Source organism: Melanaphis sacchari, unplaced genomic scaffold (genome assembly GCF_002803265.2).
Source record: "Melanaphis sacchari strain LSU unplaced genomic scaffold, SCAv2.0 Contig1_pilon_pilon, whole genome shotgun sequence".
Classification (NCBI taxonomy): domain Eukaryota; kingdom Metazoa; phylum Arthropoda; class Insecta; order Hemiptera; family Aphididae; genus Melanaphis; species Melanaphis sacchari.
The window spans coordinates 1006872-1072782 of record NW_020270976.1 but is presented as its reverse complement, the minus strand read 5'-3'; the positions used below and the strand labels follow the sequence as shown (position 1 = coordinate 1072782).

Genomic DNA, 65911 nt, shown 5'->3' with positions numbered 1-65911 from the left:
TAAAAATATAAATTATTACGTCTTATACTTTTTCAGTTTAGCATTTGTATATAAACAGTATATTTCGATTATTTACGCTAAAAAACAATCCGCCATAAAAGAACTATTTTTATACCCATTCGAAAAATAAAAAAGATCCATAATATAGTAAATCGATATTGTAACGTGCGTGTACCTAACGCTTAATTTCGATTTTAATGTAAGTAATTTGAAATTTATATCCTTGATATATTTTATTTACAGCTTATACTATTAGAAACTAGAGTATAAGATAGGTATCGAGTTTTTTATTATGATAAAAAATGCCTTTTATACAAAAAATGAAAAAAGACATAATATTTTTAAATTATGGCTTACTGAATTTTCATGCATGGAAAATGTTTAAAATATTTTTATCGATGTTAACAGTTGTGACGAACCTACCTGTGTTACATAAAATAATTTGAAATAGTACAAAATAATTAGAGGCTTCTAGACATTTTTCCTTCTTTGGTTTCAGAGTTCAGATACTATAGATTGTTTTGTACTCGTTTTTCTAAATGAAAAGAAAATTATTTTTAGTTGGCGTCAATACGAATTCATATACAACACGGTTGCGTTTTTAATCACACTACACCCACCTTGAGTATACACGCACGCCAATGACATTTCTCTTCCATTTTTCATCCACTTTTGTCTGCTCGATGTATTAAGGGCTTCAATTATTGTTTCATTTAGTTGACACTTAGTTTCGTGTTTACATGCCAAAAATAATTTATTCAGTTCGGTCACACGTAGGTGCAGGTAAGTATTCAGTTAATTTGTATAATAATAATAATATAATGTATACTGTACCTATATGTAACTAAAGATATGAGTATAATGTATATTATAGGTAGGTACGTACTTATAATGGCACGCTCGTGACATTATCTATTATTTTAGGTAAAACGTAAACGCATAATATACAGTATTATTATATATATGCATAAAATGTAAGTAAATTATGAATATTAAACAGAACCATTGTATAATGCACACAATATTAAACGAGTATTATTGTATTAATTGTAATAATTATAGTAACATAATTTTAATATATACCAAAATAAATTTATTCATTTGAATTTATTCTGTTGGTTTTACGTCGCTGTATAATTAAAAAAAAAAAAAAAAAAAATGGTGTTTAATGATTTTTTGTGGTTCGAGAATTTTTGTAGTGAGGTCAGTTAACCTTGATTCATATTTTTATGTCACATTGAAATGACAACTGCATATTTTTTAACAGGAAGAAATTAGAATTGAAAAATACTGCAACGAGCCTAAATATTTTATTTATTTCTGAAGTAATAAAATAAATCAATTATCACAAAATGATAGATGGATAAGGTAGGTATGTGTTGTGCATATAGAAAATTTCAAAATTACTTTAAATCGAATAAAAACTATAATCATGTTATAATTGGGCGGAGAATGAATACTGACATGAAAAACGAGTTTTATTTATTAACGTAAGAAAAGAAATACGATACGGTGAAAACTCGAAGGAAAGTTGAATTACGAGCCAGGAATAATAATACCAAAAAAAAAAAACTACTAGTCTTACAGAAATGTCTATTACAATAAAAACAGCGATATTTTGAAAGTTTACTAGATAATCGTATAGCACGACGCTTATCCTGGGGATAATATTATCTCATCGAGAGCACGATCGCGATTTCTCGTCATTTATACTGTATTAATTATTGTAAATTATAATATTATGGACATCGCGGCAATACATGTTGCACAATTTGCGCGATTTTTATTACTGTACAAGCAAAGCCGCGTTTAATGGGGGGCAAGGGGGGCAATTGCCCCAGGGCGGCAAATTTTATGATGTTTGACGGAGCGGCAAATTTTGGAGGATCAACATAAAATAAAAAATGTATAATTATCATTTTTTTTGTGTGACTGTATAACTATAATAAGTACATTGTACTGTTAGATTTGCAAACATATTTTCAATTTGACGATTTTTTTTTTGACAGTTAAAATATTATTTTGACAATAAATAGTGTAATAAGAATTATTTGAAAAATTAAATAGGTAACAATATTTTTATATTAATAATGTCAGACAAACGAATTAAATTAAGCAGCGCAGCATACAAAAAGGCGACAAAAGAAAAACTAGAAAAAACCGATAATTTGCTCAGAAAAATTCCAAAACTTCATTCATATTGTACGCTACTGACTGTAATTAATAGTGTGTTGAATATAATTTTGAATTGTAAGTTTTGTAAGGGCGGCATATTTTAATTTGCCCCGGGGCGGCAACATAGCTTAACGCGGCACTGTAGTACAAGTAAATAATATAGACATACGGGTGGATGAAATTTCGGGGAGAGGCAACAACAGGATGTCGGGCTGTGGGTGCGCTGTTGAATTACTACAGTATACTCTTCTTGACGGCGAACGAGGAGACAGATGGACAGACATCGGCGGGACCAAGACCCGCGGAGCGTTTCGGAATTCGGGGCCGGAAGAGAGAATTAAAAAAATGTACGGATGCATACAATATCCTCCACGACAAAATAATAATTAATATCAGTTCGACATCATAACCTAACCGATTTAACCGGGCGGTGAATCTGTATGTGACGACAATAAATAATAATATAATATGGTCATCGAGTGTACACCATGTCGGTGTACAGACCTTGTGATGATGACGTGTCTATTATAGCAGACCGGCAGTTGAGTCGGACGTAGGCTGCGTTCACGACTGGCCGCGGTTTCGCGTGGGATGCATTTATAATCAATATAGTTCTGTGATAATAGAATACACTTGACTTGTAGGTAACTCTGTTACCAACATGACGTAACCTACATAGTATACGCATTGTACACGCGGAACACGAAGCTCATGTGCCCCACACAACGAGTTGTGAACGTGTGTATAGCGAAGTTATTTACGTGGAAAAAAAATGTACGGTGCGCGATAAAACGGTTTTAAACAGATCGAGTTACGGAAAATTATCGTTTAATCGCAATCGAGGAATGATATCAATAAGAAAATTCTCTGATTTTATAACGAAAAAAAAAAAAACAAAAAAATATAAATAGGTTTAGACCATTGTCTTAAAAAAAAACAGCCGCACAAGCGTGTTACGCATTACATCATGACTTGTAGGACTGAGTCGTCGATATCGATTGTAATAACAATATAACATAACTATTTGATAAACACTTAAGAATTTTGAATACTATGCATTATTTGGTATACACGCATCTATACGAATTATATAAGAATATGTGATACTAAAACAAGATTTTCAGTACGGGAGTAGATAATTTATTATAAGGATTAAGGTGGTATAGGTTAATGAAATGAAGAGAAGGAAAAAACGTTAAATATTTTTAACAAATAATGTTTATTTGTACACATAAATTAAACAATGTTTAAACACTAAACATTCAAATAATTTTGTAATACAAAAATAAATAAAACAATATTTTATCGTATATTCGTTTCATAAAAAAAGTTTAAGTCTCTAAAAATGTATATTATATTAAACAATAAATATATTATAATAATGAATTAACGCATCTTCGACTATCGTACTTAAGCCACAAAAATGTTTTAGTTTTTCTTTAAAACAAAAATAATATATGTCGAATTAAAAAATAATAATAAAATAAAATCATATTTTGTACACGTTTTGATAAAATACTAAATCATTTCGTAATATATGGAATGTTTTGTTAATTCATTAACTATAGGTTTATAACTGGTAGTAATAATAGTAATAATAATATCTATTGCTTTTATTTTATTTTTTTAATTGACAATATAAATATATATGAACTACATTTTTTTTTTTTTTTTTTTTTAGAGTGATTTGAGCTCAAAACACAATTATAAATCTATATTATATAATTTAAATAAATCTAGAAATAAATAACATGTCATCCAAGAATCTATATATTGTTTTAATAAATAATAATGTCCTAATAACAAAAATTTCATAGTTTAATATATTGGTAACTAAATTTAATACAAAAAAAAAAATAATAATAATAATAATAATAATAAAATCACAAGTTTGCCCGCCTGATTGGAAAAAAACGACACAGATTTTAAAGTCGACTTTAGTCGGTGTTTCTGTTAATAATATATTTAATTGGTAAAAAAACGATTTTTACGCGAGGCTTTTCTATATTAATATTATTATATAACATAATAATATTAAATTACAATTAAAGATTGATTACAAAAAAATCAAAAACAGTCTAGTAATTATAAAAATTGTATGGATAATAAACTTGTAATAACCCAACGAGATATAATATATAGGTAGGTATATCGGTTTTCCGAAAATCGATCGTATTATGTTATACATACTCTGTAGTTTATAGCAAAGGAAGGACTATTATTTTTTTTTGATATTCGTGAAAAAAAAAAAATCGTCTTTTCGTCGCAGTTGTTATATTGTATTTTAAATTTAGCTATCGATGCACAATTTTATAATAATTATTTTATTTCCGGTTTCACGATCCGTTATATTACACGATATGTAAATGGAATCATATGTGGTTTTACCTATAACGGATCGGAAAGACGTAAAAATATAGGTACCAAGTATACTGCAATGTAAAAATCGTTTAAAAAAAAACACTTAAAAACGTCGTTTGTTCACCGATCCATTAAACGGTATACATAGTGTTACAATTACGTATTTTACACCTACATAATAACAATAATAATAATAATATTAAAAACGTTAATCTAAACACACACACACACACACACACACACCTTCACGGACTTGAAGGCCTCCCCCTATATAAAAATGTGGCTTAAGCGTATCGACATATATTATAGATAAATATAGTACTATAGCGTATTAATGAATTAAATTGTAAGTACAATAACGAGTGCCCAACTATAATTATATAATATATATATATATATATATAATATTATATTATATACGTATCGTACTATTAAATTCTTAAGTCAATTAATAAAAAACTTGAAGGGTTTGTGAGGAGGGATTGACTCGATTGTAAAAAATCGGTATTTGATCTATAGATAAATATATTATAAACGTGTATCGTGGTGTAAACATTATTATATAACTGCAAGAGGGAGGGGATGCTCTGTCACTATCACAGCACGAATAATAATTTAATATAAAAAAATTGGAACTTCACCTACTCTCCGGAATGTGGAAACGCAAAAAGACGGTCTTCGTCAATATTATTTTTGTAATCGTATTTTTTGATGTTTATATATGTATATTATATAAATTTAAAAAAAAGTCATTTTTATTTAGTTAATTATTGTCCAAAATATTTTAGCACCATTATATAATAACACTTTAGAACAGTGTAGTCTAACGCGTTTTTAAAATGGTCTATGCATATTTACATATTATAAAGTTAAAAAGTTATAATGATAAAAATGTAATTTTTATTGTAAAATATTAATAAAAGAGGTACGCGTATGAATAATAAGCTTGCGGATTTTATATTTTGTAATTTCCGAGAATGTTCCGAAGAAAAATTGATGTATAATATTATTATTATTATAATATATATATATATATACGCCGATTTTCTTACATAGTTAATACATAATAAAATGTTATAATTTTTCCTGTCGTTTAGATGGCCATCGGAAGTGGTTTTAGATGCGCTATCGAGCTCATCCTTCTCACTTGTCTGACCGGGCCTTTGCCTACTCCGGTCAAGTTGCGTTCGATGTCCTCGAGACTCTTGCCCTGGGTCTCGGGTACGCAAAATATGATGAATACCAGACCCATCAGACATATGCCTCCAAACATCCAAAAGGTGCCGTCTGTGCCGAAGACCCGCAATAAGTCGGAGAACGTCTTGGTGACTACGAATGTGCAAGCCCAGTTGAAAGCCGTTGCCAATGAAGCAGCAGTGCCCCGGATTTTGGCTAAAATTAGAACATGGTTTGATTGGTTAGATCATTATATACACATAAACATTATAATATAATATCGCGTTCATGCTTCATCGAGTTATTATTATTAATTTTTCATATTTACCTGGCAAAATTTCACCCATCATCAGCCATGGAATTGGCCCGAAGCCAATAGCAAACCCGATGATGAAAAATACGAAACTGACCAAAGGCAACCATCCGTACTGAGACACGTCGTAACCACTGTTTTTGTAGTTGAAAAATGTTCCGAGAGTAATGAGCGTGATCGCCATCGTAGCGCTGGACGCGTATAGTAAGATCTTGCGACCGAGCTTGTCGATGAGACCGGTTGCAATGAAAGTAGACATGAAATTGACGATACCCACAATGATGGTGCATAAGTTTTCGTCGATGGTGCTTCCCGCTTCCTAAATAATAACAATAAAAACAATTAGTCAACATTTTTTTGGACGTGATAAATTAAAATCTTTCTTTAATTTTTTTCATAACGAATTAAATGTCAAAATATTTATATAATATTTACCTTAAAAATTTTGACGGTGTAAAAAATGACAGCATTGATTCCGCTAAGCTGTTGGAACAACATGAGTCCCATAGATATAAGCAAGGGTTTCGAGTACATCTTGGAGAATAAACTTAGATATCCGGGCATTTCTTCGTTTTTGCCCATGTGATTAGCTTTTTCGATCTCACTGAATTCTTGTGTTACGTCCGCGTCCTTTCCCCGCAGCCACTGAAGAGCTTTCTTCGCTTTCTTGCTTTTGTCTGTACACACAAATAGAACAAGGTTATTTAAGTATACGATTTTAGTTTAAGAAAAATCACATTTAGAATAACTTACTTCTGCTTATGTACCATTGCGGGGTTTCGGGGATGAGGAACATGCACACCAAAAACGGTATAGGGATACAAGCACCGAGGATAGCAAGCATCTGCCAATTAAGGTATTTGCCAGCAATAAAACACAACAAAATTCCGCTGTTGCCGAGGGTGGTGGGCAAAAGACCCAACGTTCCCCTGACTTGAGGTTGTACTGTTTCTCCTAAGTATACGGGAAGACCTAATGAAGCCACTCCTACACAAAATCCGGCTATAGCCCGACCAGCCATTACCATTTGCACGTTAACAGCCATCGCTATCAGAATAAAGGCTGAAAATAAAAAAAAATTCAATAAACGTTAACATTACTATAAGATGGGAGTATTAAATAAGATATTTGTTTTATATTGTATAATAAAGAGGAAATTGACAAGTACACAGATTAAGATGTGCATTAGTAATATGCACATAAATCAAAAACTAGGTTAATACTGATGAAAAAAAAAAAAAAAAAACACAAGTAGGTACTAGACCTAGACCTAAATACCATATTCATTACGAAATAAATTTTTTCGATTATCGAATTTAAGCAGAGTTTATTACTGTTTAGTGTTTACTTACAAATAATAAAAGGTATCCCGGTAGCAAGTATCGTGGTTTTTCTACCGATGGATTCGATAAGGGGCCCGCCGGCCATGCCACCGATTAGTGCTGCCAGTGGCATAAGACTGCCGATCCATGAACCCTGTAATACAAATTTGAGCAATTAATATATTAGTAACACGCATTTCAGATATCGACGAAAATGGGTACTTACTTCTTCTTCGGATACAGTCAGCGGACTGCCCGGTCTGTTCATAGACGGTAAGGCTGGTGATGTGTAGGCGGACGCGAATCCAACTACCATTGAGCATAATGATACTGTTAACGAAGCAAGGATCTGTATGAACAAACGAGTAATATTTACAAGTTAGACCAAGTCAAAAATATTGAATTTGTTATAAGGCATAAAACTACGTCAAACGAATGACTAAAAATTACTATGCCTACTATAAGCTCTAAAAATCATAAACACATCGTGCAAATATGTTTGTATTTCGTTTTATCAGTTTTCCAAACATTTTGTAATATGCAAATATGTCTAGCCGTTATTTACTATTTAGTCCTTTCTCAAATAAATACGGGCGTCCCCTTCCCACATCCCCAATGACAATATACTTTATCATCGATAAATTATCAATCGTAATGGATTAACTCTGGATATTTTCAATCATATTTTTAAGTAGGTACGTATTATTTTCATTTGCACTAAATCACATAACTATATTATCTCTCGTTGTGAATTCAATGATTATATATTATTATATACCTGTGTATATTTTCAAGTACAAAAACGTTCAAGTATACATAAAAAAAAAAAAAAAAAATAATAAACGTACACAAATAATGTAACGTTTATTTTTACAATACGTGTAGATTACGTATCGTTTTAAATAGTAAAACGTCGATAGACAAGGTTATTGTGTGGTGGATGAAAATATTCGTTGCAAATATAGAGCTCTAGCTGCTGGCTATAGCGATAGCACTGCTTGCAGATTTCGTTATACAAAATACGTTTCGAAGCTTTTTTACTGATGAATTATACACACACACACACACACGCACATACACACACATATATATATTAAAACATAATATAAAATGACAGGTATACGAAAAATATAAAATCTTATTATCAAACGAATGATAATCAAATAATATGATATAATGGTGTATTCTTAGAATGTGTTTTCGATGATAGTCGAATGGGGCGTGCTTATTACAGTCTTTTGTGTAGGCATACATAGAAAATAGAACGGACCAAATCGCGGCGTTTTAATGGCGAATTAGTTGGGTGTTCGTGAACAACGACGGGTCTGACTTAGCTGATATTTCGAGGTCTTGGCCGATGTTCTGGATCTCTCGGACTATTAGGATTCATGTATTATTGTTGTCGCTATGTCTGTAATAATATAACCTCGCGTCTTTCACTAGCCAGCGCAAGACAATCGGACTTTGATTTGAAGAGCGGAAAACACTATATGACATTAAAGTGCTTCGTATATATTCTATAATAATAATGGCCAGACCAATCCGGGTGCCGGAAGCTCAAAACACTATGGAATTTACGATGGACGGCCTTGCAGTTATTAGGTACTGCAATAATCGTAAAAGTGTACGGCTACAGAGCAGGAGTTCCACGCGTGTTAGCCCTCTGAATTCGTGATCATGGCAGATCACCGAATCGAGTGTGCTCGGGAGACTCTCAACAATAGGTGTCAGATAAAACGTATCGTTAGAATAGTATTATTAAAGTCGTATTATACTGGCCTCGGTATTGGCTTCGAGTCAAAACACGAATTGTTCTTTTAGTTTTAGGCGCAAAAAATCTACCGTACACGAGCATATAGAATTATATAGGTATAGCTAGTTGGAAAATATGAATAAAAGGATACTCTTAAAACGTTTTAATTAATTCGTTAAAATAAAATAATACAATGGCAAGTTATTCAAAACGCGTGCGATATGGTTTAATACCATGTTACTTTATACAAGGCGCGTTATACTTATTAAATTCTTTACCGACATAAAAATGTTTATGATCTTCGACCGTCAATAAAGAATTTTACTCATCTCTTGTATAATATTATACCTATACCGTCGAAACGATCGTTTTTATTTTTTTCCGCTATACGAGCTTATAAAGTAATATAATATTATTTTTTATTGTATTCATATATATATAAATATATATACATATAAAGAGAGAGAGAAAGAGAGAGAGATTATCTTTTTCGAATGAGCCGTGGATCAGTTGTTATTTTAAAATTAAAACATAAACATTCGTATACCAAAATATAAGTTCTACGTACGCCTGGATTATATTAAAAGCATATTGATGTTTATTCAAAAATCGAAAAAATCGAAATCGAAGTCTATTTAATGATAAATCAAACTTTGTTGTTGTTCATGTGCATACAGTAAAGATATTCGCCTCTTTACATTTACTCGGCGTGAAACGAACACAGAATGTAGAAGAATAGCCATACGCATATTATAATGATACCTATATCAAATGTTTTACTGAAACACCCATATGGAGATTTTGACATTAAGCCGCCGATTATGTTTGTTTTCGTTGAGTGTTAATGATGGCCAGAAGGATAACTATATGTATACCTGCTCCTAAAATATAATACTATATTGTTTTCGACGAATGAAACCGATACGATAATATTTTCATTAGTCTCACACTTATGCACGCGTGGACCTATACATTAATTAAATTTTCCCTTTCATCAAAGTTTGTTTTTGCATTGTTGACGTCCACTCTAAGTCTATAATACTTACATAACATAATATTATGTCGTACCTGTAGGTGGGTGTATTATTGCGGTTGGCATTCATAACGTATACTCTTTTGGCTAAAGAGTACGTACGATGTACCTACATTTAATTTAAACACATAATATATATTATTCTACATAGGACGTTATTGAAACCAATTGTATTCAACTGTGATTCCTAAACCGCCCTTCGACACGTCTCCTCTGAAGGTCTCGACGATGCCAAAACGACTTTTATTGAAGATAGATCATGACGATATATTCGGTCGTGCGCGTGCATGTAATTGTAATATATATCTCAATCGTTGGGTTATGATGATGAACGCGTTAATTAATTAATAATAATTAACAATTCGATCGATAGCGTATGCACACCGAGAGGATTTATCGACCTCGATGCGTACGATGGCGACTACGAAATAATAAATATAACGAATCGTAAAATAAAAAAAAAAACGTAAAGAAAAATGCTCATTTGGATCTCGAGCCTCTGCGAAATACGGTTCAAATGTATGGAAGCTTCAGGTGTTATAAATAAATATATTACAATTCATAACAGGTACACATATAGTTTTGCTGGCATTGAATTGTTATTGTGATGGTCAGCGGCGGTGATGAAAAGAACCGAATGACGAACTAATACGTCGTTTCGGACTTGGGGGCGTCCATTATTGTAATAATGGATATTGTAGAATTTACGATATAATGAAACGGACGCGCAAAATCCACCGAAGACGTCATACTTGAACATTATAGAACGTATCCACAAAGGTGTAAACACATGAAAATCAAATTCACTCCGTCCACGCTCGGCCGTGTCCGACTATAATAATATTGCGATTGCGATGTGTGACGAGGTATAGCCGAGACTTTAGAGACATTCGTTAGACAATTGTTTATAATATTTTGTTCGTTATAGAAGAGAGTTTTTCGTATGTCATTATTGTTTATATAATAAAAATTGTGGGCGTCGGGAATCCGTTTTTTTTTTGTTTTTACCGGAACAATACTGATTGCGAACGAAACGAATAACGACGGGTGAAAAATAGTATCGCAAACATAACGCGCATATAGTATATAAGACACATATTTTATATTATAAACTCGTACACAGGTAGGTATTAGCTAAAATATAAGTTTGAACTAGTGCGACGCTGTCACAATAGAATAATTAAATCGGTCAAATTTCCGCAACATATAGGTAGGTAGTTGTTGTCTAACGTATAGTGAATATTCATAAAAAAACTGATCGAAAAACAGTGTGGTAGGGTGGAAATTTGAGAGGGATGAAGCGTATTGGAGACGGTTCAATTTTTCGAATGATCGATTTGAATCGTTAAAAAAACAATACTTATTCGAGCGATACGATTATAAATTTTAAATTATTTCCATATTACATTATGAGTGTACACTATAGGTACCTATTTGACATCACGTCGCGTATCTTGGTCCATCAACACTACTTTAACTAGGTACTTGTTATTGAGTCTAGCTCGACGCGGTTATTAAATTTAACTCGGTTAACAATTTTAAAAATAAACAGCACATAACAAAGTAGTTAGATTCGGCTTTGTCTCTGTTTTTCATGCGACACGTCCGACATTTTAAACATACGATACGTGATAAAAAAAATAAAAAAAACTGAATGAATGAATCGTATTATATTATGTAGAGACAGGTAACTAACTTTGGGCAACATTAAATTCAAATACCTATCTATATCTTAATAATCTACACTTTACTTCAGACTTATATTAATCTCTACGGCAAATGATGTATGATTTTGAATTGAAAAAAAAACGGAAAATTTCCTCGGGAATAACTCTTCATCGCCCTGATCGGTACCTATACTGCCGACAGTTCCGTTTTCACGCGACCGCGGGATACGCGTCGCGCACGCTGCAGGGTGTACCGGCATCGACCAAAAAAGGTATGAACTCACCCTCTACCAGCTGAGTAAACCCACCGCCGTTATTCGGTCACACTGCTGCGGGAAAGCGCATTACGAATCGCGTAAATATATTTTACACGATCCCCTGCACAGCGTCGAAAACAACAGTACGAAACCGACGAGGGGGCAGAGATACGAATATAATATATATTTTAGTATAGCACACACGTTGGCTGTATTATACACGCTATTTATATATATACACATATACATATAAGTTGTAAGTATGCGAACTAGTACGGAGAAAATCGTAGTTCGTACATTTATAGGACCCGCGGCGAAGAGCTTTAAAATTTCCGATACATATATCATACACGTTTGTTGTGGTTGCTGTCCTATAGCACTAACTGCGGCCTATCCGAAAATTTAATAAAATTTAAAGTTTACGTTATAAGTATTCCGCCAATACAAAGTATAAATTTTCCTACTCTAAAACAATATATTACGTAGCAAAAATATATTTGTTTTTGTCAATTTATTAACGATAATAATATATATTATAAATTTTATTTTATTGTATAACGACCACGTAGTTAAGATATTTTTGGTCTAATATTTTCCAAATCGCATGAGACATAATTAAGCATAATATCATTAAAAACGTTTACGACTTTGCCTTCTATTTATTTGAAAATGTTTTTGTCTGTAATCATTATTAATATACCTATCAACTATAGTACGTCTATATTACGATGAATTGTGATTTTTTGTATTCGCTTTTTTTCCAAAATTTTTGAAAAAATAATTTTCCATTTTTAAATTCTAAACTAAATTATTAACGACAATACTTTTTTATAATTAAAAATGTTGTTATGATATAAATCGCAGTTATTATAGATAGTCCACACAACACCATTAAGGATAGTAATAATAATTGCAGTTTCAACCTTTCGGCCGGACATAATAATATTGTACTATGTATAATATCGTCTAATAATCCGGAGGCGACGAAATTCGTTCGCATAACCGGAATAAACGCGTTTAATCTGCGAGCTGGCGACCGAGCTCAAATTTCATAGCCGCGCGTACGTTGTTATAATATTATGTTATAAGTTATAATAATGTTGCCTACAGTTAGTCGTCATCACTATCGCACCCATAAAATCGCGAAATATTTTCCGAGACTCGTTTTTCAGTCATGTACCTGCGAATAACGCGTACGATTCATTATTTTAGACATTGCACGCATAGGTTTTAGGTCTAGTTAGCGATTATTATTATATTGTTGTTTGTTATAAAACTGTTATTATTATCTTGTATCATAAAATGCGTACTAACGTATCATACACACCAGACATATTATATTATAGAATATTATACTGAATATAGGTACATTTTTATTATTGTATAGTTGTTTTTACTCGGAGCGGCAGGGATGGGGCCAGTTTTCGACTAAAACACGTTTGGATACCATTGCATAATATTAATATGTATAGGTAGGTTTTGCGTATGGAAACACGTAAAAAACACTCTATTCTCAATAGTTATAAATAATAATAGTAATAGTAATAATAATAATTACTGTTAATAATCACTCTCCAAATCTATACGTATAAGTCGTATAACGTGTTATCCACTAGCTATACGCATACCGATCTATTGTACAGTCTGCTTCGTGTAATGATTATAAACAATAATAATAAAACGACGAACGTAAAATGGTTAAACGAATCGAGTCTCAAAACTTAGAACGGAAACGATAATAAACGCCCTGTATAATATGTTACATATTTTATTGATATTGTCGGCGTACAAACATATTTATATTTTAGTATGATGTACGTATAGGTGTAGACACGAGTTCAACGGAATCGTTCGATTGCACAGAAAAACAACAATATATCGTTACATGGGTGGGTAGACATTAGAAATTAGACATTAATATGTGAGCTATAAGGTCGATAAATTTCGAGTCGATGTAGTGAGTTTCCAGAAAATAAAAACTATACGATTCGGCTACTATAAAACGCAATATTGTAATAAAATCTCATCAAGAGTAGAGGGCTGGACATGCTTACGCGTTTTCTATTTATTTGAGTTCGAAATGCCAGAAAAATACACCTAAATCGATCTAAATAGCAACAAAAAAAACAACGAAACGTTGTTTTTATTTTATATAATACAAACAAAAATTGCGTGCCAACGACGATACCGACATCTGGTGTTTTTAAAAATACCATTTTCTATCTGCTACATTCGACGTCTTTTCAAACCAGAACAAACAGTAATTATTTTTTAATGGTGAAGTGATGTGATTTTTTTTCGGTTTTCGGATTTTTGAATTGTATGGAACCGCAAACGACGAATCTGCAAGGCGAGACACCAACTACCCACATCAATAAAACTTAAGTAACGAAAAATGTGGTAAAACCCGACTGTCTGCGGGTATAACTCTACTTAAAACGATACGGTTTTTTCATTATTCGAAAATTTGAAAGACGTCTACACCTAACGCCTTAATTCGAACAAAACAATTATGATAACTTTAGTTGAAAAAACGTCCGTTATACCTGTAGGAAAATATATCAGTGATGTGTCAAAGGACCTTAACACTTCAAATTTTTGAACTGTACACATATACATAATACCACGAATTTCACAATATATTCCATAGTATATTATTTATTTCATTTATCACAGTAAACCACGTTAGTAAATCTGTTTTCACGTGTACGCGAGGAGTATCTATTTGATTATTTTAAGACAACGAAGTATATCTCGAATACGACCAATAACGTTAAGCCAATCAGCCCCCGTTTTAAAGTTTAGTTATAAGAGTGGCGTGCAAGGGCTCGCGAGTGTTGTTGCTCGCCACCCGCTCCAAACACCCTCCTCCTGATCATTAATGTTTACGATGATTTAAGAACTGTCGCGGACGACAGAACAATGTGCGCGTATACGAGACATCGATATACCGATTAAAGGCACTCGGGATCGGCACAAGACACCGCGGGATATGGGGCGACCGCGTTTAGGACGGGCATGGGCACCTACCATCAAACGCCGCGTTCAACCCTCCCGTGCACCCCGGCCCCGGGGTCAATCGAGACGTTCTAACAACTCTAACACAATCGTAATTATTATCGTTATTGTCACGCTGCCGCGCGGTATACCTGCGAAGCGTTTAATTTCGACTTGGCCTGGTTTTCCTGTCTGACCACCCGTATGTGCCGATGGGTGTCGGTCCTGAGCAAAACCATGGTTTCGGCGCGTCTCGGGGTCGGCGGTGTGCTGGTGCAGACGTCGGGCGCGCGGTACCGGCGGCGGCGGTCGTTGTTGTTGAGCAGCGACGACGAAGACGACGAAGACGGTGCCGGTGAAGCGGTATCGGCGGCGATGTAACAGGTGACGGTCGAGTCGAAGCTGACGACAGCGTGCGAGCGTGTGGTTGTCGTCTTCGCGTTTGGCGCGTGATCAGGTGGCGTGCGTGCGGCGCGCTGCCGTGAGCGTCAATGGTGGGCGCCGCGGTGCCGTCAACGTCCGCCACCCGCCGCCACCGTGAGCAGCGACCGCCGCCGCAGCGGCCGCCTTCGCCGCCGCGGACTCCTCCGCCGCTGTTGCCCTCGACGCCGCGGACTCTTCCGCCGCCGCCTCTGCCGCCTTCACGACGTGACCTCCAGAACGCCGCCACCACCGCGGCCGCGGACCGAGGAGCACCGTCACCATCACCGCCGACACCGCCGCCGTTCGCCCGCCGTAGTGGTGATGCGTCGGATGCGACCTTTCTCCGACATGCGACAATACTGTACGATACGTATCCTCTTCCCGGTGGATACGAAACGAAAACCGCTGCCGGCGCCGCAGCCGCCGCCGACGCCGCCGGAGAGCTAGGCCCGCTTCCGGTATGTTATTCCGGCTATTATGATATTCCCCTATAGAAGCGGCCGAAATCGCCTGTACCTGTTGTTGTTGTCGTCGTCGTTGTTATTATGATTATTATTATTATTATTATTGTTATTAATATTACATGTTCACGCCGACAGTGTGCGACTCGAGGATTCGAGACATTTTACGAGCTCGGGGGGACCAAGGGTGTTCGTGACTTATGTATATGTGCGTATAAAGCACTGTGGTTAAGCACAAAGTTATACTGAACACGACATCAACGACGCCGTATAAAATTTATTTTTAATGGTTTTTTGTGTATAATAAAATAATTAATTACTGCAGCTGCAGCTCCGACTCGGGTTAACACTCAGCGACCGAAAACTAATGCGATAGGACGGGGGAAAAAATCGAATTTCTTAATCACTCATATTATTGACATTCTTGAATAAAATATTATGATAATACGAAATGTAATTCGTGTTAGTCGCGGCATCAAAATAACTAAAATCAAGACTATTTTTTCTTAACTCGGAACGAATTAACTTGGTTAGTCAGAACTAGTTAAAATTTTCATGTCAGACAAAAGGAATATTTCATTTTAAAATATAACTCCCGGAAACATTAACGTCATGAAAAAATTGTAAGGTAAAATTAGTTTTTTTCAATTTGGTGAGTATAGAAAATTACAATAATTGCATCACTATATCTACTGTGTATGATGAAATATATCGAACGATTACCGATTGAAACAATAATTTACTAGTGTATACTTATCCCATTTATTTCAACGCGTTGGTTTTTAAAGTTGTACACACGGGCACTAAATTACAATATTTTTTTAATTAGAAAATTGAGGATATTATTCGAAACATGAGGTGCATTATGTAAAACAGTGTTCAACGACGATATGTAACGACGAATCAGTTTATTTTCCACAAAGTAAAAAGTACGTCTACACGTATATACGCGTAGTTTGGTTTTGAAAAAAAAAAATTAACAAAAATGAACCTATTTACGTTGAACAGTGGTTATAAAGACGGTGTCAATTATATAATAATATATAATATTGAAAAACCGTTTAAAATAAATCGTTAGCGATCGTAAAACGTATTGGAATACGATTTACAATATTATAATTTCGTCTCGGATTTAATTACACATTACTGACGTTGTAAGCCAGCGAGGAACACGAGAAAATCTGAACATAGTATACTGTAAACAGTGTAAACGGTATACAGCCCGAACAATATTTAATTTTTATATTATATTCATGTATATTATATATATAGATACATGAATAAAATAGGTGGATTTTAATACGAGACCGGCAGGTATATTAACTTTATAAACCGTTTTTGCGTCCCGAGGGTGTAACACGCCTTTTGCATACACGACGATTAATTATCGTGTTCATAAAAGTTTTGAGGATTGAGGCTCATATAAGTAATTAAATGGGTGAAATACAAATTCCATTGTTTTACACTTTTAGTGATTATATATGTATATATACAAATTATATAATTATTATATTGTATCAGAGTGCGAAATGTGGAAAACTTTTTATTCCCAATATTTCGTGTACCAAAACTTAGAAAATTCAATGCAATCGATAAACGATAAACGAAATAATAATATCGCGGACTCCGCACGGGCGTATATTTGCAAAACATTTAGTAAAAAAATAGTCCGATTGAGAAGTACGGGGAAGCAATGGTATTTATCAAAATATTTCCTTTCGGTTATTCGCGCCGCGAATTCGTCGGATTTTATTCCACTTTTCTCGCATATTATAATACATAATGCATCCGGTTGAGAATCGTCATCGCCTAAGAGTAACTCCCTAAAAAATACACAGTAAGGACATTAGCGACACTAAATTACTGGCTATTCATAGTGTTAAAATATACCTACTCAAAGAAATTTCAAGGCGACAATACGATACATACGATCCATACAGTTATACAGGTATTCCTTGTGTGTTTATTATTTGTTTGAGAGCCTAGCATAAAATTATTATTCAATATTGTTAACAACTATTAGGTTATTTTTACACATTTATGGTTATTGTTGTTCAGCTGTTGTGATACAGTGTGTCGTTTGTGCCAATTGTTCAGCCCATATACATTATAAATGTGTTTATAATTGTATGATATTAAAAAAATATATATAGACTTTCGGAAGAAAGGTGTAATGATCGAGACTCGGCACCTTTCGTAATATTGACCGGAAAATTTACAAGATAATAAAACGAAAATAAAATATGTGCAAACGGCATACGAAATTATGATCGATATTACTATTGGCAATCCGGATGTTCATTAGTTTTGATACACGCACGTTGTAGTATTAGTACAAGGCGTTACAAGCACGGAGCTTTTGTAATTTAAAATAATAGAAAACGTTTGTTTCGATTTTTTACGGTTTCAAATACTCCGTTTAAACATAACAAGATTCTGGAATCGCGAAAATGAGTTTATCAAAATTTATGTTGCGAAGCTATCTTTGACATTTCAATGACGCTCGGACACAGGTTCCAAAATCAAAGTCACCGCATAAATGTGAATAAACGGCGGCCTCGGTGGTCAGGATTGTCCCAAATGATTCACATTCAGGATGAGTGTGTCCGAAGGTTTATTCGCCGAATTTCCGATATTATAACGAACTATCATTATGCGAGTGCAGACTTCAGTAAGAAGTATACTGTGGGCCAACTAGGAAGCAATAAAAATGTTAATTGTTCCGATCATCTGGACGTGATCAGGGTACGTTGGTGGTCAAGGGAACCCGATTTGTATAATGAAAAAACTTGAGACGCGCTGTAATAGTAAGACAAATTCGAAACGTTGATGAAATTTAAATATCACAATTCGTTAAATAATTCATAGATGTAGTTACAATTGAAAAAATTGCACACCATACAGGCGGGCGGAAATAAAAATTAAGATCTAAAACATTTAGCGTTTCGTAATTAATTTTGTTTTCAATTGTATTTTAAAGATAAAAAATATGTTTTTCCAAATAATCCATAACTAATATATCATATTAATGCATGTCACGTAAAAATCGCGTGTCTAGATTAGAGCGACTTTGCATACTATGTAAGTATTGTAGGTTGAAAAATATAGTATTAAAATTCACGGCCGTTTATGAAATCCAAAGCCTAAATCATTACACTCGAAATCCTCAGATAATATTGTTTAAAAATCGGGTATCGGGTTTTGTAACACTACGTGTAAATCCGTTGTGAAATTATAGGAGAAAAAATAAAAAGTTTTCCTTGTTTTTGGTCAATAAATATATGACTTAGCTGACGACGATTACCGAACGTACCCGAACCAAACTCAGCGAAATAAAATGTCGCCCTTAAAAAGCCTACACAATAGACACATTCGATTTGCACATACCAAATGTATAAAAGCGACTATAACACAATATACGTGTATCATGCGTCTCCGACGCGATCCTTGACCTGATTTAAATACACTTAATTTTTGTCATTTCATTATCACTCTCGATAATAATAAAGCTTGTGGTAATACTGTCGAAAAACTGTACATCGTTACGACTGGAAAACGGCGCCGAGCGCGTAATGCGCAACAAAACGACAGTAAGCCGCACGCACTTGAACGATTGGAATGTTTGCGGTAGATCTAAAACCTTTTCATGAGGATAAGTCTATATCGCCTACGACGATTAGATGTTATTTAACGAATACGCCCTGCAGTGACACATATACATACATGAGGCCGTCGTGGTTGTAGCCGAAACGAATACCCATGGTTGTCCCGAGCTCGAATATAACATTAATTTTATAATATCCACCTAGACATAGACAATGTTTCTTACTTGTTAGAGTTGTAATATTTTATTAACGCCCGTAGAAGCTTTCGCTGTTAGTAGTGACTTTTGTATGCGCAAACAACGCGTCTCACGCCGAATGAAAAATAAAAACGGTTTCTATTTTTCCCGAGCCACCGCCCGTCTAAGCTCGTTCGTATAGCCGACGATTATAATATGACCTGTGCGAACTATTGTAACAATTATTAATATTATAAAACGCGTTGACGGACACGTTGCCGTCACCGAATTTTCAGATCTCTACACGTGCCGCGAAAACGAACCGGAGCAGCGATATCGCGTGCACTCTCCACGCGTCCTGTGAGATGCACTGCGGAGTTGGAGGGTCGTCGGCGCGGTTTGCAGGGCCGATTTCGCGGACGCGTGCGCGGATAACCAAACATCTACCACCTCCCTTAACGGCTACTTCCACCCCAACCGTACCCCTCTATGAAATAACCCCGTCCTCCTCAGTGGAGGTTATTTTACCCTTTCGCCGTCACCGCGAATATTATTTCAACCCCTCCTCCTTCCCCTATTACTTCCATGCCACGCGTTTCGCATTTGTTCGACTTCATAACATCCTCACCCATCGCTCGCGCCAATCTTTACCTACCACCCACCGTCTACTTTTCTGCGTCCATTTTAAAACCGCGCGCGCATCACATCACGGATGACTTGTCTTCATATATACGTGCTTTTGTTGAATCTGCATTACCAAGAGATCGAGCGGGAGACGGGTGTAACTCTCAGCGTTCGATTGAACCTTACGGTGTATATATTAAACGGGTAAAATGTAACACTTGAATCGGGTGTGTTTTATGATCGATTTACGGCGAGGACCCAATCTTGATCGAATGGTTATAATAATGTTTATATATATATATATATATACGGTTCTACGTTGTATGGGCGGGTTTTTCTAGGGTAGGTGTTGTGGCTATTCCTAGTGATTTTTATATGAACGCAGTCGAGCACTCGAAAAGTTGGACAGTATTATAAACGGGGTTCGTTTGATTGATGGGATTTAATTATTTTTTTAAAAAAATACGCCTTGTCAACACCGTTAACAAATATAAAATACACTCACGTAATATCGTATTGCAGGCGTACGTATGGTACATATATGTACGTATTAGTCAGTCGGACGTATACGAAAATCCGATTAGACCCTTAGACAATACACGGTCGTAAATAGGATTTCATAAGTCAGAAAATGGTCTCGCTACATCATAATTGATGAGAAGACGATATTTTTTTATAAAAAATGTCATCGTTAAACTTTAAGAATATCATTGGCGTAGAGCAATTGAATAAAACATTTATCAAACATCCGTAAGGCCGGGTTGGAGACGATAATCCATTAAGGTAGTCTAAAAAAAATATCTCTTGGAATTATAATTTATTTAATTAAACTAGAAACGTAAACGGGCCGAGGCCACTTCCAGTACGTGCGCATAAAAACGCATTCGAGGTTTTTGTGTGACACATGGTTTTAAGCAAATTCCCCGACAGTCATTAATAATATTAATAACATTATCGATTGCGCTACTCAACCGGTTACAGTTAAGTTTCGTTTTACGCCAATATTGTTCGTTTTACACCCTTTGAAGTACACATGCCGGAGCCATATACATGGGGAGTGATGAGAGATTATAACCTAACTTGGAGTGCCAAAATATTTGAATAAAAATCTTATATTATTTTCATTCAGTATAAATTAACATTCTATATAGTTAAAAGTAAAACACAATAAGGATTATTACGCATGATTTAAAAAAAAAAAAAAAAAATCACTTAAAAACTTTACCAAATGATTTTTGTTGCTAATTTTTTTATTTGAATATTTCGAGAAAAAGAAACTTAATTGTTTAACGATTTCAATTTGTTATTGTTGTTGGAATAAAACATAACGAGTTGAAAAATGTGTCTTGGTAATTTCAAATATTCCATAATATTTAACCTTTCCGTCAACCGTAAACGGAACAAATCTGATACAATTTTAATATTTAGGGACGCTAACGGGATTACGGATTTTACATCTAACGACCGGAAATCGCCATTAGGCCTAAGACCGATTCATCAAACGAAATACATAAACCTAAGCACAACGCAATTGATTGGTACCGCCCGCACAATACACTCAATCACGTACGTTAATGTTATGTTGTTTGCCTATACCGAGATTGAAACGGCGCGTAATGTGGTGAAATCCGAGTAAAATCCAAGACTAAGCACGGTAGAAAAGACCCCAAGACGAAAACAAAATAATAATCATAACATAAAATGTTCCTAATTACGCAAATTTGTGAATAGTTAGAACGGGCATAGAAAAATAAAATAAGTTTTATTACTTGGCCCGGTAATTTATTACAAAAATAATTACACTAACGTTATGGAAATTACAATGGATAATGTATTGCTTATTATTATGCCCAATTTTTGTGTGACAATGACATTTGGTAAAAACGGATAATACATATTCATGAACCAAAGTTATGATAATATGTGCGCAACAAACAATAATTACTTTGTTATGAATAAGAAAACTGCAAGATAAGATCAAGAACACAGCGGCAACGTGATGCGAGAAAGTACAAATTGAACGATTATGTTACAAACCTACTATCAAATTATACTTCCACATTCACTCGTGTTAAGAGCTATTATTTATTTTTAATAAAAGTTTCTAGTAGATTTCCAATAACAAGTCAAGAAAATATGTTGTTGATTGAAGTGTATAGTATGACGAACTATAAGATTCGAATAAAAACCGTTTAAAAAGATCTATTTCTAGATTGAAACACATTGTGCAGAAGTCAACGTACTATGACGTTAGACGTGATTACGTGAAACCATTAAAAGAATAAAAATAATCATATAATAAAAAAAAAAATAAAATAAAATAAAATAAAATGAAATTGACAACATTTAGAATAGTTTTCATATTAGGTATTAAATCGTTTCAAGCATTATTATTAGTTGCTGAAGTTTAGAGTACGTATATACTTTGATCAAAATTTAAAAAATAATACAATCTATAAAACAAAATGTAATTTTTAACAATTGAAATATTTAATAAATTAAATATTTATAAGAAAGTTGGTTTTTTTTCAAAAAACCATTGTTATAATTACTATCTATTTATTAAAGCTTTAAACAAAATCATTCAATTAATCGTTATTTCTCGTACACTGATTACTAGGCGCTTAATTTTCTTTATTTTCAGTCTTCACAAATATTAGTCATATCAAAAATTTATAAAGATAAGTATTAGTATTATAAATGGTAAATGTATTATTTTGTTTTATGATAAAAAGGAATTTGTAATATTAATGTATATAAGTGTACTGTCCGTACGTAACTGTGTAAGCCCGTTATCCATATTTCGTGTCTTCGTGTCAACCTAATATATTATTACAGTTATTGTAAATTCTATGTATGTGATATTTTACTCGCCATACATATTAGCTAAAATATTTTGTAAAACGTTGTAACCAATGTTTCAGTAAATTTCAATGTTTATACTTTTAAATTTTAATCATAACTTATATAACTAATATATTTGTCTTATGTAGGTACCTCTCAAAAAACTAATGTTGAGCAGTTTCATTGTATTCTTGAATAAATAAACATAAATAATTAAAAAGTTTGTAACTTTAAATGTAACTATTGTATTGTAACAATAATTTGTAACCAAGTTGAAAATCTCCAACGTATCTTGAAATACAAATACACAATTTCAATGTAACTAGCAATCCGATACATCTAATTGAGTAAATTATCTGAATGTGTAAACATAGAATCCAAACACTCAAATTCAGTAAATCTGTTTGAAAATTGACAACACGAATTCAAAATAAAAATAAAATAACCACGAGTCACGTTTCATGGTACCTATACCAATAAAAACCACTATAATTAATATCAAAACCGATTATTTTCAAGTGAAATTAGGACTAAATCCCATGTCTTTATGGTATATATTGTTTTCAACTTAATACTTAGCTTATTAAATTCCCAAAAAATATGCAACGCATTCAATTAGTCTATTAAAATAAAATGTATTTAAAATGTTTTTCAAGTATAGACTAACGATGACACCTCATAATATTATTTAAGTCAAAATGTTTATTTAAATAATATTAACTATGAAAATGATATTGTGAATGTATAAAGTCAAGGAAATATATTCATTTTTGGACGGAAGTTATTGCACAATCAATTTATAGAGTCGAAGACGTTACATTTGCAATGAATTAATTGAATTTGTCATTGTCTATATGGTTCTACATAGTACATTTCTCTTAATTTTAGAGAACCATCGAATTGGTTTTCATAAAATGTACCGTCTTATATAATATTTTATTAACACAATACTTCTCGCTCTGTAGTCCCGCAGAATCTGTAAAAATATTTACTGAATGTCATATTTTATTTATCGTATTGGCGACGAAAAATATCGTTTTTCAAACACTGTTGTTTGCTCAAAAGTAGTGCGAATATGTCAGTTTCGAATTCGCGCAGACAACCGTCGAATAAAAACGTGACACAATTCGAAGAATAACACGAGCCGATAAAAAACGTGCAGGTTTTTTGACACGAAACAGACCACTACGATAACGAGTTCCGTGTGGATCATGCGGTGGTCAATTCTAAAAGCGTTCGCTGCTGTCTATATGTAGTTTAGTTTGACTCCTACATCAAAGAGATAAATATAATTGTTCGAATTGCAAATTAATTTACACTGTAAAGGTTCAACGAGAAAAATGCACTTGTGGTTTGATTGGGGGAGGGAGAAGATTTTATTTCGGCAATAATATTATATTAACGCATATTTGCGTTTTTAATATTATTAGAACTATAAAAGATACGATAATTAATTATTATACTATTTAATCTTTATTATGATCTAAACTTATGTTTTTTAACCACTACAAACTAATTTTTACTATAATATTGAATGTTGATTTATTCATTTTTAATTATTTTTTAGTTATGCACTGATTACCAGTAATACTTATTAAAATTTAATTAGCAATATAGTTTATTATTCTTTGTTGAATTTGTTATTCTCGTTTAACGTTATCGGCATATATACATTTAATTGTTATTGTCAAATAAATTTTACATTTAACAGGAGGAGTGTCAAAAAAAAAAATAAATAAATAAATAAAAAATAGCACCAGGGAACGAAAATACTAAATACATATGTAACATCTCATGTGTATACAGTATCAAAACATTAGTAAATAAATTATTGTAATACGCGTTTACATTAAAACATTACGATTTTAAAGGGATATCATGCTAGTCTTTATCACAACAAGTATAATAATAAAGTTATTAAAAAATATATGCATAATAATATTATGTTTTATTGCGGCATGTAGACGCAATTGTTGATCACCAATATTTTACTATATATATACGAATTTAAATTAGCACACGGTCATCGGTATGCCTTGATTTTCACACCAAAGTTCTCATTAAATTGTTTCAAATTTCTTTTTCTTTTTTTTGAGTTAACATATGATATAATTATAATTTATAGTAATAGTACGCAAACGTATTTTTTAAACTATCCACTGCATATTTATTTCGAACAAATATGGTTGATTTAAATACATATTAATTTAATATTTACATTATAATATATATATTATATATTATATATAAATGAGTATCGATGCAATCGCAATTCGTGAAACATGAAGTATATATATATAAAGGTTAAATATTTAAAATTATATATATATTATTCATAATTTGTATCGAAGAAGTGACTATAAATGAGTTATGAATGACCGAAACGAATAATCAAAATTAATTGTTTATTACAAAAATAGTTCAATGATTAAATCTTGAGCACATTTTTACGATATTTTTTCATTTAGTTTTTTTTCCTTTGTTTAAATTTATTAGATACGTGTCAGGAGTAACAACACATAAATATTTGTCGTATATCGTCATGTAGTTTAAAACATGATCAATATACAATTTAAAAAAAAAAATTATTTCTTCAATGATATTGAATATCATGTTACACCCTTCAGTTGATTATCGTTATCGCGCAAAATAATAAAATTACTGAAAACTGTTACTTAATCAACAATAAAAAAATAAGATATTTAGCGTCAACAATAATGCAATCTGAGTATTACAATGTATATATATATATATGATTATCAAAGTATCAAACCAATGAAAATTCGAAAAGATTTCAATGATTTAGTTTTTCCTCGACAAAGTATTATTTTTTTTTTTTAACAGTGCTAATAAACGAGACAACGAGACACTAAATAAAATATAGCAGAGGTCACCAAATGTCACGAACTTTATTTGGCTCACCAACAGGAAACCTATCTTTTAATATGGTTTTCATTAGTTGAAATACATTTTTTATTTTTCCTTGGATAAGGTTAGGTTTCTAGCCTTTACTTTCTTTGTTTTAATATATAAATTGAATTTTATAAAAACATAAAAAAACTAAATGAATTCCTAACGTGGCACTCCGCGAAAACATTAATCGGTGACTCCTGAATAATAGTTTAGATACGGAGATATATTATTAGACACCTACTTATTTCTAAAAGATTATTTTCAAAAAAAACAAGACTACAGACATAATAAAACAATTTAATCTTTAAATTATTTTTTACAAGAATTTAATTGCTGTTTTTGTTTATTGTTTTTCAACAGCATAGGAACAAAACAATTTTATTGTTCAAGTTACATACTATATCTACGTATGGCGTTTTTGAAAAACATTGATCAATTATAAAAGCAGCGTACATATTATGGAATATCTAATATCTATCAATTAATATAGATTATATCATTATTATTTGAGAAAAACATATTATTTACTTTGATGGCGAACGAAAAAAGAAAAAATGGTCTTATTTTTTGAATTACCTACCGGCAAAGGGTCAATTATAAGATCAAGGTCGATCCCTCTACAACTGTAGGCTTCAACTGCAATATGCGACAATGTGTATACATGTTTAGCACGTTTACTGGCGTATTGATAGTCCGACCAATTGATGTTGTCTGCCGGTCGACCTTTGGCTCAAATTTCTTTATATTATGTGAGCGTGTTTACGTGTATGGCATTATCATTTTTTTTCCTTAATTATAAACCACTATAGAGTTCTTTAATTTATATTCCAACATTTTCACATCACGTATATACTATCATCCAAACCTTGTCACCCACGAAAATTTACATTCCCATCATGCGACTGTATTATAATATTAAACTATAAAACACCTCTAGTAACGTATATACACATTAACGAATTTTCCAATAATTACTGTATAGACACACTATGTTTATGATTGATTAATCTATAGTAAGTGTATTCCAAGGCTACAATCCTTCCCGCATCAATGGCTTGTTTTAATATGCGAGGCGTGTACTCGAGCAATCATCGCGCCTGAAAGGTAGGCAAACAAACGGTTGACTACGTACGACTATGCTGCGTACTTCGAACAATTCAAGGAAATACGATTTCATTTTGTGTCAAATATTTATAATCGTACCTACTAATATATTATATTTATATTATTGTTGTAAATCTAACGAAACTTTGATTACAACGAAGATGGTTTGTATTTAAAAACAAAGTACGTAATAAAATATAATATTAAAACATCTACAGGATGAATACTAAAAACAAACATTGTTATCAAATTTTATCAAGTGAGAATGCTCCAATATTAATATTCTATATTATGAACAAAAAAAAAAAAAAACATTAAAGCTTCAATCATCGTTTTCAACGAATTACGAAACAACGGAAATGTTAAATAGCTAACGCTATTTCATTTTATCGTGAAATTCTTGTTTGAAATTATAATATAGAAAAAAAAAAATAGTGCATTCGAAACAAATCTCACGATTATTATTATACTACAATAAAATTATATTAACCAGCAATTAAAAAATTGATCCCGTTACTATGATACACAATAGACATTGCCAAATTGTAAACGAATAATTGTTAGTTTTATCTTCAAGTACAAAGTAGAAACAACGTTAAAAAGTAATATCTTTTAATAAGCAGTCCTTTTTTCTAAGACAAACTCTTTTGTCTAACCATATAGACAACAATTAAACTGATTTAATTAGTGATTTTTTTTTTTTTTTTTTTTTAATTATTAACAATTACGATTCTCGCATGTATATACTAATATAATATACATTAAAAGAGATAATTATTGAAGAAAAAATATCAAACATAATGGGCGTGTACTAAAAGGTTGTAGGCACAGTAATTTTTTTAAATAAATTACACAATATCATTAAATAACACAGCATCGATGTAAAACATATTATTGTATAGCTATTCATAACATACGCATTGTTAAAAACCATTTCGCGAGTAAGATTAATTAAATGAGCGAACAATATCAAACCATTCATCACACAGAACTAAAGATCTACGAATACTTATTTTATAATTTTTTTTTACCTCTTCGTTAACATTCTGTTAAATTGATATAGGTATTATTTTTGTAAAAATAGTTAATAATTCATCAATAATTCATGTTTGAGAAAAAATTAAAGTTAACTTAAATACAAGATATTATAATGTAACTTAAATTATTTAACTATCCGTTCGATCGAAATAATAATCAGATATTTTAGTTCTTATATTTATTTTTCTTTCGTAACGTCTGATACATAAATATTTTCCATAAAACAGTTTCCAAAGGTTCTTAATTATTGTGGGTAATAAAAATTTGAAAAAAAAAATTTTTGCAAACAGATCTCTATAAAAATATAAATAGTTCTCTAGTTCTCATTTTGGTGGTCAAATCCCTTCGTACTGCAGATGCTCATATAGACGAATATATTAACATATCGACCTCGTTAGACTGACCGTGAACGCGACGAGCAACTCATAACATTATTATAACGAACCATGACCAGCGTGCAGTATTATAAAGTGTTTTATAAAGTATGTGTGTCGTGGAATATTGCGCAAATAACCTCCTATCGTGGCATCCTACTCGTGTGTTTTTCTCTAACTACTATTATTATTAGCTTTTTACCTGTTCATAATTGGCTTTCGTATGTTTTCCCTCGTCGTCGTCGTCATCGTCATCGTTAAACTCGTAATCACCATACATAGAGGGCCAGGCCCTTAATGACATGGTCCTGTTAAAGTGTTGAGCCATAACGTGGTCAAGTGGACCGAACGACGGAAAGCAGTGAAATAGACAACCGAGTGCGATTGATATTAATATAAGTAACTGACAGACGCGATTCACACGAAAACTGTGCGTATATCGATTATACATCAGATATTTGAATATTAATTGATGTAGTTGAAACGAGGTCGCTCCCCGTCTTACATCCATTACGACTGGCGTTCGTTCGTTTATTTAGGTCAGGGTGAAACACAAGACGGAGTAGCCCAATCGGAGTAGGGGATGTGAAACAAATGTAGGAAAAATCAAACATCCCAAATCCAGGCTGGAATTTATAAAATATAAATCGACTCCGCGAACACATCGTACAGACTTGACCAACCAGAAAATACATGATATCATTATAACGTGACCGGATACCGAAAATTAGAACAATAGTAACTCGGATTTTGGGTATAAACAGTAACTCGGTTACAAGTTACAGTTATGTAGTTAGAGATTACGCTGTAATAGTTACGAGTAACAACATACAGGTACATTTTAAAATACGCTTATTATAATTTTAACGCATGCGTGCAAACTGCGCGGTTATTAGCTAAATATAGACGCGATCGAATTGCCCATGAGCAAAATTCAAGCAAGACTCTTCAATACTATATAATTACGTTCGGGTTTAAAAACTGACATCACAATACGCAGTCGCAACGAAAGTTACGAAACATGACATAATTGTGTTGAAAGGCCGTTTCTCTTATCCCACAACAATTCATTATACCGATATTGATATCTACAATCAGTATCAGTCGTCAAAACGTAAATCGAATAACGTGACCAGTGACCACCCATCACCGATGATGACTCGATACCGTAGTAGCAGTATAAAGGTAGAAGTAAAAAACGAAACGTCGGACCTACAAATAACGTTAAAAGTAATGACGTACCTGTGGGACGTATGTGTTCTGCGACGTCCGGATTTTCGCGGCGGACTTGAGGTCCTGCAGGAATACGTCGTCCTCCTCGTCGTCCCGGTCGTCGTCGTCGCAGTCGTCGTCGTCGTCGTCGTCGTCGTCGCTGCTCAGACGCTTGGCGGACACCTGTTCGGTGGCCTGTTTCTTCTTGAGTATCTGATCGATGAAGTTCGGCACCGTGGGCGTGGCCAGCCGGATGTTCAGCTCCTTCTGGCTGTGTATGGCGGCGTCCCGGCAGTGCCGGCCGGTCACGTAACCGTTGTTGGCCGCGGCCGAAGCGGACTGCTGGGCGGTGCCGCCGCTGTGGCCCTGCCTGAGGAAGGCGTACTTCTTCTTCTTGACTTTGGCCGCGTGGCTGTGTATGAGCGCCGCGGTCGAGCCCACCGTCGTGTCCACCGAGGCGTTGGACGACATTGTGGACGCGAACACGGACTGCTCCGGCCTGGACCTGTGGTGTACGCTGTGGATCCGGGCGCCTTCACCGTACAGCTCGGCCACCTGGTCCTCGCTGATGGGCATGTCCTAGACAGACAAACGCGACAGCATTAGTGGCGCCGCGGTATTGTGACGGGTTTCGTCGCGCGAAAAATAAAATTCGTGTCATGAACGAGCCGTAATAATAATAATAATATATACGACGCCGCCGCCGCCGCCGCCGCCGCTGCTGTTATACAACACAATACAGTGTGATCCCGTTTCGAGGCGCTCGGCGTTTGGAAAAGCCGGTCGCGGGTACGGGGTTCAGAGGCGTTTGCCGGTACAGCAAAACGTCGGACGACACGCGACGTCGTCGTGATTTTGGGTGCCGAGCTCGCGCGTATCCGGTCGTATCCGGTCGCCAAACCCCGGTTTTGTCTAGGATTCTGCGCCGGCCGGCGACCAGCGTCGGTCGGGATTGCGTAACGCGCGGAGTGCCGTCAGACGAAACGATCACCCGGTATACGGTTTGCGAGGTATACATCGATAAGACGGCTGCATTGTTTTAATCAGTCCAAGTACGACGACGTTATGATATACCTGCGCACGCCGCGTTACGATACGCGTGTTATAGGTACGTAACTGGGGGGGTTTCGCGCGTGTTTTCGACGATCTTATCGGTCGCAATAGCGTTAAAGTATAATCGAACGTTTGGAACAATATGAGTGCGAGATATCGTATCTGCGTATCCGAGAACTCGGAACACCACGCTCCGTGTACCTATACTGTGAGCGGAGTCTCTGCAGTGTTTGGAGATTTGGAGATTTTTATCGCCACCGTTCAACGATATTTTCTCCCGCCGGACGACTGCGGGTCGGGCCGATTCGGGAGGTACGATACGACAACGTTCGTGCCGCCGACATATCGTTATTATTAATTATTATTATTATTATTATTATTTCAATGCGTCACAACAGTCACAACAACGTTGTCGCACGCAGCAAAGGAGGTGTAGGTATGTATGTATAAGCAGCACACAAGGTATAGGTACCTACATTGTTCATTTGTCCCGCGAAACGGGTCGCGATCGATCAGATATTTTATCGCGAGATTATAATGATATATTATTATTATTATTGTTTTTCGATATGAATAGAAATTGTAAATAAATTGTTTACCCATACAGAACACTACGCCTTGATAAATTTGCCGAGTAATGATTTTTAAAATACGCAGACAAATATTCTCAGGCAATAACAAGCGTGTCTCAGAATAATTATAATAATTATAGAAATTAATAATTATATACGTATAACCGCAAATTTGAAATCCAGTATATTAAATAGGTTAAAAAAAACATCCCATAATTCATCACAATCGTGTACCTACTACCTATTTTCAGTATATCAGACAAATTTTCAGATATATATATTTGATTTTAAAATCAAAAACTTATGACTTGTATATTTTATGAAATTCGATAGATAATGTCTGCTAATTACACAATGTATAATACGTGTTAAAAAATAATAGTAATTTTTTTTTTTTTTTTTTTAATTATTATTTGGGAAAATACAATACGCATAGTCAAAGTTATACGTAATAAGCATAATAATATGATAACAGAAAAATATAAACCCATAAAATTTTATAAAACATGTACCCCTCTCATGATGACACTTATTGACATATTGACTTACTGGCATTAATGATAAACTATGATATAAATTATTTTATTAACAATTATTTTTTTAATTTTTGTACATTATATTAGTTTAATAGATCATGATACCAGTTTCACTTGATCGTCTAAGAGGATTTTCTATAATTGCTAGCATATATATAAATTAGGATTATGCGATAGAGTGGTAGCCTAATATGTAATGACATTTTTTTTCTTCTTTGCACATGGATTTAAATTAAGAACAGTTTGGAAAATATCGTTAAAAACTTAGGATGGTTAAGAATTTTAGCATAAATCAATGTTCTACAATTTCACTAAGATTTGATTTTTTGACTTAACCCAAAGTTAAAGACTGTAGTAGTGTAGTCAAAATATAATTGAATAATGCTTTGTAAATAAGTAATTAAGTTTTTAGGTTTGGATATTCATTTTTGACTTATATTGTTTTTTATATACCTATTAAATTCGAAATTGCTATTCAAGTAAATTCACTTAAAGTGGATATGATATGCTAAAGGTGATCTGTAATTTAATTTTAGACAAAATACTTAATTGTTGTGAGTAAAGGATAACCTTAGGACATGGATTGAGACGGAAAGTGAATGTGGTATGAATAGACTCGATTTGGTTTATTTTTAAATGCCATTTTAAATATTAAGTATTAAAAAATAAAAATGGGTATATATTATTAATAACTTTACATTAAGGTTATCAAATAATAGTGCAAATCCTGAGAACAGTTTTTGACTTTGATTACTCATAATTCATTATATTATAGACCATTAAATGTATAGTAATTGATATATTATGGAACAAAAAAAGTGATATCAATACTAATTAAATTAATGTTTTTAATACACGTAAAAAATGACTGTATTTGAATCATAATGTAATAAGTAATATTGAATACAAAACGTTTAGTAAAAAATTTTACTCTTCTTACCAACAAGGAATGTAACATATACAAAATAAATGCTAACTGTATTGCAACTGCTAAATTTAAGTTCACTATGCAATATGCATTTGACCTATAACTTTTAAAACAATAAATTATCGGTTTTCAGTTTCTTTTTTAAAAAATGACACGAAAGCATAACAAGAATAACACAGTATAATTTGTATGCCTAAAAATGTATGCATAAATAATGAAGAAAAAAAATGTGCAAATTTTAAGTTTTATGTTTGTAAGTATATAATTTGAATAAACGATAAGATTCTAACATAAATAATTTTTAAAAAATACGAGTGAATATAGATATATTATATACAGTTTCCTTATTATTTGATAAATTATTTAAACAATGACCTAAGTCACACGATATTATACTCAGGTCTATGCATGTAAACAATGAGTGTACCTATACTATGTCTGAAGTGCCATATTGTATATTTATTCAAGATAAAAGAAACTTAATATTTAAATATTAAAAATGTAGGTACACATAATAGTTAGTAAATAATAAAAATACTGAGGAATAATTGTCACTTTTTACTTTGTTTAATTTATATTATAAAATAATTCAATTCACAAATATCCCACGACTGTAGTTTTTGAATGTTTTTTTAGCAAAAATTCACGATCTTATCACTGTACTTATAAGTAATATTATAAATTATCACCGCAAAATAATGTTGAGTATTTAAAAGTATTTTTCTTGACATTATCCTAATCCAAAAATAGTTTTTGAAAGTAAAAGTTCAACAATAGTTACTAATGAAATTTTAATTAGCGAGACAATTAAAAAAATTATCTTGAACCGTGAAATCTTCCTTTAAAATAAACTACAGAAGCCAGAAATGTATTTTTTTAACTGTAAACACACACATTTTTTTTCTACAAAATATGCGATACATACATCACAAATCGTCCTTCGCAAGTAGAGAAAACGTGTAAGTACACACATCATTATAAAAGAATAATAATACAAAATTACAATAAATCCGCGAGCGAATCAACTTAAATTTTAATAAGCCTTACGTGCCAGAAGCATCCGGATATAGATTATACGCCATATATAATGAAAAAACGTCATTATCCGACCGATAGCGTGATTTATAATGGAACGCATACGTATCAATCCATAGTTGAGCGTTTGACAGATGTTGACAAGGACGATGATACGCGTATAAATAAAAATTGGAAAAAATTGGAAAAAAAAAAAAAAACGATATCGAAGCACAGCACTGTTTTATACCGCACCGTATTTAAAACCAGAGTAAATTATGCACTAGCTGCTTAGACGCTCACGCGAGCGGTTTTGGGAAGAAAATATAATGTGAATTTATGTATTGTTACGCGAGATTCGCGGAAAAGAGTGTCTAGTGATTTCCGCGAAACACCACACTGGATTTAAAAAATAATAATAATAATAATAATAATAATAATGAAATAAAGAATTGTCTTTACAAATTTGTCATGATTATGTCAATCTATATACATTTACATGTATTCATTTGTTCTAGATAAACAATATTATTATTATTTCTAGACGCTAGCGTCGTTTATATACAGAGCGATTGCACGGTGTCCGAACGTTATTACAGTTCATAATTTTTATCATATCTGTGTGAACGATTTTCAGAAATTATCAGAAATTTGATTTGTAACTATGTATAGACGCGAACGGTCGACGGAACATTCGATTTGACTTGGACCACGCCGGCTCGATGAATTTCGTTTCAAATTCAAAACGCTCCGGCGCAATTTTGTTCTCTCGTGGCTTCGTCGCTCCCTAAACCATAGTGTATGCGCATACAGTATCGTGTTTGTGAGCGGGATCGAAATTTTACGTGGTTAGAGGTCGGATTTTATTATCGTACAATTTCTCGGTCTACGACGATAACGTCTTGCATAGAAAGCTGTGTTATCTAGTCCCTATAACCCCGGTTGTGATTTGATTATATAATTACTTCCATTGAATACAATTTTTTATAAATGGCCGGAATAATGTATAAATATAATTATACACATGTACATATATATCGACGCCCGCAATTAAGTAAATTCAGTATATATGAATAAAAATAAATAAAGAAAATATTAAATGTAAATTTCGTGAAAATTGTACCAAGATTTAAAAAAAAAAAAAAAAGCAAAGATTATCCTAAACTTTTATGTCACAAAAAACATCAATAATAATAATAATAATAAATATTCGTCACTACAATAACAATTAATGAAATTTTTTTTCTGTAAGACAAATACAAGGTAGGTTATGTGCTTATTTTATTTGCTTGCGAAAATGTTGTTTATGAAATTTTGCTAATGCCGTAACCTAACCTATACAAATCATAAGTAGGTACCTACTTCTATAATGTTATGTGCGAGAATTGTATGCATAAATATTGTTTGTGGATAGATTTCCGTTTTAAAATTGTAATAATATGTAAAGAAAAATATCATACATTACTCTGATTATTAAATGCAGTATAAACAGATTACACAAAAAAATTATGATACATTGACAAGCATGACGTATCGTATAAAATATTGAATTCAAATGAAATCATTACAGTATACCCTAGAATAATCATCTTTTATAAATAAATTTCGGTAAATTGCAATAAAACGCAATCAGTTTTTAATTTAGCTTCAAAAATGTGTGTATAACCTTCAAAACCAACCGATTTCATATTATTTATTTTCGCCCGGTTATGTATAGAATTGAGTACAGAAACATGTTAATGATGACATATTATGTTTTAACGAGTATACAATACAAATGGATTTGCTAATAGCAAGGAAATTTATGGGCGTATATTATACAAACAAGGAAAATCGACGTAACTTAGAATATATTATTAAATTATGCATATAAATATACTATGTAGTACCTATATTTTATATCTTTATCGTTTTATTTATCTGCGACACTTTATTAATAAAAATTCAGAACAAAAAAACAATGAACATTTTTGCTGGAAATGTGTATAGTATATAATTCAATTATCTGTACATTATATGTAAAAAAAAGATTTATAGATTATAACTTGGAAAGTTGGAAAAATAGATTCGATAACTGAAAAATAGTGCATAGCAGATGTAGAGTTATGTAATTATATTTAAAAGCATAAATATATTGTAATTATTTTTATAATCATAATTCACGCAAGAAAAAAAAAATAATACATTCTCATTGCATTGTGTTTAATATGTGCGAGTATTAATATGATTCTTTTTAATGAAAAGTATTTAATTCTAGGGTTAAAACCTAATCAATTTGAAATTTTTTTATAAAGTTATAATTATATTTTTGCTTTAAAAAACATAGTTTAATTAACGTTTAAAAATAAATTATCTATTAACATTATAAAATCAATTAATTAATGTCTTTAGGTTTTATTAATAGCACATACCTGAGAATGACTATTATAAAAATCATATAAGTTACGAAATTGATAATATGAGTTAATTAAAATAAATGTTTATCATAAATAAATTATATTAACTAAAAAAAAAAATTGTTTGATTTATGTACATTGTATATGCATATATAAATCAATACCATAATTAATATGGGTGTAGATATTGCTATTATGTACATTGTATATTATCTGAATAACAATATTATTTATAATTAATAAATTTAAATTATTATTTTGAAACAAAAGATTAAAAAGAAACATTCAATATTAAACAAATGATGAATAAATTATTAACTTACATACATTAAGGAAAATTTCGTTAAAGTAAAAAGGTTCCCTGAATTATTGTCCAAAATTCACTTTTTATTTATATTCGTGTGGACCGGAAACAACTGAAGATAAGCGTCGTATCTCAAAAAGACTTAGGTAAAGTTCAACATATCGTATTATTTTACTGAAATGTCTATTTAGAAAATGTGTACAGTAAATAGCAATACTGACGTTATGTGATAATCCTAGTTTAAATATTAGATAGGACAAAACTCTTTAATCAAGTGCATATTAACGCTTTCTTTAAAAAAATATCGCTATTAATGTTTTAACCGAATGCGTTTAAAAATTTAAAAAATTTAACAAATTATAAGCGAGGATGGGTGTAGCATAATAATAACAATAATAATATATAGTATGATATTTATTTACCCCCGCGTGTCACAACTTCCATTTTTATGATTCCGGTGTCGGTTTGTGCAGGGTATGTTAAACAGGTAGATATTACGATGTAAGAAAATAATATCGCTGAACACTTGCGTAAGTCCGACTGCAGTCCGAGTGCAGAAAAAACGACGGAAGGAAAAAACGTATTTTGACTTTCTAACGACGTGACGGTGGCTTGCATGATGGTTTCATGACCAATCGAAACGATATCAAACGGGTATGTATAATAATAATAATAATAATATCAAGTTTATACGTTTATATTTTATACGTATATTATGTATATATATATATATATATATATATTATAAAAAACGAGATAATCGAACGAATGTATAGAATATAGGAAGTAAAAAAAAAATAATAATAATATAATAATTATTATAATATTCCGTGTGTCTCGGTCATATTATACTCGTACGTAATAAAGCGTTTTGTATGATATTTGAGTATAAAAACCGATCGGACCGGACACGACACGCACACGTCTGCGACGAGTATATAAAAGGTTTCGACTGACATAAAAATTGTCCATTAGCATCTTATAGAGGCCGGTAATTAACGTACTGATTAGAGACATTTTTAACGTTTATACACACACACAGGCACACACACGCACACGACATACGTATACAAATTATTATTATTATTTTACATATGTGCGCGCACCAATTTGTCGATTATGTGTTCTGCAGAGGTCTTTCACGCGTCTGTCGATTTATGTCCGAGATAATATTAAACGAACGTAATAATGTTTTAATTCGTGGCGTGTAATGCGATAATAATCGATCGCGTCTTAGGTACCGCCAAAGTTGGCGATTTAATAATCGTTTTTTACGGCGACAGGCGACGGGAGCAGCAGCGGCGGCGGTACGCGTCGCGTTCGGGAGCGCCCAACCGCCCAACGCCTGTCGCAGTGTCCGCGCGCGGAAAGTCGACCGGAAAAGTGGACGCGACGACGGGCTAAACGGGATTTCCGCGGTTCGCACCGACCGCGGCGCATTGCATTGCATTGCACACCGCGATTTAGGCATCGCCGTTCGCCGCGGAGTCCGCCTTATTTGTATAATATCTATTAGATGGTCGTAGCGTACGCTCACGTAGTCACGTCAAACGCATACCATGCACGACGCGATATCGTTTTTTATATGTACATAATATATATATGTTTTTTCTTTCTTTTTTCACGATATCGCGTTATCAATCGCGCCAAATCGAGGTAAAGAATAATAATAATAAAAATAATAATAATAATTAACAATATTAAATGGTACGACACTATCGTTATCATCGTTATTCGTTGTTATTGTGTTTATACCATAGGTACGGCGTCGATTTAGGTTGGCAATACACCCGACGTCGTCTCGCGCGTCGTCCTCCACACACGTCGTGCGGTCAGCGAGTCCTGCTGCAGCTCTCGTACGATCAATTAGCAGCAGCGACTACGACGACGACGACGACGACGACGAGTACAAAATTATTACGTCGTCGTAGTGGTTAAGAAACCGAATTGAAAGCCACACACGCGGTAGTGCGCGAAACTCGTAGAAACGTCGGTTAATTGTGCACAACACGTTTAAACCCGTAATGACGATGACGATAATATTATTAATAATAATAACAATAATAACAACAACAATAATAATAATAACGACAACAATGATAGGAACCGTGTTTAGGATTCAAAAACTTACGATCGTGAACGTCATCTGCTGCATTGCTTTATCTCCGCGATCGCGTTTGATCCAAGCCATTTTCTGCCAAGTGTTGTATCTGTCTTCGTTTATGTTGTTGTATGCGTTCAATAACGTTCAAACGCGATGATGACTCGACACGGTCTGTAAAAACACACGGTCGCACGTTTATTATATTATCACATAATATCACACGTAAAACTGGTGCCGTGTAGCCATGTGTGTACAGTAAAAAAAGCAATGTGTAAGTACTCGAGTCGTCGAAGTTTATGGATTTCGGTTTTTACTCTTGAATTCCAATGTAGTCCCTGAATCGTGTAATATATATATTCGTATGCGAAGTGTATGTATATATATTTATATATATATCAAGACCTCAGTGGCATCAGTTTGGCGCGCAACTTGTAATCGACCGACAGTATCAACACGTACGGATTGCGAAATCCCATCGAAAAAATGGAATCGTTCCGGCGCGCGTGGAACGATCGCGGTGCACTGCAAATGCGATGTGATCTAAACGAGTCTCCGAAACCAGAGCTTTATACTATATATAGTATGCGTACAGGCCGCACTCGCGAAATAAAATATATATTGTAAACGTTATGTATCCGTTTATACATACATATATATATATAGATATATTTGAACGCGTGACGTGTACCTAAACTGTACCGTTTTATAATGAAAAAGAAAAAAAACGCAAGCCGTGTGACGGAGACTCGTCGCGAGAGTGATGCGTACGTCTAATACTGCGAATGATTCACACACACACGAGGGTATTTAAATATGCGAAAAAAAAATTGCACTGCTACTACCACTACTACTGTTACTACGTAGGTGTACTAAATGTATGATATTACCATTATATTATTGGTATCTCTGGTATATATTATGTGAAAAAAATGCGGTCGCGGTACGTATTATAATATAATATAGTAGTTGGGCATGTAATACTATTGCGGACGTTGCGGTGTGCGGTGCGTGACTGAGAGGAAACTACGCGTTCTCCGATGAGGAGTAGGGGGTGTGTGCAGCGTTTCATACGTACTTGGTGAGCCGTCAGTGTAATACGGGCCATGCTGTTGTCCCGGCTGCTTGGAATATAATATAATATAAATATATATATTATTTTTATCAGTTAAACCGGTTGCCGTCGAAGTTCGTTTGGTGGGGACGGACGGGGTGGGGGTCGATCAAAACGTTCGACGGGTGTGGTGGGAGCTAGCAGGGTAGGAGGGGTCGAGGAGACGGGAAACGCTCGGTTATCACAACACGACGATGACTACGATAATACGCCGGCAACAGGTGTAATAAGTAGTGACGAGATCGGAGAATCGTGTTATTTGTCATCGCGGAATGAAATCTTTTTCCATTCATCTCGATTCTCGACGGCGATGACGCAGCGTGCCCAACGGTTCTCGGACTTTCCCGTGGAACGAATCTCCACTACCTACGCCCTTTCCCTCCGTAACAACGTACAAACCCGACATCCGACGTGCCCCCCTGTCCCACGGGGACCCGTTCGGGCGCAAACCAGTGCCGTAAATGCACTGCTGTTGGTTATCCACGATATTTCCTAAGAAAACCAAAAATAAATACCAGTTTGTGGTTGTAGGGGCAAAAGGAGAATGTACTGTACGGCGGTGGGAAATTTACGTCGGTCCATGGGCCACGCGCTCCGTATAATTATAATATTACCGTGAAATCGGCATGTCGAAAAAAAATTGAATTAAAAAATAGAAACTGTTGTGCGACTATTTCGCCATAAACCTGCACCGCGTTTTTGAACCGTATATTTTCCCTCGGCAATTATTGTTTATCGTCATTATGAAAATTATTATTATTACTACCTACTACGATTATGCACCGTCATGACGTATCTACAGTGGATTACGGCGACGTACCGTTAATACTAAGTATCGTTTTCGACGTTTCATGAAACACTCAGACTTGGCGCCAATGACGAACATCATCATTATGTCGTAGCATATCAAGCCCGCGTCCTATTATAACAATACCAATGATTTGTGGTGTACCGTAATCGTTTTGTTGGGCAGTAAGAAATCGTAAATGTTTATATTTTCGAAGCACCTGAGATAAATTCCTAAACAAATTTTAAATAACGAAATCTTGGTGTATCCAATGTAGGTAACCCCTACCAATAGGTTATACTATAGAGTCTATAGTCTATAACCAATGTTCACTTACTAATAACTCGGACTTCAACAGCAGCAGCTAGCGCACACAATACGTAATAATGTATACTGCTGGCTGTACTTTGCAGTTATACTTTGGTATATTCAGCGAAGGCTTTTCAAATTTGAAAGTCTCGATAAATACTTTAATACAGAGAATATAGAATGTCAAAATATACTCATACAACAGTTAGATCGAAAATCATTAACGTTAAATAAGACACACTCACATATATATTTACTCAAACAAATAACATAACCTATTTATTTTAATTAATGATTTGTCAAATTTTTTGAAATTGTACAAACATTCAACTTAAATTTCATTGTTTGTAAAAGTTAATTATATTTTTTATTACGAGCGATTATCATTTGAGTAAAACGCAACAATTATACAGGACACAATATATTAATGTATAAATAAACATCTATATAGTTGTATATTTTAAAGGGATGGAAAGGATCTTCCTGAAGGTCTTTAGTGAGAATGTGTTTTTTAAGCCTGTATAATAAATTACCCGGCGCTGCTATACTATTTATAATACATCGATTAAAAATGGCAGGCTCTTTCGAAAATATTTGCAATTCTCTTGGTAAATTTTAAAAAGTGTAAGAAAAAACTACAAATAAACAAAAAATTATTAATAATTGATAAATAAACATTTGCTGCTGAATAATACGCTTCATTATGCATTTAATTTAAAACCGGTTCAAACGTGGTAATAATTACTGGAATAATGATCTTTCTATTAGTGATTCACCGTGGTATTGTGAAGAAATAGACGTTTGAGCGGCGAGCGCATATTATGTACATAGATATATTATGTATGGACATATTTAGGTGACCTTTTAATTCCACCTACCTACGGTATGATATGAATAATATGATGATCCTTATAAACGATGATATAATCACTGTTCGGTTTATTAAACTTTATTTTATTATAGTCGATTTAAGTACATACTATTGTACACGAAAAACAATAAATCGCGTTGCACTAGAAAAATTTTTTAAAAAACGTCGTGCACAATGAACGTCGGAGAATTTTATTTTTTTCACTGGTGCCTTAAAAAAATGAACGAATAACTTTTAAGAAGTGAAATAGTATGGTTAAATAAAAACAATGCATACGTTATTATTTACACCTTTGTATTTACATAGCTTGAATTGAATTTGTTAACTGTTGTAAGCTATTTATAAATGTAAGGAATGTTAATTAACTTTTTTAAGATACTCAGCAGCGAGTCATTAACATGACATCTAATTTTATAGTAATGGTAAAATAATAACTAAACAATTCATTTTTGTGCATTTGTTTTTTTACTACATATTATACAGTATTATAACTATAAGAACCTTTGTATTTCGTTCGATTTTGAGTGGAGCGATGATTTTATTTTTTATTTGTTATGTGTGCGTGATCAGTATTTTGAGTAAAAGATAGAATCATCTAAAATTCCTTTATAGAAAGTAGAAGACATACTAAGAAATTTACGTAGGTGCAAATATACGATTTAAACAGAAGTGAGTTTTGGGATTTTTTAGTATTTTGAATTTTTTAAGAATTGTTGAAAACTACCTAGCTTAGCTTGGTTAATATAGCTTAAATTAAGTCTTGGATATTACATAGGGATTGGCCATGAAAATTCTAATTGCTTAGTCTATTACATATTATATAAATTACGTGAATCAATATTATAGATTTATAACGGAATAACTATGTATAGTTATATTATAAAATATATTATATGTTATACAGAATTACGGATGTTTTGTATATTTTTTGTTTTGTTTGAGTTGTTAGGATTTTGTTAAATAAGGGTGAGATTTTGAGTACGGTAAGTAAGGAAACCGTACGCATAACTTCTTGCGTTTTCATCCCACCAGATGGAATCTATTAAATGGTTTAGAAAAAACTGCGTAGTTAGTAACCCACATGTGTTGAAAAAAAGAAAATACCAGCAGTGACGATACACAAACTGTATCAAAATTTTTTTTTAAAATTAATGTACGATGTACATAATAGTTGTTATATAAATTATAAATATATATATATATATATATATATATATTAGGTATTACATATATTAACTATTGTCTGTTTCGTGGTTATAATAATATACTCGTAGTTCTGATGTTTTGAACTGAAGCAGTACCGCTACTCAAACCGATATTATGGTAATTTAACAAAGGTATAGCTATTAAACATGCTTAGATATTCTTTATACTGTATAACTCAATGACTGTTGTATTTAAAGAGGATTTAGGTATAGAGAAGATATAATACCATATAAATACATCATTATATCGATATGAACTAACGTAAGGAACTTATAAATAACACTTAAAATGTGTTTCATAGTAATAAATTAAAACAAATACTTGAATAATAGCCAATTTTTAATTTCATGTCGATTAAGTCGAATTAAATAAAAAAACTTATTTTTGAACTGTATATAAGTATATGCATGTACATACACACGCACACATATATTTATTATAATTTTATGTGTGTGTCTATTTACATAAGTACTTATAGTTACCATAAGTAGTTAATTTATCGTGGCTGATATTATTTTAATTCAATTCGTATTTCAACAATAATTATCACAATCTATTGGTTATTGCTTAAATGAACGTCGTACAAAAACTTTTTTAGTAGGTAAATGTTATCCAATTCATTCATTTATATACACTAATTAGGTATTTTAATAATAATTCATTGCTTGTTTAATTTCCCACCATCATACTAATTAATAAATTAGAACATTTTGCACTAAATGAGTTTATATTCAATGAAAAATTAAATTAACACTCTGTTTTGAGTCTCAGTCGCCAAACAGCTCAATTTATATTAACAAAAAGTATATAATATATACATTTAAAGAGTATTAATAAATGATTGATTACGATTTAATCGCAATTAATTAATTTAAATAGTATATAATATAAAGTGTTCACTTGTTAATAATAATTATATTTCGAACTTTATCTTTATGTAATTTTAAATTTTATTAATTAAGTATAAAATAATACAAAACAAATTATATAATTTTAATACTTAATTATGCATGCTTCAAATATTATGACATTGAATGCATTGTACTTATACTTTTATAATTAATTCAGTTTTAAAATTGGAAAGAAAATTCGGGTCATTACTTATTATATAATCAAAATTAGTTTTAACCGAAAAAATTAAAATTAAATTGATCAATAATAATATCGACGGAGTTGACGTTTATTTTACAATTTAATATTAGTTTCAGTGGATACATTTTTATACAAAAAAGACATAATCGTTGGAATTTAGAATTGCAACTCTTACATTGAATGATTCTGATATAATAAAATTTAAATTATTTCATTGGATTATCATTTATTATATAGTATTTGTTTATTTATTTATTTATTTATTTAACAAGCCTTTTCTACAGTAAAAATTGTAGTTTTATTATTTTGAATCGACAGCAAACATTTATATAATCAATGTAGAATCTTCAATTTTATTATAATAAAAAAAAAAATTATTTCAATTAAATTGTATTTTATAGTAGTCAATACACAGTTTATAAAAGTAAAACGTAGTATTACTACAGCATTGATCAATAAGGAAATATTGTTATCTAATAAATATAAACCAATGTCCAATTAATTTTTTTATTACTAAATTTTCACAAGTTCAGCAAATTATGATTTGTTGTGTGCACCTACTTATTTTTATTATTGTTTATTATCTATCTAAACATTTTGTTGTAGTTAAAAGTATTGGAACTCAAAGAAATCAGGTTTTATAAATAATATTGATAAACTATAATAATTTAAAATATAGTTTCATTTAAAATTTGAATTAAAAAGGTTGTTGAATCATTTTTAAGTCCTACGTGACATAGGCTATGTCGTTTTTATCAAAATAAATCGATGTAGGAAAACAATTATAAATTATAAAAATAAATAATGAATCAAATTTTAATAGGGTAGTCTAGTTATAATGCTGTATAAGATTATCAATCTTAAGATAAGTAAATAATACAGTTGTTATTGTTATTTTTATAATAGCAATATATTATACTAGTATATTTTAACTTATCCTAATGCCTTAATAAAAATAATGGATATATACTAAAACTATTTATAAAAAACTCGTGAAAAACTATTCTTGTGTAATAGGGGATCAGCCCCTTCCCGTAGACTCTAAATTGAATTTAAATAGTTTACCAAATTAAACTAGTCTCATTTTAGAACAGAATGGCGTTGATATTATACATTAAATATTAATCTTATAATTTTCAAAATAATATTAAATCATCATTATTCACGTAGAACGTAGGTAAAAAATCGATTTTGAACATTAATTTTAAGTTAAATCTGTACTTCATGAGATTTCTTTATTATTTTTTATGGTTCTTGTTTAAACTTTTTTTTTTTTAACTTTTTATTTTAAAGCGTACAATCTGTAAATAAATTATTAAAATAAGTACGCATGCGAAAATATATAATATAGCTTGACATCAGCACTGAACTCTATCACTTCGACCCAATTATCAAATCATAGTGACAAAAAATCAAAAAAATATTTTAAACACATTCACTTAAATATAAATAAATTAATAAATATTATTGTTTTAGAATAAAAATGTGTTCTGCATATCATAGGAATTCACAAAACAATATTTTAATCATTATAAAGTTAGAAGTAAATAAAAAATTACCCAATTATTGGGAAATTGAGGTTTTTAAATTAAAACTGTCTAGTATATACACCTACATTGAAAAATGTAATTTTTATAACTTATAAGGAAGACCGATAAACCCTGAGGAAAAATGTAGTATTACAAGTTACTTACTACACTTCAGAGATTGGAAAGTCATTTAACAAAGTTGCAAAAACTTTTTAGAATAAAATAAACCTATAATTTAATTTTTATAACAAAAATATCACTACCTAACCAAAATATGAACTATAATGTCTATAACTATAACTATTGAATTTAAATGATTTAACGTTATAGTATAAATATGTAATAGTTTATTAAATAAATCATTCTTCTTTTAAAAAAAGTTAAATCATCTTCATTATCATTTACTACTCATTATTTATTATAATAATTTATAAGTTATAACTAACAATTGACATTTATAAATTAAATTACAAAATGCTTAAAAGTTATGTATAATTTACAGTTAAATATTTGATTAACTATTTTATAAATACAAGTGTATACTCGTCAACAATTTTAATTCTAACTTTATTTTTTCAAATCATGAAATTATATAAATATTATTACGTATAAATGACTGAATTTATATTGTTGTTATTATTATTTATACTTCAATATTATTCTTTGTTTTCTATAATATTTAAATTTTAAATACTTAATATTGTGATTAAATATTTCGTAGAGTCACAAAGAAATAATTGGTGGAGATAAACTCTGTGAGGCATGCAAGTTATTCTTTCGAATTAATCAATAGTAATAATATTTTCAATATTAGACTATTTTAATAAAGCAATATTGGCAATATATCAATTATAAATAAGTATTACTTTCATATCCTTTACTAAATATTTTCTATAAATAGGTAACCACTAACCAAACACAACATAATTCATAAAATTTAAATTTAAAAAATGAAAACATTCTATTTAAAAAAAATTAATTCGATTTAAAATAACTTCTCATTTGTGAATCAATCAAATACTCCAATAAAAAAAAAAAAAAAAAAATACATTTAGAAATGTCTAAAGATAAATAACAATTATTAGAACAAATAACTTGTTTTGAAAAATTTATTTTTTATATAAATATGTATGTGTAATGTGTATAATATTATTACTGAATTTCTTAAAAAGATAATAGATAAGTATTTACAAAATATGGGCATAACTTTTTAGGAAATCTCAATACAAAAATCAAGTATCAAACAAGAAGTTAGTTAATATAATTACCTAATAATTATATAATATTCTCAGTATAAATAGAAAAAAATGCAATTGTTTACCAGGGACTACTCTTAAGCTTATAGGTTAAGACATTTTTTTTTGCTCTAAAAAGTGATGACAATTACATAAAAAAAAAATTTAAAAAAAAATTATTGTAATATTATTATATATATTATACCACTCAGAATTTAAAACGTATGCTATGATTCAAAAAAATTAAAAACCTAAAAAAATTTATTGCTAAAAATTAAAAAAAATAGTTTTATGATAACATTAGATTATATAAAAAATAAATACATTTTCAAAAATGATTATTCTTTTCTAAATAATAACTGTTTATTGTTAAAAAATTACTATGTGTAAACTGTTTAGGTTATAATATCAATATATAGTAGTATAAAGCTTAATATTTTATAGGTGATAATGATAAAGAAGCAATATTTCTTTTTATACATAATCTATACCTATTTTCAACATCTGTCATCTATAGGCTAAATAGCTAATAGCTATATAATATGTATATACATATGAAATTTGTAGTTCTAGTTTCAAAAACTCCTTTCTTACATTTTTTATTACCTAAATTTTATACTTTATATGTGTTTAAATGTTAAAGTTTTTATGACATATTTAGCAATATTAAATATTATTAAACGTTATTCAAAATACTAATACAATATTTTTTTGGTTAAATATAAAATATATTGTAATACCTTTGATTAAATTAATTTAAGTAAATTTTGCTTTTTGTTTTATAAAAAAAAAGTTATAGTAATGAATTATGACATTGAATATTAATAACTATTATTTGTCGATGTATAGGTACTTATAGTGGTATTTTTATTTAAAAATAATAAATATCTTTAATTATGATTTTAATCTTATACAATTTTTTGTAATGATATTCATGTAATTTGGTATTTGGGTAGTAACATATTGTATTAAATCCTAATAAAGTATAAAATATAAACTCAAAATTGATAGACATTACACAAAATATTAGAGCCAAACATTTTTATTTTATAACTCGATAGTAAAAAAGTGGATTGTCTACATTTTATAGATACAACAATACGTAACTATTATATTATTACACGGTAATGAATTTTTTAGGAACCATTTAACTATTTAGATAGTCATATTTAAAATTTGATGAACGGGTAACAAAACAATATAGATATCATTTTAAATTGGACATAAATAGGAAAAAATTAGTATGTATTTGTTTCGTACAATAAAAATTAGTCGTGTTTATAAAAGGCAACGTGATGGGTTGGTAAAAAAATATATACGGTGTTTAATTGTTCATCCACAGTTAATGAAAATAATTTACTAAAATAACTTAAAGTTTAAATACAATTATTTGAGTGTTATTCATTATAAAGGTTTAATTGCAGTTAATTACAAAAAAATTATTTCATATTTTTATTGACAAAAACTATAATTACTTAGGTACTTATATGTGAGAGGTAAGAAATTTTCCAATTTAAAAAATATAATTGTATAACATGTAAACGCACTTTAGAAATATTCTAACAAAAACTTTATAATTTCCCATTTATATACGCCCAGTGCCCATAACTTATTTAACCAATTTTAATAGGTAACCAGTAGGACTATTATGTATGTACGATGTTATTTATTTATTACTTAGTAATCTGAATTATCAAATTTTCAATATCTGTGCAGAAAAGACATTTTTTAAAATTTAATACAAAGCTTATTTTCTGTTATATATGAACGATATTTATGTACATGGTATATAAATATATATCCACATTTGTATAATAATGTGGATGACCTTATATTATTATATTGTGACGTAGGTAGATATATAATGGATTTTCAAGAACCTTCACACTATAATATAACACATTGCGACTATAAAAATAAATTGTATAACTTTAAAGCTTTAAATTCTCCATTTTCAGGATAGACACTAAAAACAGTAAAATCAAAGAAAATATATCTGAAATAGAATTTTTTCTTGGCCACATTATAAAGATGTTCAAATTATTGGTTGAATATGGAAATGATAATAATACGCATCGAAAGGTCATACTTCTATGAGCCAATATGATTTAATATTCCTCACATATAATATACATATTATTAAACAAAAGTATATAATTTCTTCCGCCAATGACCAATACACACACACACACATACCAGTACACTCATGCACGCACGCATAATATATAAACATGTGCATTAATGGGAATATGTCTCGGATCTATTTGTGCGTGTACGACACATTTATGTGGTATACATAAATATATATAGTTCTATACGTCAAAAATAAAACAATGTGTTAGAATATAGATATATATATAGCAACAGGTGAGTCGTCAGTAAACTTAGATAAAATTAATTAAATTTATGTTATGTCTAGCAGTAGCAACGATTTGTTAAAATAAAATCATGTGTTTGGCAGTTATTTCTTGAATCTTAACTGTATGCCATACAAATTCCTTTTCATACCTTTATAATATGATTTATTTTTATTTTCATTATTATATTTTTTAATTTATAGATACGATTGTTTTAATTTAAAAAATAATAAGTTATTCATTTTGATTCATCGAGCTGATTCAGAACAAAATTTTTGATCCCAACAATTTTAAATTTGAAATCATTAATTTTATTAAAATGTTTTGAATGTATCTCGAAAAATAAAGACTATACTTCACAATAGAACTAATTTTACGTTTCTAGAGTTATGTCTCGGTCAAAATAATACAAATATTCTATTTCATTGATTTAAAATTAATAGTTATAATAATTGAAAAATCGAACAATTTGTATAGTTGTTTTCTTCAAAACTTCTTAGAAAACCATTTCTATACATTTATAATAATTTGTCACAACCGATAACGCTGTAGATAATATTATAATATTATTAATAATTTCACCGTTATAAAAAAATTGTTTTAAAGGTAGGTTTGACGTGTAATATATTATAATGATATATTATGGATTTATTTATAGTATAATATTCATTATATAACGTTGAATTTAATAACAGTTAAATTAAAAACCAAGAAGTTTTTCCGCACGAAGTCTTGTTGTATCATGTTTTTATAAGCAAACATTTTAATACATATAGAGTTAAGGCATGAATACGGTTCGTTCAACCGAAAGAAAATTTAACAAAAAAACAAAACGGTTATGACCACAACACCAATGATTAATATAATATAATAAAATCGATTGATAAATGCAATAAATAGGATTATAATTAAGTACGAACAATTGTTTTGTTAAATCTGAGATCCGCCATTAATATTTTAATAATCTACTCAATTGATTTCTGTATTTATTCAATTTATAAACTGACTTTAATTGTCTGTATTCGTTTAAGCGAAATTAGAAAAAAAAAACCGATTGATGTATACATATTTTAAGATCGTTTTTTTTTTTTTGCAGATCACGCAAAATTAGACCACAACACCCGATTTACGATATAATAAAAACTATTCGACAGTACGCGAATATCCGTATACATGGTATATTATTATATATATATATGTTTAATACATATATATAGGCTTACTTTATTCGAAGTGTCACAGGGATGAGTGTTACAAAGCGGACAGAACGGCAAGGGACGGCGGTGGTGGAGTTCCTGTTGCTTCTGCTGCGGCGACAGCGGATGAATAATGTAAGACGAATGAGAGTGGTAAGTCCAAAAGTGCCAAGTGACTTGCACGCGAATTTGACGGATTAACCGGTTTCGTCGAAAGCCCGGTGTAAACTGCCACCGGTTTGTTCGTCCATCAGCCTCGACAATGGCAATCGCGTTGTATCGCGCTCGCGATTCGCAGTGAGTAATACACACTTTTATACAAACACACACACACACACACACACGCGCGCGCAAACATCTATACCCATACACACGCACACGTACACCACGCCTTCACCTCACCACAAAGTTCCGCTGCAGCAGGTGATGAGCACTATCGCGGGACACCTCTCGAGACGCGCGATTATCGAATAATATTCCGTTTTCGAGTACCTTTCTTGGATATTATGTAATAACTAGTATTGTGTAGGTAAAGGTAAAGGTTTAGAGTGGCGTGTGATTGAATTTTATCAACAGAGAACCGCGGCAAAAAAAAAAAAAAAAAAATTATGCGAATCGAGAATATGAAATTCGAATCGTCGAGCTTTGCGAGATCGGAAAAACAACCCGTGCAATGCGGCGATTTTGGCGTTTCCAAAAATTACGAATTAGGGCGACCGATCGACAATAATTATTACTATATAGTACGATCGATTTAACAAGGTAGGTACATCCGTAACACCGTTCGCAAAGTCGATTAAACCGTTTATGATAAAACACATGATATCTAAATAAATTACGATTACTATTTATCAGACAAATGTCGTAAATAAAGAAAAATTTCCGATAGAAATGAGACCGAAACACAATCACAAAACTAACTCGATATTTTTATTGGTTCTAAGTTCTGATCTGATAAGATGTATATTAATTAAAATTATGGCGGTATTTTCTTCCTAATCATTTTTATAATATTGATGAGTTCTGTTTTAATGTTTGATGGAAATTAAAGATCATAGACATCTTACCAATAAGAAATTACAAATATGTATTTATAATTTATATACATTTAAGGTATAGTAATAATCAAAAAGAATCCAAATTTCAAGTGTAATTGAAAATGCTTTTCGTTTCATCATATCCTCGCGTGAAAAAATTCTAAAACCACCAATTTAGGATTCGAGTTAATATGAACGACAACGAATACGACCATAAATAAAATTATGTTTTTAATAATACTAGGTGGTGAAAAAAATTTACATCAAGCATAAGGCGCTTATATTAAATATATTTCATATGTTAACTATAACTGTTGATTGTTTTCATAATACAATGGTCGGATGGATTTATTATAATTGAAAAAAAAATCAAAGAACCCAATCCCGCACTAAGCCCCACTTATCTGAAGTTTGCTGTGCTTGTGGGCTTGTGACCGTTTTTATTACCCTTGTTTGTCCGCAATTTAAATCCAAAAACCACCACAGAATTTATATTTTTTTTCTTGTTATCTCTTTCTATAATTATTTAATATTAAGTTAGAAGTGGTAACGATATTTCCATTTTTATAAGTACAACATAATAATTTAGTGTTTTACAGACAGTGGTGTGTAGAAAAAATTGTTTTAATAATAATAAAAAAAATCTACCAACTAAATGTTTTAGTTAAAATTGGTTTTATATTTTATCGTATAAATACAATATAATTTATTTATTTATTTTTTGATAGATAATTGAAGAATCTCTACCTCAATCGTGTTGTATGTTGTTAACACAGAGCGTATCAATGTATTAACATTTAGACGTGATATCGGCTGCAGTTGTGTGCCAGGGGCGCATGAAAATCCTACTGATACGTCTCCGAATCGACTGCAGCCGTGATTGAATAATAACAAAATTAATAATGTAATCGGAAGCACTGCGACGATTTAGAATATGACAATGATTAAGTTATTATTAATCTTGTAACTTCTGTGAGTAATAATTTGTTTAATGCTCGAAAAAACACGCGCGGTGATATAACGACTTGTGGACTTCACCGGAACTCGCGTTGTACAGAATTCGTGTATTACTATGCACGAATGATATGTCACACCAACGTATACGAACGCTGTACCTATAGTTTAGTCTCACATTTATTTTTGGAATGTCATAGCTAAACTTAGCCGAAGATTTTTGGCCCATGACTTGTTTCAAAAACGTAATTATTCCCGTCTCTACAACGCAGTTAGATATTTTTTATTTAGCCCGCCGGTCCCACCGCAATGTTGTTATTATTATACAAGACGATTCTTTTAAGATTTAAAAATTTAAATATTCATTTTCTGGAAAAGTATTAACTTTTTGAAAATATTTTGGAAAATTATTGATAGTCATGACTCATGATAAATTTACATTAATTATCCTACATTTTTTGAACAGTAATCATCCTTTTTCCTGTAAATTGTTAAAGAGATAGATATTTTGAAAATTATAGAATATAAATAGGTTATAGGTATAGTAAAGAATTATAATATAATATTTTTAAAATAAATTCAAATCGTCATAGTAACATATCCCCATCCTATCCAAACCCATTATCATGAATCTGTATCCTTAGTACACAAACTTAAGTAACTCAAAAACTACTCGATTGAATATTGATGTCGACTCATAAATATTTTTGATAAAACTATTTGCTTAATAATTTAGAATAAAATGTTAATTTTCGTTTAAATAAAAGATATTTATAATGCTTGTATGACATTTCTTAAATAGTATAAATAATATGGTTCTTATGAATACTTAAAAAATTCCAAAAATTATAGTTGGAATATATGTATTAACTAAGGAAGAAAAAGGGTTAAGTATGTTTGGTGAATCTAAATATATGTGTGTTTTTAGCGAAATAAATAAAATTATTGTTTCTATATTTTATTTTAGTGTCAAACTGTCACATACTCGTATTAAGTGTGTGGGCTTCAGTATGGTATACCTATGTACTAATGTATATAAAATAATCTCTCTTATAGGTACAGATATAATATTATATATACGAGAATTTTAATGTTGTATAATGTTTATAATGAGTAATTGCTGTTTTTTTTTCTACTAAACTCTAATGGGCAATGATGTACTATCGATTTTATGGGCAAAGTAAGTTTGGACCAGTCTTAGAAAAAAATTGTATTCAAAAATGTTAACCCGTTTGTATTTTAATGAATAATTATATACCTATATAGTTATATTATCATTTGTATAACAAATTAAATATATAATATTTAATTGCTCATTAATTACTTTTTATTAAGAGTAAGTAAGAAATTATCACTTATCCAATCAGCGATATTGTATGAAATTATTAGTTAATATTAATATATTATATTAGGTAGTATACCTAACTGACTACCTATACGGTTTTACTAAAATGTTAGATAACCTCGAATTGGCTAAGGGTCTGATGTAAACATTATTAAAACATTAAAAATATTATTCAAATAGCAATTTTTATTTATTTTTTGTTCCTTTATTTTGATGTAAAAAATCTATAAAATTATTAAAGTTGTTATTAAATTAGCTTGATTCTATCTTAAAATGTGCTTTAAATAGCTTAAAAAGGCGATAATATCAAGAAAATATTACCGTAAACCCAATTCGAGTATACCTATTATCAAATAATATCGTGTATCCAACTCATACTTAACTTAAGCGATCAAATATTTCGGCATCCAACTCACGTTTTTCCAAAATGTCCTATATTAAAGACACTTTTGTCTTTTATAATTTTATCCCAACAAATTATTTCAATATCCAACTAAACGTCTATACCATTGTTAATCACAATAAAAAAATAACATTTAAAATCACTAGTATAAGACGTGTACGCAGTATATCGGCACGTATAGAAATGTAGGATCATTATGAATTATGGACTTATACGAAACGACGATTACGCACTTAATAGTCAATATTTATTTGCCATCCAACTATTTTATCTAGAGTTTTGATTTAGAATTATCAAACTTACATGATATAAGGCAGCGTTATTAAATACATATTATACGAACCAAAGATCCTCGAGCTTGGTGACTACAGCTGGTAGGAGTTGAGAACATCTATTTGTCTATTTAATAACTGGCAATGTAGTACATTTGGTATCACATTCAAAATATCTACATGATAGACGGTGTAACTATGAACCCGATCTCAAAGAGGTTAAACTATCGACTGTGTTATCATTTATTTGTATCCACCGCGCATCGATTAAACATAATTACCACAATAAATGATTAACTACAAATGAGTATTGAATAATGATAAAAAAAAAAAAAAAAAAAAAAACATTAATACATCCAAATAAAAATTCGTACTTAACACAACCTGACACCTGTTATGATGTAGAAAAAATCGAGTTTCAATCTTATTTAATACTATCTCTTACACAAAAATATAAGGAAGTGGTGAAGTACCTATTTCTTATAAGATGAACACGATTATAAGACTCAACTGATAATAAGTGAAATTAAATTTTTCAAAAATATTAAAATAAATAGGAATTAGACGTAATATTAAAAAAGGACCTTATTTCTAAGGCTATTATTTGCCATTGTTGACTAATTTGATGATCGTGAGGACGAGTCTTTACAACTGTTGTCCGAATCTATAACATTATACGATTTACCTACGTCACTTCATACAATAATACCGCATATTCGCATGTATATAATATAATGTATAAACTATAAAGGTATCTACGCAAAACATGCTCAGGCCTTTAACGACAAATTTTATGACATATTCGTAAATATTTTTAACGTCCGATTGTTATGGGTAAATGCATACTGTACCTTTAATATTAATGCTATACACTTATATGTGTAAAATATTACATTTTCGTCGTAAAGATTTCACGAAAGATAGAAGTAGATTGCCAGCAAAACATTAATGGCTCAAAGATTTTTTATTTCTACCGCACTATAATAAATACTACAGTTCAATATGGGGACATAATATAGCAGCGTAATTTAGCGTCGAATTGTTTATAACACGAGGTGAAACTTTAGGTACTTTTTTAGAAATTTGGTACATGGTATACGATACGTCATAATACACTGTATAGGATCGTCCGGTATAGAATCGATAATTAATCAAATGCAACTGCAGGAATAATGTTAAAAAAGCATATGACTCATTACTGTAAAATTAATATTAATAAGCTATACAGCTATACTATACTTTGACTTTAAATCAAATCATACAATTAATAAATAATGTAAATAATGTATAATAATATAATACTTGTATATATTATAATATTAATATTATGTTTTACTGTAGACCGTTGTATTAGTTTTTTTTTTTTTTTTGGTTACTGTATATTTTATAAATTTCACTTGTTGTACATTATATATCGACTTAATTTGACTTACACTCAAGACGTTAGTTTTCCGGTAAGACCTACCTTTATTTTTTTTTCTGCTGGATCATGAATAACGACTAAAATTTATTTTGACAATCGTATGTTTCCGGGTTTGATTATGGTAAACAATAATTGAAACACTCTGCAGACAAGAGAATGTAGACCATAATGACTATTTATGGATAATGTTATATAATTTGTATACACCTATTAAACTTTGAGTATCTTTTATTTAAAATATAGAATATTATAGAAAACACATGTGTTTTGTTATTATTTTTATTAGTTGGACAATGATTATTACTGTTCAATATAAGTATATAATATACTACGTTATCAATAATAATATTAAATTGTGTAAACTGGCTGAATCTTACTATATATTATTACAGTATATAATATTATTTGAGACTTATGAATACATTTTAATAAATATTTATGTGGGAAACGATTGTAAATACACTATATTATCTTCGATAAAAGAACGTTGAGTTCCGTGAAAAATATGTTATTATAATATAACACTCGTATATATGTTGCTTATTGGAAAGAGATGAGATAATATATTTAAAATTATGGTAACTTACATATTTATTGTATCTGCACCGACGATGGCAGAGGCGTTGTGGATAATTTTCAGCCCGTGGGAGCAGACTGTTTTATTAACTGAAAATAAAAATCATTAATATAACAAGATAAAACATTTATAGTATAGGTTCATTTAAAATATGTTTGTGTGTGTGTGTGTGTGTGTGTGTGAATGTACAATATTTATTGTGTTTTCATACAAGCATAATATTGTAAAATGTCAAATGTTTTTATATTAATATTAATCTGTTCAATGCAAGCTTATGTTATATATCAACTGTTAACATGTAAAGAACAATATTGTTGATCACACATTTATTATTATAGTGGTATGACTATTGTATGTGAAATTTAAGAAAAACATTTCAAATTAATGAGATTATTGCTATAATTTTTAGCTCACTGTTTGTAAAACATTGCCAGAGCGATAACCCTATTTAATTATTTTGGAGAAGGATGTTATCATCGGAATTATAGCATTACTGTTGAATCCTTTGAAAGTCAAATCAGAATCTAATTTATATAGTCTATACATTGAAATACAATTTAAAAAAAAAATCATCACTACTTCACTGTTATACACAACACAATTCTTTATACCTATATTATCTTTACCTAACTTACCATACTTGATTTGTTGTTTAACTATCAGCTTTAGTTAATTATATCGTGAGAGCAGTTGTAGTACAATGAATTCAGTAGCTAAACTAATAGATGATAAATGTTATACGACCGATCATTATATCAATCGTTATCAGTACAAACTTTTTGCATATTAGTTTGCGCAATCATTTTTCGAATAATTTACTTATATACGATAAGCTTTTTTTATACTTATTCAAACTATATTATGTTAAGTGTAATTAATGCATATGATTGAAGTCTTATAATAATTGTTGGAAGAAAAGTATAGTTTTTAATTATTTGACACCATTAGACTTATTGCTCATAGTAATTAATACATAAACGTGGGATTGAGAGAACCAGCTAACCCGTCGTCTAAAAGTCTCATTTAAATATCCATGCAAAATAATATATATACCTAACTGTACTGATGATTAAAAAAAAAAAATCATAATATTAAATCGATTATACAATTTCAAAACAATTTTTATAAAATGTTACGTAGATACTCTGTACTCGTAATTTATATTTCCTTATATGTTCACAGTATATATAATATTAGTCATTAGCAATTATAGATTGTAATTATTACAAAATGATTATTTTATAACAGCGGTGATCACTCATGTTACTTCAAAAAGTATTGAATTTTGATTTTTAGATGACTATTTACGCAGATACCTAACCTATATATTTTTAATTTTATATTTTATTGCAATCTAAAACAAATTACTTTTTTAAAACTGTTGATATATGAACACTACAAATATTGAACACTAAACGAATAGTTCTTTTTTAATAATCATTTCAAGTTTATAGATAAGCTGAATGATGCACAATACATTTCATGAGGTACCCCTTACCACTTATCTCTTCTTATCTGAACTCGAAATTCCCATTTATTAAAAGATATATAGCTAAATACCCACATAAATTTATAAGCCATATATATATATTTTTTTAATTTTCTATTTCAAAACTAAAAAACATAAACATTTTTATTTGAAATTAAAACTTATTAATGGTTTCATCAAAAAAATATGTATGAAAAAAACGATGACAATATAAAAAATATAATGTTGCCAATTTTAGGTGTTTCAAAAAAAAAAAAAGATATTTTTGAAATATTAAATTATTTTCTACTAAAATAATCCCTCTGTATACTCAATCATAGAAAATATTTAAAAAATACCTTACATAAGATCGTTCTTTTTTATTAGATTAAAAAGTTTATAGGTAAATATAATTACAATATTATTATTTAACAAATATCTCTCAGTAGTTATCAAAAATATAAATTTTTTATTATTTCATATTTAAATAACATATTATTATATTCAGCATTAACAGAGAACAAAAGACAAAAATCTTGTCAAAATATATCAAAATCAATAATAATTATTTATTCTTCTTTATTTTAACTAATATTTTATTTAACATAGTTTATACGTCATTCTCTTATTAAAATTAAAATTATTATAATTAATATTATTTTAATAATATATTTTTATTTCAGGCGAATGAATTATACAAATATCCTTCACTAGTAAAAACTGATTTGCATTATAGGCTCTTTAAATAAATATTTATGAAAATACTACCGTTATATAGACATTTTTTATTAGGATTGCACAATAATATTATTCACCGTTATTGCGAAATTTTATGTTAGTTAAACATACATTTTATTTTAGACATAAGACTATTTCAACAAGAAAATATTATACTATAGAACACGAACTGTTAAGTACACCTAAACACAATTAAGTTGTACTATATTGCATCACTTGTACTTAATCAGATTTAATATTTTAAAAATACTGTATTTAATTTTGTTACTATCACATTATTGGAAAGTTAGTAAACTATTTCAAATTCTAACTGTAAATCTATGTAAATAATAAATTACATTATTATTTATTTTATTACGAAGCATTATAATAATATTGTTTAGTACTTCCGTCAAATTTCATATTGTTATTTTTTACTTACAACTTAATGAGTATATATCTTTTTTTTTATTAGAATTAAGCCTCGGCAGCGATGGCCATTGGCTGTTAATGAGTATAATATATAATATAATATATTAACTAAATTATTATTTTTATATTTTTTTTATAGTAACCTAACTTAATCATATCAGAGTTTTTACATCAATTATCATTGATAGAAAATGTGCTAGAATAATTATTAACAAATGGTAAAATTTCTAGATTTTAAAACGCTAAATTAAATTATTTGTTACATCACTAAATACCTACAAAAATTATCAAACAGATTTAAATCAACACTAAAAGTATAATTATACTGATACTTGCAAAACAATATAACATGATTTGATACTATAGAATTTGAAATATTATAATGCTTTTGGATACATCAACCATAATTACTCTGAGTATATTAATAATATTATTATACTATATCAATATCGTTAACAATGTTTTCAATAATTTTGAACCTATACAATTGATCATTTATTTAAATAAGTTTAGGTGACAAACACTGACAACATAAAACATATGCTTATGCTTTCAAGGGCAATATTATTGTTGAATAATATAGTTTCATTATGAATTTAATTTAATGAATTAAAATATTATATTATTATTATTATTATTATTATTATTATTATTTTGATCATAAGCCAAAAAATATTTTTAACCATCGTATTAAATTAATGCGAAATAACATGACAAAAATATTACTTACATTTTTTATATATTAAATTCATGGACTTGGACTTTAATTAAATTTAATGGAAATATAGAGTGATGTTTATTTTTTTAATTTTAATTTTTGAATTGTGGAAAACTTGGTTCCTAAAAGGATATGTTATATTATCATAATATGGCTTAATTATTTACAATTTGACGAAAGTTATTAGGATACCACACTCGCATATATTGTTTCCATTTTTCAACATACCAAATTTGTGATTCAGCAGAATTAATTGTTTGACGTTAATTTTAATATTAAAGAAATTTAATCTATTAAATAACTCTAAGTTTAAAACATAATTATTTTTATATTTCAATTTTCGATTAAGTGATTATTACTTATTAAAACATAAACATTTTTAAAATTAGCTTAAAAATTAAAATATAGTATGAAACCGACGTATACTCTAGACATTACAGATAATATATTTTTTTGCCTTTAATGTAGGTAAGGATAATTAACTCTAATATTAGTAATATTACAACTATTATACATGAAATTGATTCTACTGAATGTAAATTTGCCATGTTATGCGATTGTAGGACGGCGACAACATAGGCGGATATGGCGTCATCTTGAAGTACTAATAAATAATATATATTTATCGTTTTTTTAAAACGAGAACAAATAAATTTGTCTTTATAAACTAAATAAGTTTTTCATGTTTCATGTAAAGTCTGAATACAATTTCAACTTATAAGTTATTATATATTGCTGAACACCGGTGAAATAAAGTCTGCGAATTTCAATTCAACCCACTAGAAAATTTTGCAGTCATAAATTATCACCTTTATTTTATGTAATATGGTGAGACGTGAGTAATATTATATTATAGCAACTGGTTAAAAAATATTTTTATTCTTTAACTTTTTCTCATATCATATTAGTAAATAAATTACAATATTTAGAAAGTGTACAAATAAATATACTTATAAATAAAATAATAATTTATTTAAATTTGATGAAAAATAATCTAGGATATATGCTCATATTTTCCTTTTTGGTAAAGCTAGTTTATGTTTTATTATAATAATTATGTTAAATACAAAATATATTGGAAATAAATGTTATTAAACTTTAAAATTCATAAAAATATCTTTAAGGTTGTTTAAATTATCTTGAAGTTATTGGTATAATATACATATAGTAGCCTTCTATTTTTAATTAACACGCATTTATGTATTCATATTTTTTAAGACTTCCTCAAAAAGTGTATCCTACAATAATATTTACAAAAACATAATTCTATCTGTTAAAGATACTATATAAGGTTCACCACTACACCAGTATCTTTGAGCGTTTCTCAATTTTTAAACCTGTCTTTTCTAAGTAGGAAAATAATGATAAATTAATAATTTACTGACCATAAATAATTGACAATTTTTATAAATTTGCTAGATTATAACCTGTAAAATTAAATTTGATTAATTTTGTTTGCACGCATTTTTTTTTACAATTGTATGTTTATATAATATTGTTGGCAGGTCAAAGCGTTCTATACATTTTTATCAAAAAAAAACTATAAATTCACGTGATATGATTATCAAAATAGGTAATATAATTAAAATTATTATATTCTTATATTCATTCAACAAATAATGTATATTGTTAGCATATAAAATGTGGACAAAGTAATCAAAAATTATCACGGATTTAAAAGAAAACATTTATAGAAGTAATAGGTTATATAATTAATTAAATTAATACGCAAATAATTAAAGTTAATTTTGTTAATAGAAAAATGTACATGTAAAACAAATGAGCAATAGCTGACTAAACCATAGACATTTTCAATTGAATCACAGCAATGCAAAAACTTAAGTTATGAAACATTGGGTTGTGTGGATATATATGTACATATTCATTTATTTATAATAGACATAATATATTATATCTTATCTATGTGTGATTATTTACAATCTACTTACTTTATCAATAACAGTAATATTTATGTATTTTTTTCAAACCTATTTAATGATTTGAATTATATGACAAGTAAATTGAAAAACATAGGAGTAAAATATAAAAAAATTTAAAATTGTTCACAGGAAAATACACAAATGCAATGAAATAATCGGTAATTTTAATTTGACTATTCTACTCTTTCGTTCACCAGGTTTTTTTATCTGGAAATTCCAAAATAATAGATGACAAAAAAAAAATTGTTTTAGTTAAAATAATAGGTATTTATTTTAGTAATTCATAATATTATATGGTATTAAAAACTAATAATATAAATAAAAACATAAATAGCAATATTATTCAATTAAAACATTTATTTATTATTTCTTAAATTGTTTTAGGAAAAATAATTTCCGTTACTGTCTTACTCTTTCACGAATACGCTACTGATCAAAACGGTCTCAACGAAAAACTACTTAACTACTCATGGGGCAATTATTAAGAATCTTAAAAGAAATGTTAAATAATAACAAAAAAATAATGATTGTTTACAAGGACTAACACAATACTATTCGAACTTCGATATGTAATCGTACATATTTTACCAACTGTTTTATGTAATTTGCTGTTAACTATTAAGTTTAATATTATATATTCAGAGACTCAGTGTCGATAAAAATATTTTTAAAATTAACTCAAGGAAAACAGAAAAGTATACAAGTACCAACAAATACATTTTGAAAAATGATTTAAATAAATGTTCATAATATTCTAATTTTATATTATTTACACATGTTAAACATTATTAATGATATTATATTGGTGATATAATAATAAAATTTAAAATCAATACATATTTTGATACTATATAGTGTTAAAATAATTAAAATCGTCCGAATTGTTTTAATTCTAAAAAAATTGTAAATTTAAATGCAGTCGAATTTTGGTTAACTCGAAGTTGAAGAGACCGGAAAAAAGTTCGAGTTATCTAAATTAAAAATATATTTAAAACATTACAAAATGTATTAATTCCTATTTATTTATGATAAATAAAGTAATGTAATAAAAAATATTTACTATGTATTTATATGTGAATTATATATATATATATATATATATATATATATTATGTAATTTAAAAAAGTTATGTATGTATAAACAAAAATGAGGTTAGAAAATTATTTAAAAAAGATATTTATTTTTATTTGAGTTTTGCTGTTGATCGCAGCGTTTATAGTGAATCGTTCTTAACAACTTATCGGTAACGATAACACTAATGAGTAATGACCTTATTTTCGATATTAAAATATATACATAGTTACATGAGAAAAATATCACAATTTTATAATATTAATAAAATTCAAAACTTCCAGTTATCCACGAAAATATTCGAGTTAAACAAGATTTGTTCACATTGCTTAATAGGAAATTCTAAGGACCGGAGAAAAAGTTCGAAGTATCGACGATTACGAGTTAAAGAAATTCGACAAGTTCAACTGTAGTTATTCTCAAAAATGTATCCAAACAATTAATTATTGTGTATGACTGTATATACGTATAGCCTATTCTTCCTAGTGGCTAGTACAAACATAATATTTTATCTGTAGCAAGTATAAATGTCTTACAAATTAAGGATACATAATATTATGTTTAGTATGAAGTTTGTCTTGTTTCAAAACCTGTTGTTGTCTAAAGAAAAAAATGATGATAATATAATTTAATCGAGAATTCGAATACAATAAACCAATAACAACGATTAAAGCATTAAACTTTCCTAAACTAATATATTATATATATTATTACATGACACATTTGTAGGGTGATAATCCAAAAAGTACTATTTCTAAAAATGACAAAATTAAGTTATATATTGATTTTTATAAAGAAAAATGCCAGCTATAATCTACCATTGTATTTTGTCTAAATATACTATTTCTTAAAAATTAATCAATTTAAACACGAAAAGCAAAACATTATTTCCGATGGCAAAAGTAACTATGTATTTCCCATACTGAATAAGGTTCGTTTGAAAAAAAATGTAGCAAAACTCACTATTTACAGAATGATTTCTATTCTGTAAATAGTGCACTATTGCTCATAGTACAAAGAGATACGTAATGGAATTGAATTAAATAATTAAATTCACATAATTTAATACTTCCATTGTCTTATATTATTATAAAACTGCAGACATTAAATAATAAATGAATGTTTTGCAGATTAATTATTTCCATTAATTTATATATTTTTATATTTTATCATCTGATAATAAAATCATCAAGTCTCTAATAATATTATTGATAATAAATTTTTAAGTTGTCAAAACTATAGTCTTGTACTCATTATCCCATAGTTCCACTTAAATGACATACTAAAAAAGTTCATTTTGATGTATCAAAAAACTTAATTTCGTAATATCAGAAAATTTATTTTTTTTTTTTAGAGATTTTACTAATCATAAAATAATATTATTAACATACTATCATATCAAATAACATCAAAACGTACTATTAGATGTAAATGATACGCTTTGGCACAATAAATAAATTTTAAAGCTCCATTTAGACTATTAAATTGTAATATTACTTAAGGGACATAAAAAATGTTTATTGAAATATTATAAATTTTTTGGTATGATTATCATATCTCTATAATAGTTCAATCATACCTAATCCATAAGTATAGTAAAAATTGGAGTTCAATTCATAATAACAGATCTGTAGTTATGTAGTCAATTGTAGTCGTGTTTTTTTTAGTAAAATTTTGAATATTTTTATCAACCATTAATCAATATTCAATATATTTTTGTCATTTTTATAAAAACTTTCATCTATATACAATTATATACTTAATATTAGTAAACAGTATATAGTGTACCTAGTACCTTCAAATTACCATGTAAAATTTTCCAATATCATCTATACCTATTAATTTATAAAATATCTGTATTGCTAATATTATGACAATATTTGCTCATATACTCAAAAACTTTCAAATCCATGCAACCAACGTGGCAATTAACCAAATGATATCACAAATAGCAAAGTCTCACTAAAATCTCAACGCGGTATATCTTCATTTTTAAACATAATTAATGTATTATTAACAAATCGAGACAACTCTTGAGACATTTTATCTACGATCAACCATCATAATAATAAAATATTTTATAGTACACAATAGTTGTGTAAAATCACTGAAAAAATAGAAAATAATTAACTGTAACGAATTTTTCAGAACAATAGAATATGATATAATATTATGACAATGTGCTGTTTCTTGTAGAATAAGTTATATAAATATTTAATATCAAAGCACTAAAGAAATATCAGAAAAAACTCCATAGTTGTTGGTCGTTATCATAAAAAATTGTTAGTGAATTTTTTCTGTTTAACCTAACCTGACTAAAGTATGTTATTATATAAATAATTAAAATGTTAAAAATAAATTATTACTTATCAAATATTTTTAAAGTATACTCCATTGTAATAATGTGTCATTGTACTAAATTGCTGAACATATGTCAAACTTATTTTAGATTTTAAGCTGAGTGAGGATCGTTTTATAACGATTTGTTTTTACTTTTTTTTGTGTGTATCTGTCATTCTGTTTAGAAGATAAGCGAAAAATTAGTTTCAATCTTCAATAATAAATATGGTGTCTATTAGCAAATAAATCTAGTTGATACTTTAAGGGAAAAAAAAATTTCGAACACTTTCAAAAAAAAAAAAAAAAAGAATGAAAACTAAAAAACATAGTTGAAAATGTTTAGATGAAATAGGATACTTACACGATTAAAATAATGATTTTTTCCTCAAACAATATTACTTTTTTTCGTTGTAATTACAAACATTATTAATATAAAAGCTTAAAACATTTCATTATTAATTAAATTAAAATAGTTGTAAGCATTATACTCAATATTAATTTTAAAAAAGGTAGATAAATGAGTACCTCTCTGCAGTACATTAGGTAACAAATGAATAGCTATTATAGGTATATTAAATTACTCGATTAAAAAACTCGATGATAAAGTATTGCCATACGAAAAGCGATTCAAGACGGAAGTTTAAGTATAATTTATACTGTATAAAGTAAATCTAAGAACTCATATATTTATTGATATATTTTTTTAATATAATTATTAGTCATTTATTTTTTTTTTTTTTTAGTATTACGATAAGTTGATAAAATGTTTTCTAAAAATATTGCAT

General features: G+C 29.9%; 1 protein-coding gene across 6 annotated transcripts; it reads right to left on the bottom strand.

Moving 5' to 3' along the window:
* Positions 1-5548: 5548 nt before the first annotated feature.
* LOC112593296 (facilitated trehalose transporter Tret1-like) lies at positions 5549-57127 on the bottom strand. Of its 6 annotated transcripts, XM_025337671.1 has the most exons (10): positions 57075-57127; positions 56450-56528; positions 38763-38906; positions 29859-30407; positions 7574-7696; positions 7378-7501; positions 6779-7087; positions 6461-6702; positions 6041-6344; positions 5549-5928 (listed from the first exon to the last, which is right to left on the bottom strand). In XM_025337671.1, exons 3-10 carry the CDS (start codon positions 38820-38822, stop codon positions 5630-5632), a joined length of 2010 nt encoding a protein of 669 aa, XP_025193456.1. In that variant the 5' UTR covers positions 38823-38906; positions 56450-56528; positions 57075-57127; the 3' UTR covers positions 5549-5629. The 6 variants fall into 6 exon arrangements, with proteins under 6 accessions (XP_025193456.1, XP_025193454.1, XP_025193457.1 ...); XM_025337669.1 differs by lacking the exons at positions 56450-56528; positions 57075-57127 and adding an exon at positions 50456-50694; XM_025337672.1 differs by lacking the exons at positions 56450-56528; positions 57075-57127 and adding an exon at positions 39811-39860.
* Between the last annotated feature and the right edge of the window lie 8784 nt (positions 57128-65911).

What these genes read in the sequence shown, in the direction of transcription:
- LOC112593296 (XM_025337671.1), bottom strand. Translation starts at nt 38,822, where the DNA reads ATGGCTTGGATCAAACGCGATCGCGGAGATAAAGCAATGCAGCAGATG. An exon ending in GCAATGGTACATAAGCAGAA is followed by an intron (nt 6,703 to 6,778) that starts GTAAGTTATTCT and finishes TTGTGTGTACAG; the next exon opens with ACAAAAGCAAGAAAGCGAAG. An exon ending in ACACCGTCAAAATTTTTAAG is followed by an intron (nt 6,345 to 6,460) that starts GTAAATATTATA and finishes GTTATTATTTAG; the next exon opens with GAAGCGGGAAGCACCATCGA.